The sequence below is a fragment of the Mytilus galloprovincialis genome, chromosome 9 (assembly GCF_965363235.1).
Source record: "Mytilus galloprovincialis chromosome 9, xbMytGall1.hap1.1, whole genome shotgun sequence".
In the NCBI taxonomy this organism is placed as follows: Eukaryota; Metazoa; Mollusca; class Bivalvia; order Mytilida; family Mytilidae; genus Mytilus; species Mytilus galloprovincialis.
In genome coordinates this window covers 12,450,117-12,513,461 of record NC_134846.1, presented here as the reverse complement: position 1 = coordinate 12,513,461, position 63,345 = coordinate 12,450,117, and the positions used below count along the sequence as shown (strand labels likewise).

General features: G+C 32.1%; 3 protein-coding genes across 4 annotated transcripts; 1 reads left to right on the top strand and 2 right to left on the bottom strand.

The window, feature by feature from the left end:
• Positions 1–3,512: 3,512 nt before the first annotated feature.
• LOC143044422 (uncharacterized) lies at positions 3,513–7,249 on the bottom strand. Of its 2 annotated transcripts, none has more exons than XM_076216431.1 (2): positions 7,173–7,249; positions 3,513–5,119 (listed from the first exon to the last, which is right to left on the bottom strand). In XM_076216431.1, exon 2 carries the CDS (start codon positions 5,063–5,065, stop codon positions 3,566–3,568), a length of 1,500 nt encoding a protein of 499 aa, XP_076072546.1. In that variant the 5' UTR covers positions 5,066–5,119; positions 7,173–7,249; the 3' UTR covers positions 3,513–3,565. The 2 variants fall into 2 exon arrangements, with proteins under 2 accessions (XP_076072546.1, XP_076072547.1); XM_076216432.1 differs by having other exon boundaries at positions 7,163–7,242.
• Positions 7,250–14,073: 6,824 nt separating this feature from the next.
• LOC143044421 (N-acetylglucosamine-1-phosphotransferase subunit gamma-like) lies at positions 14,074–22,652 on the bottom strand. The gene is made up of 9 exons (XM_076216430.1): positions 22,531–22,652; positions 19,673–19,721; positions 18,828–18,962; positions 18,325–18,408; positions 17,269–17,362; positions 16,600–16,797; positions 16,053–16,208; positions 14,991–15,117; positions 14,074–14,270 (listed from the first exon to the last, which is right to left on the bottom strand). Exons 1-9 carry the CDS (start codon positions 22,631–22,633, stop codon positions 14,191–14,193), a joined length of 1,026 nt encoding a protein of 341 aa, XP_076072545.1. The 5' UTR covers positions 22,634–22,652; the 3' UTR covers positions 14,074–14,190.
• Positions 22,647–30,744, top strand: LOC143044420 (outer mitochondrial transmembrane helix translocase-like). Its single transcript, XM_076216429.1, has 10 exons — positions 22,647–23,296; positions 24,080–24,121; positions 24,934–25,111; positions 25,688–25,756; positions 26,387–26,475; positions 27,272–27,314; positions 28,398–28,594; positions 29,064–29,114; positions 29,747–29,892; positions 30,587–30,744. Exons 1-10 carry the CDS (start codon positions 22,946–22,948, stop codon positions 30,705–30,707), a joined length of 1,287 nt encoding a protein of 428 aa, XP_076072544.1. The 5' UTR covers positions 22,647–22,945; the 3' UTR covers positions 30,708–30,744.
• The last annotated feature ends 32,601 nt before the right edge of the window (positions 30,745–63,345 follow it).

The window sequence follows — 63,345 nt, the reverse complement described above, 5'->3', positions numbered from 1 at the left end:
TTGTAGAAGTAGGTGCCGAAGATGGAAGTTTTGTACAACAAAGTGTTAAAAGTTTTATGTTTAACAGTTTGGATGAATTGCAGTCTAAGTATTTAATGTTTAAAAACTGTTTCTCGTTAGAAGTCGATAGTCTGGCTGAAGGGACAATGATCATGGAACATAGCGAATTAGATTACTTGATAGCTTTACCAGAACTATCAAACGAAAAAAACTGCCAACTTTATTTTACAGAGGCGATCTTAACAATGGTTTTACAAGATGACCTGCGAAAAGAAATGCAATCATGGATAAAAGAAAATCAAACGGAGACGGAGGAGCGCATTCTTGGTTTAGACTCTTTACGTCCCTTTTCTTTCTTACGTGGAGCTCTGGAACTGGCATTCAAAAGCAACCTTCCAGATGGAATGTCCTTTCTTACTGAAAACGAAAAGCACGAAATAAGCCGAACCAGTAAAAGAGGACAAGCAGGATCCTTTATGTTTCATTTTGCAATTGAACGTACAGGCCGTCGTAAGTTATTCGTTTCAGTAGATGTTTGCTTTTCTGTTCCTCTAGATACACAAAGGATCGAACAAATTGTAGTACAAAGTTCTATTGATGCGACTTATCTGAAATATATTTATAATATGTGCAGCGAGCGTTCGCCGCTAGTTTGTGCTGTGATGAATTCGTCAACTGATATTTGTGTTTTATCTGACCGATATCAGCATGTCAATTATGTAAAGGTAACAAAATTTAGCGAACATGTAGATGCTAAAAAGTGTTACAAAACGGCGAAATATTTCATGAAGTTGTTCTTGCCACAATACACAGAAGATGGCTGTTCGATATGCTCCAAAAGTATAATTCCGTCATATGCTATCAAAACAATTATTTTCTATATGATCGAGTTCTACACGCACTCGTACGATTGGAATGAAGTAAACCTAGGAAACAGACTCGTTGAAGTATTTGAAATTCTTCTTTACAGTCAATTCACTTTGATGGATCACACCTGCTATTTATGGAGAAAAATAGAGATACCCAATTTGTGTGGACCATTTGCTATTGTCCCTAGCATTGAGAAAGCTTTCGAATTCCTAGCCACAATAGATTGGCAAATCTTGAGAAAAGTATCTGCATATTGGCAGTTAATGAGAACTGAAATTGATAGTAAAGAACTGATCAAACAATTTCTGAATTTATTAAAATATCTCCGAGATTCTGACGAGAGACACACAATTATCTACTCCAGGACTAGCTCAAGAATCCGGCAATGGAGAATGAATTAGAAATGCAGCATATTGAATAAACTTGGAAGTTCAATTATAAACCAATTATAAAGATTCGCAAAATATACCTAGTTACATGTACTTAAGTTTTTACATAATCTATCAAATCATACAAATAACCTAAATTTGAACAGTAAATTTCAACACCAAACAAATGTTAAAGAAAAAAACAATGCTGATATAGTTGAAGGTTTAGAAGGGGCCTTCATTTATTCGTTAATTAGTTCATTAGAACATCTTTATCTATAATTTATTAACCTCATTGTTCCTCATTCTTTTTTCTTGGCCTATAATCCTGCACCCCACTTCATTTTTCACTGTCTGCCCATTTATTTTCTATATTAAATTATTTACCACAAAGTATCGCATTATCATTGTATGAATACCTTTCGGAGGGTTGGAAATAGAACAGACTACGTCAAAAAAGATATGCAAAAGAATGCTTATCTATGGCATAGCAGGATCTGCTTACCCTTCCGGAGCACCTGAGATCACCCCTAGTTTTTGGTGGGGTTCGTGTTGTTTATTCTTTAGTTTTCTATGTTGTGTCATGTGTGCTGTTGTTTTTCTGTTTGTCTTTTTCATTTTTAGCCATGGCGTTGTCAGTTTGTTTTAGATTTATGAGTTTGACTGTCCCTTTGGTATCTTTCGTCCCTCTTTTATGATATTGTAATTATTGTATTTATTTATGTTGGCCTGATTTGTGTTGTGTGGCCTGATAGTTGTTTACAGAATAATCTTAGAACTGTGCAGTTTAGAAATCACTGGAAAAATCACAGATTGGAACTTTCCATTTGACTTACATGATTCCAGAATGATCCTAATAAAAGATGCGTTATATAAACTTCTACATTTTACTAGAAACTTCCATTGTAACTTTCTATGACGTTCCATTCTAGAGTGTTCTAGAATTTTCCGTGACAACTATATATATATAGACACTAAAGTTCAACTCATACACTTAGACTAAGACATCGATAGACATTTAAAAAAAATATTCATAGCATTTGGATCGACACTTTTATTCTACAAGCAACATCATACTGGATTGTGACCGTAGTAGTGAACGTAACTGATATTCAGATTGGATTCCGAAAGATATCCGGATACAGATAAAGATAAAAAGATTGGACTCATATTTTGACAGTTAAGTTGACAGTAATATTTGTGTAATACTTCTTGTAAACTTTTGTAGAATAAATATTGTTAAATTTTATTATTGATTTGAATTTCTGGCCGTAACACATAAAATAAGTAGACTAGACGCTATGACCCTTAATTCAACTAAGAAAAAATTAGTGTTTTGCTTTTCAGATACATGTTCTAATTAATACGTCTCGCCAAGACGAACCAAAAATAGCATTAGTGTTTACATACTAATATCTTGTTGTCATAGAGATTATTAGGTACTGTGTCTTCAGTCATGATTTATTTTAATTTAAAATTTTACATTGTTCAAATGTTGAAATTTTCCATATTTACATTAAATTATTAAGTTATACAGACGACACTTATCTTTATGTCTTTATTTTCAAGTGTTAAAGATAACCATCCATAGTTAATTTCATACTGCGTGATGATCACTTGAACAAAAAAAGTAATGTCGAACACGACACAATGCAAATTTCGAGCTGATGCCTCTTATCTGAAAATGCAAGAAGACTGTCTCCATTGAAAGACTTTGAAATTGCTCATAAACATCTGATGGGATACAACGAATACATAAATTAAGTGGAGAAAACACTTACAAAAATACAACATAAATTTAACAAGAACAACCCACACTGATATGTGTCCACACTTGTAAATTTTACAGAAAGAATGCAACACATTCTCAGATTTGTATTTAACAGTATTGTAAAACTGATTTCACCAACTTTGAACTGTTTACCATGCGAGTGAAACAAATTCATGGAAAACAATCCGACCATACTTCTAATAATTGTTCTGGTAACGTTTGTGCCCATAATCAGTTCAATCAGACAAATCTAACCCAACCGAAATCAATAGGGTGAACTCATGTGACATGACAGGTAAGTAGTTCCTGTATCGGTTATGACAAACAAAAATCAATTGAAAATACTTTGATTAGTTATGTTGTATATTTGAAGCAATCTCTTAAATGTTTCAAGCAACACTCGGGATATAGCACGGAGTTGGGGGATACTCAATTGGAGACTGCCAAATCAGTCCGATGAGAATGTGAATGGCTCATAAGTCATAAAACAAAAACTTATAAAATATCATTTGCTTTGGAAAATTTTATTGTTTTATAAGGGTGCGCTTCAAACTCCTTAATGTCTTTTTTGACGCTTAAATGCTGGATCAACTTTATATCTCGAATCGCTCTTCAGTCGTTGAATGGAGAATGTAAAGCCTGAACCAGCACCGGTACCGGAGCCAGTCCTTGTAGGATCGACTGTTTGTCGCGCTATACCACCAATACCACTCAAACGACTCTGAATTTTTGACATCAAAGAATCAGAATTGTCTATATTTCCTTCTGCCTGTTTCAATAATTTTTTAGCGACGTCTTTCAGCTGAAATCCGGGCTTTTGGTTGTCTTCTGTAGCGTCGTTATCTTCTTCTGGATCATGCGCTTCAGGTTCATCCGATGGACCAGCACCAGTACCCAAATCTGTAGATGGTACCATTTGATTGGATATATCTTGGTCTAATCTCATTTGCTGTTGAATATCATGTGGTGTAATATCAACATCCTGTTCTTCTTTTTCACTAGTTTCTTCTCCATCATATAATATAGACTGAAGCTCGTTTCTCTCTGCTTCAGAGAATGGAATAGAAACATCAGTGTTCTTATGACACCTGTGTAACCCCTTGCCTTCATTGTCTCCACAGTCAAACACTAGAGAATCTGTCAGAGCTTTTGGTTCAGCCAGCAAATTTTCCAATCTTGTTGTTCTATGTAATACAAATCCTGCGTCATCTGGCCCTTGCAATTTGAATTTCTCTTCCTGAAAGCTATCAAACTGTTTCCATAGCGATCGTCTTTCTAATAGCCTGTTATTGGTGGACTGTTCATAGTCACGTGATATCAGTTCTAATTGCAGTAGTTTTTCCCTTTCCTCTTCTAGTTCTTTCTTGATTTCAAGGTTTTGTATGGTTAATTCGGCACTAGCACGCTCTTTTTTACTCAGAGCTTGAGGTGAAAATCTAAGAATTCCTTTAAACCTTGCCATAACCAAGTTGTCGAATTCCTGAATATTTCGCATGTACGGTCTTTTCTCTTCCTTTGCTCTTTGTACATCATCCTTGAAACCTTCCCATTCTTTATCATATTCGATTCGTTTTTCTTCCAATCTCCTTTCCATTGCACTCAAATCTTCTTTCTTCTTTATAAGATCGTCTTTGGCAAATTCTAGAAGCATCCGTTCATTCTCGCCTTCGTTCTCCTGTAAATTTTTACCTTCCTCTTGAAGCTTTCGTTCTACATCTTGAACTTGTAACTGTGTCCTGACGAATTTTTCTTCTTCAAGGATTTGAATCTTCTCCTGTAGAAGCCCCATATATTCGTCATCAGCACTCATGCGTTCCTGACGGACGCTGTCGGCCTTCTCGATTAAACCAGCGAAGTTTTCTGACAGTGACTGCATTTCTGAATGAAGTTTCTCTACATTTGATTGGATGCGATGAGCACGTCCTTGTTCACCTTGTACATCTTTGTGTATTTTGGAACTGTCGTTTGAAAGCTGCTGAAGTTGACATTTAATATCGGACAAGGCATCAGTAATTACATCCGGGCTCATTTGCTCGTCTGTTCCTCCACTAGCCATGTTAGTACAATTCTATGGCTATATGCTTCTGTTTTTATTCACATTGATAAATATCTGCAAAAAGTTATCAAAATACCTTTTAAATGTATAAGCAAATGAAAAAATTGTAAGCAAAGTTTAGCTGAAGCATATAGTAGGTCGACTTTTCGTCAATTTATAGTCGATCTTTAATTTAAAAAAAAGAAGATGTGGTATGATTGTCAATGAGACAACTCTCCACAAGGGACCAAAATGACACAGAAATTAACAACTATAGGTCACCGTACGGTGTAAAAAAGGCGAATATCATGCCAAAGATAACTGAATAAGAACGTACCAATGAACAGAACAGTCAGTTATAGACAACATTACTGTAAGATAATTCATAAAATTATATTCGTAAAGAAATAGTAACTTTTATTAAACATGACTGTATATTGATTATGAAGAAAGCCACTGAATATATTGATATACGTTTAACTTAGACTTAGAAAAAAGAAGATTTGGTATAATTGCCAATGAGACAACTCTCCACAAGAGACCAAAATGACACAGAAATTAACAACTATATGTTAACAACTAAACGACAACTAACCTGGGACAGTACACAGGCAAAATTTGCTCACATGAATTTCACATGAATCTCAGATAAAATTCAAATGAAAAATTTCACGTGAGTTTCACCTCAATCGATCGAGCTTATACATGAAACTCACGTGAAAATGTTCATGTGAATTTCACGTGAATTGAGATTCACATGAATCTGATGTGAAATTTTTCACATGAATTTCACGTGAAATTTACAACAAAAAATTTTCATGATTTTGATTCATTTAAAAATTTAGATTTTATTTGAAATACTTTATTTTAAAAATTCATGTGAATTTCACATGAAAAAAATTTACGTGATTTTCATGTGAAATTCACATGAGTTTCACATGAGATTCACATGAAACTCACAAAAAACTGATTTCACGTGAGTTTCACGTATAAGCTCGTTTGAGGTGAAATTCATGTGAATTTCACGTGAGATTCACATGAATTAGATTTCACGTGAAATTGATGTGAGTGAAATTTGCCTGTGTAGTGTATCCGTACAACATAAGAACGAACTATAAAAATCATTTGAAATAGGATTAACTCATCTACAAATATACGTTGATATAGATCTCACTTCATAGTCGTTCATTGCGAGTTTTGCACTGCGAAATTGCAATTTACACAATTATTGTAATATTTGTCAATACTTTAATTCGCGAATTTATCATAGTGTTTCACTGTACTCATTTTTTTAGCCAAGCTATTCAATTTTTAGATTATCATGCCTTACATAAAAAAAAAACCCAGAGAGGGAGGCATTCCTTGGGTTAAAAAAAAAAATCATCGATTCAGTGGACCTGGAACTATTATTGTGTAATAGTCCCAGATTTGACCGTTTTCTTTATTCCCAAATATGTTTTAGTTCATCGTATATCAACGCGAAGAGAAAATACAATCCGGAAAAAAAAGTATTTTACTGTATAAATTATACAATAAATAAATTAATTAATTTTGTTCAGTTAGTTGGTTAAAATTGTTTGTTTTCGAAGTAATGAACATTTGTTGAGTATTTTATTTAAAATCCGTCAAAACAGCTTTCCTCAGAGGACGTTTTGTATTAATAAGCCAATCTGATCAATTTTAGAACAAGAGAACATTTTTTTTAAATTAGCACAAAATCAAGTTGCAAAATTCAAAAACAAAATATACCCCTGAATACGTTTAAAGGTATAAAATGAAATTCATTTAACGGGTCAATCAATAAGAAACAGAAAATTGTCTAGAACAACAGGCTTGCAAAAAAAATGCATATTGGAATAAGATCACTATTTGATAGTGTTGATTTTACCATGTTTATGTAATTACTTCTACCTATTCAAAGTTGCAATTACTCGGTACGATTTTTTTATAACAAAATAATGACTGGGCTAATACATCCAAAGCGTGATGGTTTTATGAAAGGTCTTATGAAAGATCAATAAAATTGTTTAAAAAATAGAACAATCATTTACTGACCAAAATTGGTGGATAATGATGTATACAGATTCTGACGCTGACGTTTGTCATATAAATACATACTTCAACTTACAATTCTAAGTGTAAACTATCCTTCTCTTCATCGATCTACATACTTGATATAGTCTGCCGTTGTTAAAGACCTCTGTGACGTAACAGACGTAACCAGCCGTCAATGCACGTCAACGATAGATGTCGTCTGTTCAACTCTGTAGATTATCATTTTTTCATGTTTTAACGTTTCTATGATGATGTTTTCATTTTTCATTTGATTGGAATGCTCGTGTGTCAAATTTATAATAAAACAAGCGAAAAGAAAACAACAAGTAGCAAATAGGAAAAGGACGAAAATGAAAATATGAGAAAATAAACAAACGTAGAAAATATTGCCCGAGGTTATATGAGAACTACCCTGTAAAAAGCGTTTCTGTGCCTTTGTTTTTGTATGTTTTAGTTTAATCCTATGTTAGTAAAAACAATAACGCCTCTCAAACCGGTGCAAGGGACCGGTGTTGAACTTGCAGACAGGTGAGAGGGTTTTTTTTCTCCATACTGAAGGCCTTACTGATGAAGAACAGCAATAAATGCACTGTTCGTTTGCATGTAATGATTTGATTTGTATACTTTTTTTCCTATCTATGTAAAATTAAGAGAGGGAACACAAGTCATTTTTTTTTCAAACTTATAACGTTTGTTTGATGTTTTGTTTTTAAGAATATCACTTCATTTATATCGAATAAAAAGACATAATAACCAAATCATGTCACATGTAGCATTTTTTCAAGCCCCAAAACACCATGCTCAAAAACGAAATAAACATAGTTATATTCAGCCTGTTAACGTTTGAGGGTGCGAAAACAAGTCTATTGCGAATGTGGATCTGATGTTGTATACTTAAAATACTGGCACTCCCAGTCTGATTGAGTACGATTTACAAACACCAAAGTTGATTTCGTTCACCAAATTTTGACGAAGTTCACTATCATAAACATGCAAGCTTTGTACCATAAAACCTTAGTTCAACCAACAGCCGTTTACTGCTTGGATTAAAAATTCCATTGACAATTGTTAAAAGAATTTTTTGCCGAAACTGGCCGTATAAAATGGACATATTATTTATTAAGCATCACTGAGAACACTAAAATCGTCAATCCCTATTTTAATTATTTTGTACTTATTGAGCGTGTCAGTTAAGAGATGACCGAAATTCTTGTTGGTTCCTGTACAACTTGTCAATTTGTGCATGTAAACCTTTAATGGTTTGAAAAAGAAAATACAAAAACATTAAAAAAATATTTCTTCATTTTTCACGAGTAATGAATAGCGTGTACTATAAAATTGAGAAAGGAAATGGGGAATGTGTCAAAGCGACAACAACCCGACCATAGAGCAGACAACAGCCGAAGGCCACCAATGGGTCTTCAATGTAGCGAGAATTCCTGTACATATTCACTGACAGGAAATGCTTCCTCCCTTTTGAAGCCAAATCTGAATGTTTATTTACAAAAGTCTATAGCGTATTTAAATCAACAGAACGAAATTCAAAATTATGATGTATCAATTTGTTGACTAATATGTTATATAAAATAGAGGCATATGTCTCTGTATAAAACAATGATAACATATGAAATCAGAAATAGTACAAGAACTGGAATAATCTCAGGAATTTTATTTGGAAATGGAAGAGCAGTCCGTATATGCAGGAGTTTGAAAATTTATTCATGATTCGAATGTAAGATTTTAAGAACCCTCAGATATACCCCGAATCTTAGATTTATAGTTTACCATCTGTAATTGTTTTAAACAAGTCGTTGTACTGCATGCAGTTAACTATTCTAGTTCATGTTCTCTGATAGTTGATGTGCTTAGTTTTATGAGGGTCTGGATTGGGGTGGGGGGGGGGGGGGGGGGTGTCTGTTATTCTGTAAACATTTAATTTTCACCCCTTTCTTTTCTACTCTTCAGAAATTAACCGCTTTTTTCTCTAATCTTCAAAAAAAATAGCCCCTTTTTTCTCTAATCTTCATTTTTTTAACCCGTTATTCTCTAATCTTCATTCTTTAAGGGCATTATTCTTTAATCATTTAACCCCATCCAAACCCTCTTTTATAGCACACGAACATGTAGCGGATTTAATTATTCTTTTAAAGATCTCAATCCTCCCTTTTTAATCGTTTTTTGTTCACCAACAAAAGGTACAAAAGTAAGCAAACACAAAACATCAATTCAAGAAAAAAACTTTGACTCTATAATATGAAATGCTAATAACTAGATTATGTTTCCATTGGACACCATGCCTTCTTGTACTATCACACATTTCCATTTTAAGTGAATAACAAAATCTTTAAATTGGCATGTGTTTTAAAAATTTCATATCATAATGATTATATGTGAACCCAAAACTAAGTTGACCTTCACGTTGGAAGCAGAGTGACCAATTATACCTGTATCAAAACTTTAAAGTACCCTAATGACACAGAATGGTTGAACGTACTTACCGTAAAGTAAACTTTTTCTATGACCGACGGAGCACTAAACAGAAGCACAAACGAACCAATGATAAACTATACATTTTAAAAAAATGCACAGGACAAAAGTATGACAATTTTGCATGACTGAACATGACACGTTGGTTTGACTAAACGTAACACATAAATGTAACTGAACATGACAGACTAAATTAAATGACGATGCCGCGTTTACGTTACTGAATATCGCAAGTTTGTCAGACTGAACATGCCAAGTATGTGTGACTGAATATGACGAGTTTGTATGATTAAACAGGATATGCTTGATTGATAAAGCTTCCCAGTATAAAGTATTTGAGTGACTGGACATGTGTGTGTGACTGAACACGATAAATGTATGACTAAACATAACATGTTTGTAAGTCTGAACATAAAAAAATTATATTTCTTCGATTAACACCTTGGTTTGACTGAACATCGCATATTTGTCTGAAGCAATATTTTAAGTTTGTGTGATTGAAAATGACACATTAGTGTGACTTTACACGACATAGGCATGCTTCTGAACATAAACGTTTGTGTGACTGAATGACATTCCTGTTGGACTGAACATTGCATGTTCATTTGTGAGGCTAAACATTTATGTCTGTGTGTGTCCTCGTGACTGAATATGATATGTCCGTGTGAGTCACTGTGTCATGTTCATATGACTGAATATGACATGTACGAGTAACTCATTTGACTCAAAATGACATGTTTGTATAACTCATTATGGCAAGTTCGAGTGACTAAATATGACATGTTTCACTTTGTGTGACTGAATGATATGTTTTTGTGACTTAATATAACATATATGTGTGACGTAATGATGTATGTGTGACTAAATATGACATGTCTGTACGAGTCAATATGAGATTTTCGTATTACGAGTCAATATGACATGTCCGTACGAGTCAATATGAGATGTCCTTGTGAGTCAATATGACATGTTCATGTGAGTCAATATGAGATGTCCGAGTAACTTAATAGTACATGCTTGTGTGACTCAATATGACATGTCCTTGTGCCTCAATATTCCAAATTGAACGACTCAATATGACATGTTCGTGTGGCTGAATGATATGTGTGTGTGTGTGACTGAATATGACATGTCCGTGTGACTCAATATGAATTGTTTGTGTGAATGAATATAACAAATTCGTTTGACTCAATATGACATGTCCGTGTGCGTCAATATGACATATTGGTGTGCGTCAATATGACATGTTCTTGTGATTCAATATGACATGTTCCTGTGACTCAATATGACATGTTTGTGTGACTCAATATGACATATTTGTTTGACTCAATATGACATGTCCGTGTGCGTCAATATGACATGTTCATGTGACTCAATATGACATGTTTGTTTGACTAAATATAACATGTCCGTGTGCGTCAATATGACATTTTGGTGTGCGTCAATATGACATGTTCATGTGACTCAATATGACATGTTTGTGTGACTCAATTTGACATGTTTTTGTGACTTAATATGACATGTTCGTGTGACTCAATTTGACATGTTTGTGTGACCTAATATGACGCTTGAGTGACTCAATTTGACATGTTTGTGTGAATCAATATGACATGTTCATGTCATTCAATATGATATATTCTTGTGACTCAATATGATATGTCCGTGTGCGTCAATATGACATATTGGTGTGCGTCAATATGACATGTTCATGTGACTCAATATGACATGTTTGTGTGACTCAATATGACATGTCTGTGTGACTCAATTTGACATGTTTGTGTGACTTAATATGACATGTTTGTGTGACTCAATTTGACATGTTTGTGTGACTTAATATGACGTTTGAGTGACTCAATTTGACATGTTCGTGTGAATCAATATGACATGTTCATGTGATTCAATATGATATATTCTTATGACTCAATATGATATGTTCTTGTGACTCAATATGATATGTTCTTGTGACTCAATATAATATGATTTTGTGACTCCATATGACATGTTCATTTGACTCAATATGATATATTCTTGTGACTCGATATGACATGTTCATGTGACTCAATATGACATGTTCATGTGACTCAATATGATATGTTCTTGTGACTCAATATAATATGATTTTGTGACTCAATTTGACATGTTTATGTGACTCAATATGATATATTCTTGTGACTCGATATGACATGTTCATTTGACTCAATATGACATGTTCATGTGACTCAATATGACATGTTCTTGTGATTCAATATGACATGTTCTTGTAATTCAATATGACATGTCTGTGTGACTTAATATGACATGTTTGTGTGACTCAATTTGACATGGTCGTGTGACTTAATATGACATGATTGTGTGGCTCAATTTGATATGTTTGTGTGACTCAATATGACATGTTTGTGTGACTCAATTTGACATGTTTGTGTGACACAATAAGACATGTTTGTGTGACTCAATATGACATGTCTGTGTGACTCAATTTAACGTTTGTGTGACTTAATATGACATGTTCATGTGACTCAATATGATATTTTGTGACTCGATATGACTTGTTCATGTGACTCAATATGACATGTTCATGTGACTCAATATGATATATTCTTGTGACTCAATATGATATGTTCTTGTGACTCAATATAATATGATTTTGTGACTCCATATGACATGTTCATTTGACTCAATATGATATATTCATGTGACTCAATATGACATGTTCTTGTGATTCAATATGACATGTTCACGTGACTCAATATGACATGTTCTTGTGATTCAATATGACATGTTCATGTGACTCAATATGATGTGTTCGTGCAACTCAATATGACATGTACGAGTAACTCAATATGACATGTCCAAGTTTATCAATATGACAGTTCTTGTGACTCAATAAGACATGTTAGTGTGACGATAAATGACATGTAAGTATGACTATAAATGACATGTTAGTGTGACTATAAATGACATGTTAGTTTGACTATAAATGACATGTAAGTATGACTATAAATGACATGTTAGTGTGACTATAAAAGACATGTTAGTGTGACGATAAATGACATGTAAGTATGACTATAAATGACATGTTAGTGTGACTATAAAAGACATGTTAGTTTGACTATAAATGACATGTAAGTATGACTATAAATGACATGTTAGTGTGACTATAAATGACATGTTAGTTTGACTATAAATGACATGTAAGTATGACTATAAATGACATGTTAGTGTGACTATCAATGACATGTTAGTGTGACTATAAATGACATGTTAGTGTGACTATAAATGACATGTTAGTGTGACGATAAATGACATGTTAGTGTGACTATAAAAGACATGTTAGTTTGACTATAAATGACATGTAAGTATGACTATAAATGACATGTTAGTGTGACTATAAAAGACATGTTAGTTTGACTATAAATGACATGTTAGTGTGACTATAAAAGACATGTTAGTGTGACTATAAATGACATGTTAGTTTGACTATAAATGACATGTTAGTGTGACTATAAATGACATGTTAGTGTGACTATAAATGACATGTTAGTGTGACGATAAATGACATGTTAGTGTGACTATAAATGACATGTTAGTGTGACTATAAATGACTTAGTGTGACTATAAATGACATCTATTTCATTTTATGTATTGTTGAAGCATCTTTCACAAAAAGTTTAAACTGTATGTAAACAAAAGATGTCCACTGTTCAATGCTGTAGTTGGTCCTTGTTTACGTTTCTGTTGAAATTAGACTGAATATTACATGTTTGTATGACTGAACGCCTTATTTGATGACTGAACAGGACATGTTTTTTAAGTGTGTTTACATGAAAGTTTGTGTGACTGAAAATGACACATTTGTACAACTAGTACTGTAAGTGATATCTGTTTTATTCTATCATTTGCAAAAACTTCTTGTCCAAGAAGTTAAAACTTTATCCTACTTTAAAAGGGCTTATTGTGTTCAACGAATAAACATATCTTCAAAAGGCAATGTTTACAAAGATTAGCAAAACCACCAAATCAAGTATCCACGAATATACAAGTTTTCAGCAATCCATGAAAATTGATTATCAATGAAAATACATGAATCCACAGGATATCAAATAATCCAATGTCTGTTAGGGCTATTCCAGGGAAAACATGTGGGAGGGCTTGGTGGGTATAGGGAGGGTTAACAAAACTTTTGTATACCCAAACATCCATAATTTTTATTTTTATTTGCAACATACATGAAATTGTTGTTTGCATTATGTGGTGTCCTAGACTCTCATCATTAAATCTGAAAAAGCCATTACACATTTGATATGTTCATTATACATGTCTGTGCAAAATAAAATATGTAAAAAAAACAGTCTATTTTCTTTTTATTTTGAAAATTAAAAAATGACCTTCCAACACACACTTGCACAAATAAATTACTATATATCCATTCTCAATTTTACTATCACAAATATTCCCATTTGTCTAAAAATTAAATTTCACAATTGTCTAACAAACATTTTCACATTGGTCCCACATATCTTAAAAACTTTTCTACCTCAAAAAAATTGTTGTTAATAAAATATAAAAAAATAAAATATGAAAAAAATTAACCAGGATAAAAACATTTAGCTTTCTCCATGAGTATTATCCTTTTTAGACATTAAATTTGTGAGCTTGGATATAAACTTCTTTCTTTTGCTGCTGCCTACAAAGATAAAGAAAATTTGATCACATTTAATTTTTAACACCATTTCAAATCATTGATCAAACCAGGATATCCAGTTACAGCTCTATAAATTACAATTTTATGAAATAACAATTTACAGTAATGCTTAAAGACATTGTTGTTATTTTTTGTTCTTTTATGTTGCTCTTCGAATTCTTTTGCCTTGTTAAAAAAAATATATGGGGGGATATCTCCTATTTTGGTAATAAATCAAATTGCAGGATTAAACTGGTACATATTATATCACTTCAGTGTAATATGATTTTTAATAACTCGAGATGCCAATCTCACGATATCTGTGTATTACAATTTCAGAATGGATATTCGCTCAATATAATACAAATTCCTTGTCTGTAATCAAAGTCAACTCAATTAGGGGATTAATTTGACCATTCTCAATTCCAGAAGCAAACTATTCTTCACAAATCTAATGTCCATGCTTTGCCAAAGATGATCTGACCACACTATAATCTTCTTTTAGTTCGGACAATTATAATATCAGCCAATGGAATTGAAGTTTGTATCAATACAACAAAAACACAGGATTCTTAAAGGTCATTACAGAAAAAAGTAAAACTAAGCGTTGTCAGATCTTGAAAGGCAAAGCTTGGTGGACACAGAATCTGGATTTCAAACAGTATCATTTTTAGCAAATTTCAATTGACCATGTGAAAGGAAATTTAAGCAACTGTTACCTACCTTTACTACTTTTGTTTTGTTTATTTTCTTCCATTTTATTAACTCTGTCTTTTGTCTTTGAATCTACCATAGGATCTTTAAGCACCATTTTTAAGGCATCTAATTGTTGTTTTATTTTCTGATATTCCTATAAAGTATAAATTAAAAATAAAATCTGAAAAATTATAAAGAGCCTGACATATCATATAGATACTTGCTTTCATTAAAGACAATAAGTTGAATAGCAGTCAACAGTTGGCTTTTTGTTACAGAGCTAGAAATATTAGAGTGTTTCTTACTTTTCCCAAATTAAGTAATTTAAGTGTTTAACAATTACAAATATTTTTACTTTTGTTTTTCTCTTTCAATACCATTGTAGAAACAGGTGGTTTTCCTAGAGAAATCATTGTGATGTTTAATTTTTTTTTTTGTTTTTTTTTCATGCACTTTTAGCTCTGCATTTTTTACTCCTATAATCAAGCAGTAAGTGTAAATAACACTTTATAAATTTGGTGAGCCAGAAGCTTTTTTGTGGATTAACTTTCATCATGAACAATCGATCCCCAAAGAATTGAAAGCCAAGGTTTGCTGTATAAGTATTTCAATACAGAGGACCAAAAAGGAAATACATACAATTGCCAAATTGATGCCAACTTTGCCTGAAAGAGTTTTAACATTAGTTTTTTACATAATTTGTTAATCTATCAATGGAGAAATCAAGAAATGTACAAATGTATCTAATAAATTAAGTCAGTAGAGTAAGTAATTGTTTGAAGTATATAGCCCTAGAGTCAATTCTTAATTAATCAGCATTAAAATGAACTATTTGTAAAAAATTCACAAATTTTCTAAATCTTTTTTTTCCATGGTTGTCCATGAAGAAAATCTGCTGGTGCATTATTTCTATTGCAAAATACCAAATATTGTTGGTCCTTTGTCAAATTTTGTTGGTCAAAAATATCAGACCACCTCTTTTCAAGAACTCATATTTAATGTAGTGTTGCACACTTATATGTATAATTTTTTTTCTTGATGAAATCTTCACCTGCTTTATATTATATATATTCTCTATTTCCAACATACCTGTGTGCACTGATATAATGTATCAAATTCTCCATTTTCTTCTTTTTCTTTCTTCTCTTCTTTCTTTACAGCTTCTTTTGATAATTTGTCTTTTGCTGTACCCGACAGATAATATCCAGCTTTCTCAAATAAAGCATGTAATCGTTTTTTATATCCCTGAAATCATTAGAGTTACACATTTTATAATACTGGTAGCTCACTGAAGCCAAATCCTAGAACTTGAGCATTGTTTTTAAATTATTGAACTAAAATTGTATTTAAAAAATACAAGTCTAAAACCATTCAAACATGAAAACCAACAGTCTAATCTATATAAAAAGCTAGAAAAACTAATGAACCACATCAACAGACGCCAAGCACTGAATTTACCATAATTTACCACAACAAAAATTCCAGAAATTTAAAAATGTATGAGAAAAAATTTATATTTTTCAACCAAATTCCCTATTGTTCATGCTACACTTTTAAAAACTAACAACAATATAATTCACGGTGAACTCTAACATTTTTTTATTAGTCAAATGGGAAAATATGGTAAAGTTTTTACCTGAATTGTTATTTCTTCGTTCACTAGTCTACCCTCTATTAACTCCCACTCATTACGTAACTCCTCTGATAGTGTGGGGAACACCAGCATTGCATGAGGATGGCAGGCGTAAGGAGTATTAAAGTTCATGTGATACTGACACGTTGATGGTTCTGATACATTCACAATTTCATTTTTATTTCCACATCTCAAGAAAACCTGCGAAATTAAAATAATCATATATTTCTTATAATTAATTCTACAACAACACAGAGATCTAAAATTAAAATGTAAAGATAAGAAGCATAAATGAGTTGGGGATCCAGCTAACATGTTTCACCCTGCCACATTCGATATAAAAGTGCCTGTCCCAAGTCAGGAGCCAGTGTAAATCAGTGGTTGTTGTTTGTTGCTGTGTTTCATATTTGATTTTTGCTCATTTTTTTGTGCATTAATTAGGCCTTAAGTTTTTCTTGTTTAATTTTTTTTTACATTTGTGATTTCGTGGTCTTTTATAGCTAACTATGCAGTATAGGCTTTCCTATTTGTTGAAGGGCGTACAGCAACCTTTAACTGTTAATTTCTGTGTCATTTGGTATCTTGTGGAGAGTTGTCTCAATGGCAATCCCAACACATCTTCTTTTTTATATTAAGCAGAAATGTAACAATTGTTGATGCCTCATTCATTACCTTCATTGATCTAAATAAGTTTCCACAGTTATCTCCCTCTCTCATTACCATGGCAACAAAGGTATTGTTATGAATTTCCCATTCCTGCCAAACACTACAAAATAACAATGTATAAAATTTGTGTTTACAATATCCCTAAGAAATTAAATCTGTAAATATTTTGTGGATAATTGACCATTTTAATCAATGTTTTTTTGTGATCTGATTGAAATTTGTTTATTTAGAACAGCAAAAGGTAAAATATTTCTTTGAATAATCTTGCAACAATGTAACTTTCTGTTGATTTGTTAAATGTATTATTCAATATTATAAATGTTTCATTATTATAATGGCTCCTTTGCATTAGCCCAAAATGTTTCCTTCTTTATGGTATTGACATAAGACCGTTGGTTTTCCCGTTTGAATGGTTTTACACATGTAATTTTGGGGTCCTTTACAGCTTTTTGTTTGTGGAGAGCCAAGGCTCTGTGTTGAAGGCCGTACATTGACCTATAATGGTTTACTTTTATAAATTGTTATTTGGATGGAGGGAGAGTTGTCTCATTGGCACTCACACCACATCTTCCTATATCTATATAATAGACATTCTGCCATGCTCAGCAATAGTTGCAATTCATATTTCTTCCAAAATAAATTCTATGTTGCTTCACAAGTCTTATATAGGGATTTGATCAATGTTGGATTTAAACAAAAAAAATACAATAAAAGTTGTTGAATTTTACTAAGATGCCATTGATTTACTATGTGCATTCTTATGCCTTAAACTTTCAGTTTTTGATTACAAGATTATCTCCCCTTCTGCTTATATTATTGCAAGTACATGTATCCATATTCTAACAATATATCAATAATAGGAAATAATAATTGTATATTAGTGGTCACTTTAATCTTTTTACACTCGGCAAAGTAAGTGATTAAAAGCTGATAGTTTATAAGTAATCAAAAACTGAAATGGTATCGCCAGCTTAAAGAAAGGACTGGGTTGAAAGGGAGACAATCCACGAAAATATTTTTAAATTCAAATTTTACAAAATAAACTTATGAAGCTAATCTTACCCCAGAATTCCATTGTAAGGATTCCATCTGTATGATTCTTCATGTTGTGATACATTAGAAAATGGACATAATTTATATGTATATCTACAAAAAAGAAACAGTCACATATATGTAATAATATTTTATTCCAAATTTCAACTTATTTGTTCAACATGTACAAGAATTCCTCTTTTAAATTACCAACTAAATTTTTTGAATATTATTTAAAAACAACAATTTTACATCTCATAAATTTTTACTGTCTTAAGTAACTATTATAACATTTGTCAAGAGATAAACAGATTTTTTTTTCATATACTCCGTATACTCAGGTTTTTTCTGCAAGGATAGGCATATTTTTGGACCATGAAAATGTGTCGGTTAAAGCAAGATGTTGGAATACTCAGGTGTCGGATAAGGCAGGTTACACTGTACAGGTAAATTAGGATATACATGTGTACAAAGTCTGTAATTATTATATACATTGTCCATAGCAAACATAAACAATGTTGTCTTAAACTTACGAATCTATTTGTTTACTAAAACATTTGTTGACCAATCTTGTTAGGTGTTGAGGCCCAGAAAACTTGGATGGAGGAACTCTCATCTTCAACTGGTTGTCTTCTTGTTGGGTTTGCTGATTGTTGAAATTGTTCATTCTAAAAAAAATATCTTATATAATTATTAAGTTTGTAAGTAAATGCTTAGATTTAAGTATTATAGACCAGTGATATTGTTTGCCTTAAATTAGTGGAGAATAAAGGCTTTTTTCCCTGGAGAAGAATCCCAATTTGAAAAAAAAATGGCTTAAAATTATTCCCAAAAAGACAACTTTTTTCCCAAACAGTGCAGTTTCAGTAATAATTGTGCATGAATTCAAACTGAAAAACACTCATTCATACTTTTTTTATGTCTAAAATTACTATATGTGCAGATTTGAGGGTCTATTTATGTATCATCACTGACTAAAACGGGTCTTATTTCATAAATATATATATGCCAAACATGTTTACAAATCAGTAAAGTAAAATCTTAGACTGGCAAGACTGGTGGATCAGAACTTAATGTTTTGCGTTCAAATTTTCGGTTGTTCAATCTAAAGTGAGACATTTTTTGTTTTTAATTTTTTAATTTAGAGAATACTTACATTTGTTATAAAAATAGAATGTTGTATGATTGCCAAATTCAATGAATGAGATAACTACATGTATCTACCTCAGACCAAAGGACGAGGATTTAAACAACTATAGATCAATGTTCTGCTTTTAAAAATGAGCAAAAATCTTAAATGTGCAGTAAGTTATACATGTAATACAATGTAATAATTGTCATAACAAAATGTTCAAACGAGGAAAGCAGAGGTACCTACCCATAGCTTGATGGTTCTTCAACTATCTTCATATTAACCATTTCAATACCTGTAAAACAAATAGGCAAGGTGTTAAGGTGTTATGGGTACATGTATGCACTAATTAGTTGATTTTCTACATAGGGATAATAAAGCAATATATTGATCAGCTAATTTTACAAATATGAAGCATTGTTTGTGATAAGGTGAAGCTGATCAAGTGAAAGGAAAGCATTTGATTGCAACTGTCCAAAGTTGTTTAGTAGTTGTCGTTTGATAGTGTGGTTCATAAAACTTAGTGTTTCTTGTTTCTTAGAGTTCCTTATATAGATTGTTCAGTTGCTTTATTTCAACTGTCATTATTCTAGCTGCCTATTTTCAGGTTTGTTGCTTTTTCAGTTTAATATCGGATCAAATTGAGAATGGAAATGGGGAATATGTCAAAGAGACAAAACCCTACCAAAGAGCAGACAACAGCCAAAGGCCACCAATGGGTCTTCAATGGGACTTTGATTGTAAATTAAACACCAAATTATAATTTGTTTCTTACAAACAAAACTTATATTTTAAAAGCACACTTCTGGTTTGACTCGCACAACATTCTTCAAATGTCCATACATGTATGAGAGTACATTGTAGGAATGGGGTACCCACATGACAAATAAAGTAAACTATTTGTAAAAATAATGTTTACAAGCTATTTGTGTGCCATTATTTGACATTTCAAAGCTTCCAGTAAAATGTTGAGTCCCACAATAGAAAATATCTGATGCCACAATGGAAAAGTGTGTTTTGTATGACGTGAAAAGTACAAGCAGGGCAGAACCTCGGGTCAACCAGCACAGATTTTCAAATAGCGTTAACAGGATAATTAAGGTGTATATGTTACAGTGAATTTGTATAATCAGTGATCATCAAACGACAACTACTAAACAACTTTGGACAGTTGCAATCAAATGCTTTCCTTTCACTTGATCAGCTTCACCTTATCACAAACAATGCTTCATATTTGTAAAATCAGCTGATCATAATTTTCAGGGATTATGTAGAATCACTGGCTAGTTTAGGGATTATATATAATCACTAAAATTTTCAGGGATTATGTATAATCACTAGAAAAAACGTCAGTGATTCTACATAATAACTGAAATGAAGATATAGTTTTATTTATAAAGAAAATGAATAAAATTGAAATTATTTATTCTATAAAATCATATAAAAACATCATTATAAAGTAACATAAATTGTAAATGTTAAGCACAATATATCAAAATGATAACCCAATTTTTTTTAAATGTTAGGCACACTACATGAAAATGTGAAACACAATATATCAAAATAATATGCTTCACATCTGTTATTATCACAATATCCACATTTTAGAAAACCTTTTCCTGCACATATCGAATCAGATTTTAACGACACGCCTAAGTTAAATGAAGTGTTTAGTAACACATTTGAAGGTAACCCCAATCAAAAGATGGGAATTTGCAACCTTGAACCGGTTCGAGCAAGAAAGATACCATGTTTTGTAGTCAGACGATATCCTTTTCAGACTTTTTTTAAACAATGGTCATTATGTTTTTCGGGTTTCCCTTTCCTTTTTTACCATGTGGAATTGCTATGAGAATATTACACCAAATGCAAGCTTCCTTTAAAATTTGTTTCTATGTGTCAATCCTAAGTTCTGCCTGTTTTTCTATACATTTAGATGCCTTATTTCTAACAGTTTAAATTTCTTGTTCATTTGAACAAAAATATAACACAAAATAGATGTTCCATAATCCTCTTCACCATTTGCTTTACATGTATCACAAATAACATGCTTTGTGGATTTAAAAATAGAGCATAAATAAGGCCGTTAGTTTTCTTGTTCGAATTGTTTTACATTGTCATTTCGAGGCCTTTTATAGCTGACTATGCGGTATGGGCTTTGCTCATTGTTGAAGGGCGTACGGTGACCTATAGATGTTAATTTCTGTGACATTTTGGTCTCTTGTTGACAGTTGTCTCATTGGCAATAACACCACATCTTCTTTTTTACCTGAATATTCATTTGATGCTGGCTTTTAATAAACAAACAATACATGTAAAGCTATTGCTATAAAGGGAATGTTGATATTATTAATTTGGAAGTCTTCAATTTTATCTTGAAACCCAGTGTTGGTAATATCTTTTAGATCATCCTCTGTGTTTAAAAGCAAAATTATTTCATCTGGCAAGGAATAAATGAAAGAAAAAAATATAATTTGTCTATATTATTTTTTTTATTAAACACAGGGTCATTGAATTATTCAGAATCCCTGAAATCATGTTAGGGAATTTGTAGAATAATTCTTAAAATGTTCAGTGATTATGTAAAATCACTGGTCATTTTCAGGGATTATATATAATTACTAATGATTTTAGTGATTCTACATATTCCCTGAAAAATCAGGGATTCTACATAATCCCTGATTTTACAAATTCACTGTAACATATATACTGATATATATATCATATTATTATATTATTTAGCATGGGATGGAAATTGATTTTGATAAAGAGAGAAGTCAAATTCTTTCCTTGCTCCCAACTGCCATGGTTGCCTCACATGTCCGCTACACATTGGACGGTATACATCTGTACATATGTACCTCAAGATCACAGGCACTTGTTTCTATCCATAGGAAGGTCGACTATCCATAACTTCTATTTATATGGATAGTCGACCTTCCTATGGATAGAAACAAGTGCCTGTGCTCAAGATTTTGGGTGATCAACTGATCAACTGAACTTTAATAGAACGAAGCAATTCTTTTTAAAATCCTTTCAAGATCAACAGAATGCTTGAGCAATGAAAAATTGTTCAGTGTTTGCATGTATTAATATCATTTTACCTTTTAAAACGGTAAAATATGCATGAAAAAGAAGGTAAAATATGATTTTCTTGCACATCTTAACAAACTGTTGATGAATTATCTCCCCCTTGTCTATTTTCATTTTCTACAACTTCCGTTCAAAGTGAAAGTAGAAATGACCCATGCACCACAGTGACTCTGTCAATAAGTCGGAGTTCGTAATAAGTCAGTACATACTTCTAACTTGGACACAAGAAAAAGAAAAGAAGAAATTGTAATGGTCAATAATACCATAACCAAACAAACTTCCTGATAACTGTTTATTATTTGCAAAATAATGTGACAAGTGATGTTGCATCAGGTTTTTATTTGACTTTCAGAGTGAAATTGCCATATTTTGATCTTGAACTTCATTTTTACATTTTCTTCGTCCATCAGAGTTAACATTGACAGGATGGCTAAATTAGGAGAAACAATTAGAATCACTGCTCAGGAGATTGATGACAAATTAATCCCAATAAAAAATTCACTAGCAGATTTTTTAAAATCTGGATTTTCAAAGTTGAACTCTGTGATAAAGTTTGAACAGGTTGCAAGCCAGACAGATGGCGCTGTTCAAGCTGCGGTAAATACCACATCCGAAGTGCCAGTACCAGATGACCCAGCTGTACGAATGATGATTGGTAAACTTCTTTCAACAGGCCTAAGTTTAGTAGTGTCTATTGGTCTTTCATATTTTCTTGTTAAACTTCTGACAAATGCACTGGATCCCACGAGAAAAGAGAAGTCCGCAGCTCACCAAAAGGTAATTATATTTTTTTAAATGATTTCAGTTAGTTTTTAATTTTTTTTCAAAATCAAAGTTCAATTTAAGCTTTATTTATAGAGGAAAATTTGTGCACAGAAAATGTAAGCTTCAAAGAAATTAAATGGTCTTTATTACAAGCAAAACCTTACAAGCATTTACGTTTAAAACAAAGCAAGCATACCAATACATTTGTACATCAGCTTCCAAATGCTGTTTTTCCTGGAAATTTTTTATGTCACAAGGCAAATATGTGCTTTTATGTTAACATAGTAGATTTTGACTGCCCTCTATCATGTCCATACCTACCAACTTTTCAAAATGTCCATGGGGGTTTTACATGCAAGATGGTTCTTCTAATCCTACAAAACCTTCAAGGGGGCCTTCAAATATATTTTAATTTTGTTTTTTGGCTTCTTCATGCTTTAACAAGCTCATACTCATAGCCATTGCAAAATTAATTACTTTCTTTAAAATTGTGGACAAAATTGCTCTTACAAAATATCCATTTGGGAGCCTCCATGGGGGAAATCCCCCGCAAATAGTGACAGTTGGCAGGTATGCATGTCTATCAGCATGATTAGCTTTGCCTCAGTTGGTAAACATGGTAATGTGATGGCGTACTTTTCCAGCTAGGAATCCCTAAGTTTGGATAGAAAATCATGATGTTTTGTTTACATTTACACAATAAATGAGAACAAAGTTTGAACATATCTGACAGTTTTTTCATTTTGTAAATATAGTAAACTTTTCATGCTAGTTTTAATCTTATGTTTTATACAGGCTGCTATGATGTTACAAAGACTAGGAGTCACTGATGTTAAGGTTAGTATAAAAGAAGCTTTTATATTGAACTTCTTGTAGACTGATTAATCACAATGTATTAAAACTTATTGACTTTCTTGAAAACTCTATAACAATATAGCTTAATTTGAAAAGTACTCTAAAGTTATATGTCATGTATGTATGAAGGGTTAGTAAATTTGTTCACTTTCAACTTTTTCTTTAAAATCCTCTTCTTTACCAGTTAAAAATCAATCTTAGGGTGATGGGGTACAGAAATCAGTTTACTTTTGATCTTTCTAATGGCGGGCAATATAGCTCTTGCCAAAGTGGATGTTCCACTGGCACTGTGTGTTGAATAAATTTGAAGCCATGTCTTGTGAGAATGGAGACCTTAAATCTTCTGCCTCATGTAGAGATAGTATCAAGCTCTTTGCATACTTAGAGGCCCTTGAAACAACTCTTTGACAAGAAATGTTTGAGGGGTCTGTAGTTAGTCTGTTTCAAAGCAGAATTTCTGTCCTCATTCAACATCCTATTTTCCAGAGATGTTCTAAATTCTATGCCCATCATACAAGTGGACCCCCTTTTGTAGGACCTACCTACATGATCTATTGTATGTAATATAAATTGGTTCTAGATCTTAACATGAAATAGGTATTTACCTCTGAACTTTTATAGCAATCATGATAGATCAACAATCAACTAAACTGCATAAAATGACAATTGATAGGGTAACTTGTTTCTAAGCGTATCTTATCCTTGACCAGTTTGGAATTTTCATTTTCTGATGGTTCTGGCACTACTCCTTTGTTTTTCTTAAACATATTTAAAGCATAAAATCTTTTATATAGCTTTCAGATTATGAGTTATGTATAGCTGTGAATCTTGTTGACCCTGTATCCATGGGGATCACATGGGATGATATTGGAGGTCTTAAAGATGTCATCGACCAAATCAAAGAAACAGTCATCTTTCCATTCAGGAGAAGAGAACTCTTTCTTCATTCCAAACTTCTCCAACCACCAAAAGGTATATAAAATTGAAATAAAATTTAGTAACAGTAAAAATCAATGAATGTATTAATGCCACACATCAAATTATGATACAAAATAGATACATATTTTATTTTATGTTCAAACAGAAATCATATAGGTTCTTTTTGTATTTCATCTTATTACTTTTAATTATTCAGTTATTTTTCTCTTTTGCTATGTTTTCCATATGTGTAACTATGGGGCATTTAGACTTTACTTTATGATATCATGCTTTTTGCTCATAGTCAAAGGCTGTTTAACAATGTTTAGAACTAAAGTTGTTTACATCCCTATCCATTGGACTTGGGTGAATAGTTTTTTCTTTGGTAATCTGTATACTGCATTTCAGCATTTTTATGCTTTTTTGAGCAGTTTGGAATAATTTAACTTATAATGTGGAAAGCATTTAAACAGGATAAAATGTCATAAAATATGACAAATGTAATATAAACTTAGAAGGAGTCATGAGTTAAGTTCAAAATGTGTTTAAAAAAGTGTTTATGAAATGTCATATTTATAAGTTTGTGTATAATGTTTTGAAAATAACCGAATCTGTTAATAATTTAATAAGGTATGTTGTTGTATGGACCTCCAGGCTGTGGGAAAACCATGATCGCCAAGGCAACAGCAAAAGCAGCAGGTATGGACTATTCTTTAACTTTTTCTTTTTTAGATCCTATAAAGAATGGATAAATTGAGAGTAAAAATAATAAATCATATAAAAACCAAAGGCAGGTTATATACTGTTTCCACAATAGACACATTTTACCAACATTATTTACATTTTCTTAAGAAATTTTTTTTAATATATCACAATTTTCTCCCAAAAGATTTGATAAAAGTTGAATTATTTTAACATAATATAAAAAAGAAGATGTGGTATGATTGCCAATGAGACAACTGTCCACAAGAGACCAAAATGTCACAGACATTAACAACTATAGGTCACCGTACAGTCTTCAACAATGAGCAAAGCCCATACCTCATAGTCAGCTATAAAAGGCCCAGATATGACAACGTAAAACAATTCAAACAAGAAAACTAACGGCCTTCTTTATACAAAAAAATGAACGAAAAACAAATGTGTAACACATAAACAAACGACAACCACTGAATTACAGGCTCCTGACTTGGGAAAGCCACATAAATAACTAATGTGGCGGTGTTAAACATGTGAATCATTTTAAGCTCAGTAATTCAGTATTATTTCTTTCATTTGATCCAAATGTCCAATTTTAAAATACATGTATATGATATTTAATACTTTCAGGGTGTAGATTTATCAACCTTCAGATCTCTTCATTAGTAGACAAATGGTACGGAGAATCTCAGAAACGTGCTGAGGCTGTGTTTTCATTGGTCAGTATTTAAGAGATATTTATGAGAGAGAGAAAGTTTTGCCTCATATCTAGAGGGATACACTGTTAATGTCATCTTCATTCTGCTAAAGAATGGATGAAAAAAGAAAAATATCAGGCTTGAAACTTTAGTTAAAAATCAATACCGGTATTCATTACCTCAGAAAATTAAAACAGTGTAGGATAAGCTACTTTGTTTTGGATGAGCAAAAAAATACAAATTATATTAACCACAATTAAAAGCTAACCATACTATGTTCATATAAAACCTTGTATGCTGTCCGCTACTTGAAATGACTTGTCTTTTTTTGTTAGCTTATATCAATGAGTTGATGCCCTAATGATGTTCATTTAACATATTCATCAGATGATAAATCAAATTAACTTCATTAACTTCTCATCATTGATTTGAAAATTGCAATATTTGAAAATTGTCAATTCATTTGAATTAAATAGAAGGAGATAGCTGCTCAGTAATACAAAAACCACAAAGTGTCTATGATATTACAATAATTTACCATAGATTTAATGGAAGGGCCACTTAGTTTTCTCTAAGTTGTGTTTGAAGTAAAGCAGTAATATTAATAAATAACTGATGTTTGACAGTGTCATTCAAAAAGTATAGTTACATACATAGTATTGGTACAATGTTGGAAAAGTATAGAATTTATTTGTATGAACTTATAAATTATATTTTATTGTCTTCACATTTATATTTTACTTCAGATTAAATTTGTCAGCATGTATGCACCTGTAACATATATATGATTTTTTTCTTTTATTTGTGTGGCTTGCAGGCAGTGAAGCTACAACCAGCGATTATATTCGTAGATGAAATAGGTATGTTTAATGTTAGAGAACTAAACCTGGTTTACTCTCTATGAATAATCAGGATAATGGTTACCAATATAAAAATTAGGAGATATGGTATGATTGTTAATGAGACAACTATCCACATGAGTCCAAATGTCATGGAGGTAAGCACTTATAGGTCACCATACCATCTTCAACTATGAGCAAAAGTCAAATAGTATAGTCAGTTATAAAAAACCCTGACATGACAGAATGTAAACAATGTAAACAAGAAAGCCATCGGCATGATTTATGACAAAACCAGGGCTGTCAAGTTTTCATGAAGCAGGTGCATGAGATTTGGCAAAAATTGTAAAGATCAAAGCGAAAAAACAATAGATCAAAGGAAAATGCCGCCAAATAAGCATGAAAATGTTTGAGTCTCACACTTAATGCGTGTGACTTGGCAGTACTGCAAAACAATAAACAAAGATGACAAGTAGCAACCAATGGGAACTACCACATTACAGGCACCTAACTTTGACATCTACATAAGGATTGATGAAATTAAGAATTATAAAATTCTCATTAATGAAACCTTTTTCAATAGAAAATGCTATTTATACATACACATTATGGATAGTTACAGATAGGATTGTGTGGATGGTGTGGTTGTTTGTAGATACAAGCCTTTGAAAGAAGAAAAAACATGTTTAAATTAGCAAGTAAAGGATGCTGTTTGATTTTCATATTAAGAAATTAATGTCAACGCTCTTACTGAAAAGCATGGGAAAAATAAGATAAATTTGAAAATATTCATTCATTCAATATAAATGATTGGCTGAGATGTGTTTGTAAATTGTTTACTTTAGAACTACATGCATGTGAATAATAGTTAGAAAATTAGATCATTGTGAACTTTTACATATTATACAGTATTTAATTCAACCATCTGAAATTGAATATTTTTTGGCCAAAATGTTTTTAAGAATGGTTTAATTACTACAATAATTTAATACATATCATAACATATGTATATTATATTATGTAAATTTAGTTTGCACAATTATTTATTCATTCATATTAACGTGTTCCCTATTGGAATTTTGAAAACAAATATTTAAATTTTAGATTCCTTTCTGAGATCAAGATCTTCCACTGATCATGAGGCAACAGCTATGATAAAGACACAGTTTATGAGTCTATGGGATGGTATTATTACAGACCCCCAGTGTCAGATTATGATAGTAGGGGCCACAAACAGACCCCAGGATGTAGACGCTGCTATACTCAGGAGAATGCCTTGCCAGTTTAAGATTGGAAAACCTGTAAGTCAATAATTGTACCACTACTGTAGTAAGAGCAGGCTAATTTCAATTCACTGTGTAGGTCCTTTCATATGTTTATAAAATGGTTAAATAACGTCAATTCGAAGAATATTTCCTTTTTAAGGACTCATAGATGTTATTAACATTTGACACTGATGCTCATTCAGCATTTCAAAACCTTAAGAATTATGGGAAAATTCATTGTTTGTTGAGCAAAGTTTAAATAGTGTTTATTTAGCAGTAATAAAGTAGTTACAATGTATAAAGATGTATAAAGATGCTGTTATCTAATTGAAATAGTACCCAGAGTGCATGAAATCTTTTAAAACATTGAATTGTTAAAGAAATTGTAAAACATGATTTTATAAGTGAATAAATGCTTACTTTCCAATATTTTAAAGGTTAACTATTTATCAATTATTTTAGTTGGATATGAAATAATTATTTATGTACTGTTTTGTATATACAGGCAAAAGAGCAGAGAAAACATATCATGAGAATAATACTGGAAGAGGAACAGGTATACAGTTAATATATAGTCTTCAGAAAACTTTTGATTTCTCAGATATCATAAAACTGATTTTTATAGTTTGAATAGATTACATTTATAAGTTGTACCTGTTTTTTAAAGACCTATGACATTAGTTTGATTTTGTTCTGAATATTCCACCTTCTTCTGCGAAAGTTTCAGTCAATAGACTATGTCTGAAGGGGCAGGGGCCAAATTGTCTCTTTGGAAATGAGATATGCCAATTTCCTATGCAATTGTACATTAAATATCATCAAACCTATAACAACTTATTCTTCTTAAATGGATCTAATCACAAACTTATACAATATTAAAGCTGTTTTTACAGAAACAATTAGCATAAGTTTCACTTTTTCACTTTATTAAAATAGTCAACTCACTACAAAGATGAAATATATTATAAATATTTGAATGTGTGGCAGTTAAGAGTGGTAGAAATACAACTTTGAAATTTTTATTTACATCCTAATAGAATAGATAAAAGTATTTTTAATGTAGTTCCTTTAGAGGGAGGTTCAAGTTTTATGAAAATATGTTCTGTATCATGATATATTATTTTATATGTAATAATATGATCAAGATATATACTTGCAAGTAAGTCAGTTTACTTTTTCCTGTTTTAGGTTGCTGATATAGATTTGAACAAGTTAGGTGACTTGACAGATGGGTTTTCTGGTAGTGATATAAAGGAGGGGTGTAGACAAGCGGCATTATACAGAGTACATGAAGTATTAGAGGCTCATAGAAACTTACATGGAGTCGATGCTTTGTAAGTATATAGTTTTACTCCAACCTTAAATGACTAGGTTTAATCTAAATCAGCTTTGCTACCTGAGGTGAGTGTTTTTATCAGCCTTCCTCCAGCAATAAAAACTTGCTGTCAAGAGATAGTTATAAGTGTAAAGCACTAAAAGTCAATCAAAGGTGTTTAAAAATAAAGATTACAATTATCAAACCAAACTCATAGGAAGTTTACAAACTGAAAAATGTGTAAAACTATGTAGAACATATACATAGATCACTGTCTCAGATTATATTTTGAAAGGTGTGTGTGGGGGGGGGGTCCCAACCCAGGATAAAAGGGGGGTTCCAACTATATGTCCCCATTCAAATGCATTGGGCGTCCAAAAAAAAAGGGAGGTCCCAACCTGGATCTGCCACTGAATGTAGTGGAACATTTCTAACAAGTAAAGTGAGATTTATTTATAAATTGTTTTCATTGATTTTGTTGTATTTAAATAAAGCCGTTATTTTTCTTGTTTGAAATGTTTTACATTTGATATTTTGGGGCCTTTTATAACTGACTATGCAGCATGATCTTTGCTCATTCATGAAGGCTTTAGGGTGACCTGTAGTTGTTGATTTCTGTGTCATTTGGTCTTTTAATTGTGAGAGTTGTATAAATAGCAATTATACCACATCTTCTTATTTTTATATACAGTCTATTTCTATTGATTTTTCAGTGAGATTCCAACATCAGATTTGAGAGATATGAACATGAGTGACCTTGAATATGGAATACACCAAGTAAAGGACTCCAAGGAATTAATGGCTGGAAGTTTATCTTATCCATTACTAGACTGATTCACAATAGATAAACCAATGAAAGTTGAAATTTTTTTTTTATTATTATTTTTTTAGGTCATGATTATTTGATAGATCTATAAGAAGAATGAATTTTTCAAAAAAATATTTAGAAAGTGCTTATGATTGACCTAAAGTTTGGAAGATGGTCAACAGTAAAGTGCATTCTTTAGGTAAATTATTTTATAGAATTGTGTCCCTTTGTCGGAAGATTGTAAGAGCCCATGCAACAAAGTTGCGGAGTGTATAATGTTTTTGAACCATCCGTCTGTCCATCCTTCCATCTGTCTGTCCCTCTGTCAGTCATTCCTGTTCCTGTCATGGCAACTCCTCTTAAACCACAAAACAGAATTTTATGAAACTTTGTATATAATAAGGACATACATGTACTATGTAGATGTGCATATCGACAGGAAATTACTATTGAATAATTATTCTAGGAGTTATGCCCCTTTGAACTTAGAATTTTGGCTTGATTATACTACTGCAACAGTTTGTTATCACAACTCCTCTGAAACCACACAACAGAATTTCATGAAACTTTGTAGTTAATAAGGACACACTACTAAGATGTGCCGATTGACAGGAAATAATGTGGCTTAATTTATACTACTGCAACAGTTTGTTGTTGCAACTCTTCTGGAATCACAAAACAGAATTTCATGAAACTTTGTATATAATGAGTACATACTATGTTGATGTGCATGTTGACAGGAAATTTCTATTGAATTTTTATTGTAGGAGTTGTGCCCTTTGAACTTAAAATTTTAGCCTTTATATACTCCTGCTACAGTTTTTAATCGCAAATCCTCTGAAACCACACAACAGAATTTCATGAAACTTTGTATATAATAAGTACATACTATGTAGATGTGTGTATCAACAGGAAATACTATTACTAAGCCATGGTGTAGTGGTTAGTGCATCAGACTACTTACACAAAGGTTCCTGGTTTGATTCCCAGCCGGGGATGAAAATTTCAGGGACTGAATTTTCGGCTCCCTTGACACCATTTGCGAGTATGGTCTTGAGGAAACAATGATAGTCTGTCGGAAGGGGATGATGAATGGCTGACCTGTGTTAAGAGAGATCCATATCTCTTGCACGTAAAAGACACCCTTGTAGATTTAGAAAAAGAGCAGGCTAATGCCGCTAGAGTGGGGTGCTCATTTTCGCCATAACTTTCCATGTTTTCTGCAGTTTATGTTCAGGTCTTTATATTTTTTAAGTAAACTGATATTTCTTTATGAAGATAACATCAAAAACAAAGTATTCTTAGTTTGAAAATGTGAATCTTTGAAAAAAATTCATCTGAAAAGTTAAATTAAAGGCTTTTTGAAATTTCCTGATATTTTGTCAAAATGGGAAACATATTCACCGTTTTTACACATCTATTTAAAACCAAATAACTGCAGCTGAAAACAATATTTATCAAATCAATTTCATTATAGATGAATAGCAGACATTTCAAAGGTGTTCAGAACTGAAATTTAGGGCAATCAGTCAAAGAATTACTAAGAAATACTTCTTTGAAATCAGTTTTTCATTCAGGAAATTTGTCAAAAATCGTTGTCTCTTTTTCAGCACTTTGCGATTAGTGCTGAAATTTTGTCTAAGTTTAAAAAAAAATCATATGTGTTATAAAAATATAATTTACTGGCATATTTCTTCCATTTCACCCATCCTTTGGAGTTTTTACACCTCAAAATCAGAAAACGGCGAAATCGAGCACCCAACTCTACAAGGCAGCACTCGCGCCAGCAAAGTGAAAAGATATTAATATAAGTTGAAAAACTTGTTTCCCAATCCACTATTGGTAATATGTTGAAACTAAATTACTATTAAATAATTATTCTAGGAGTTATGCCCCTTTGAACTTAGAATTTTGGCTTAATTATACTACTGCAACATATTTGTAATCGCAACTCCTCTGAAACCAGACAACAGAATTCCATGAAACTTTGTAGTTTATAAGAACTTAATATGTAAATTTTCATATCCATAAGAACATTTTTAGCAGTTGACTTTTGTAGATTTATGAGATTGAACTTATGAATCTGGTGAGATTTTGTTTGTCCAGTGACAATGTGTGGGCATGAGGTATGTGAGTGTGAGTGCATCCTTACTATTGGCATCAAGGCCAATCAAGGTTAACATTGTGATATAAGGAGAAGGAATTTTGTCATATCAGATAGAAATGTTTTCTTCCATCTTTAATCTGAGGTTACAAACTGGTTGAAGCTCATACCGTGGTAAGAGTACTGGAATAGTTTACAATATATGAGAAGATGAAAAACAAACATTTCTTCCAAAATTGCCATAAATATATAGAAAATTTAAGGACTATTCAAAGGATTTAAAAACTCAAAAACAAGTATTGAAATTTTGATATTATAGATCAAACAAGCTATCTGAAATTGTTACTTAATCCTAAATGTTGAAGTAAATATTTTGTTTACATTTAAAAATAGTCAGTGAAAGTCTTACTTTTAATACATTTACTTATAGTTAGATGTTCAACTAGTTTTATACATGTAACTATTATTTTATTTTATTTCATTTTCCTAACTTGATTTCTTGTCAGAAACCTCAGAAAATTTTACTGAATTAAATAATTATATGAAGCAGTGTATCCTTTTAAAAGTAGTTTACTTTTGCTTTAAACAGCTTTTTATTTCTTAACTTTGATGCTGACTTGTCAGTCATAAAGCTGTGAACAAAGATGAAATATTTGAAATCCATTTAAATTTTTATCAAGCACCCATACCTGTCAACCTCTAAGGGTAGAAAAGTCAGGTCATAATGCATGCAAACTTTTTTTCAGATGAATTTTAGTACATGTATTTTGATACTTTTGTTATTATTCTATAACACATGTACTTGTTTCCTACAAATATTTACAATTGTTATGTATTTGCTGAAAATTATTTAAAATTTCAATTTATGTTTTCATTTTAATTATATTGTTTTTGTTGACTGGCTGTATTTTTTCTGGAGTATAATTAACAAGATAATTGATTAATAGATATTACTTTTCAACCAAAAGGGTGTCAAAACTATGTTTTGAAAGCTGTAAATTATTTAATTGAGTTCAAATTCATAATCTAACTTCTTGTCTAGGAAGAATTTCAAATTTGCTTTTCAGAACAGATTTCAAAGGAAAACTTAGCAGTTTAGACATAGGAAGTATCATGGCCCTAAATATACAATATAATGTACATTGTCGCAAATTAAAATAATTATTTGTACGAGCTTTAGAAACAGAACGAAAAACGAGGCTTGCTGAGCTATCTCCTGTTTCGCAGCGAGTACAAACAAATTTAAATTTTCCGACAATGTACATATGTTGTGTACAAGTTGTCATGTTGTACAAATTATAATTTGTACAGAATTTTTGTACAAGTTATCAGTGTTTTATGACCTGCTGAACAAAAATGGATGATGCAAGCACACAGTCTTTAGCTCCCCATATTTCTGTCAATTTTTCACAACTTCATGATACAGTCTAATACTGAGCATTGATACAAAAACATTATAAGACCTCACAAAGATTTTGTATAGATATGAATATGGTAAAAGGAAAAAAATAAAATTAGAATTTAAACCATTCAGGTATCCTCGTTTCTAGTTTGCAGGCAAGGAGGATAGCACTAAATGTTAGGTTGACATATATTTTTTTGAATTTAAAACATTACACTGGTACATTTTATAAGTTAAACCTGTATCACCTGTTGCAAGAAGGTAGATGTCAAAAAACTTAAAACTTGTACAAAAACCCTGTACAAATTTAATTTGTACAAACTTACATCTTGTACACAACACATATATTGTTTTTATCCAAAAATTTACTCCAACACTTGAAGCTTTAATTTTTAAACTCTAAATCATGGTCTCTAATTTGTCAAAGAAATTGATATAGTGTAAACGCGGACCTCTAAGAGGGCCCCAATATGAACTGGTACAGAAAAAGAAATATCCACATTACTGATTGCTCAACATGAAGTGGGATAACATGAGACTTTATTTGTGCAAATACAAATAAAGCAAAAAAATAATTGTGTACCTGTTATTAGTACAATACAAGACTGATTGCAGGATAAAATACCGTTGAAAACTGGTTATTTGATGACCTAAATGGGTATTGAAAAATTTGGGGTGAGCTGGTAAAATAGCTGTCAGTTGACACGTATGAGCATATCAAGTCTAATACTATATATATAAACATATATATAGTAATTCTTTTCAAATTGTTATATCCAGTAAAAAATGTGACAAGCTAAAGACAACTAAAAAATGTATTTTTTTTTTTTTTTTTTTTTACAAAGATCTAAAATTGAATAGTTACGAAACTCATTCACCAGGTGGTAATATTAACATGAAAATTAGTACACATGTTCATTTAACATTTAGATATCTATGTAGAATTGTGAATTTTTCTCAGATTTCAAGGTTAAATTAAATACTTAATAGCCTTTATAGTTCAGTACATGGTTTTGGTTTTGCTTATTGTTGAAGGCAGTTTGGTGTGACCTGTTATTGCTTAGAAAAGAGGGGCAATAAAATTCATAGATAAAAAATAAACTGAAAACGCCTTGGATAAAAAGCAAAATAAATAAAAAGGCAAACAGACAAATAATAGTACACAAGACACAACACAAAAACTAAAGACTTACCAACACTAACCCCACCAAAAACTGGGGGTGATCTCAGGTGTGCCAGAAGGGTAAGCAGAACCTGCTCCACATGTGGCACACGTCATGTTATTCGTTTTATTAAAAGGACGGTAAATTGTCTAATTGGGTAGGTCACATTCGTTATGAATAGGAAAGTGGATTGTAGTAACGACATTAGGATCATATCTGATATCTTCTTTGAAACGGTTATTACGGTTATTACATAACAGTCATCCAACTCGTGACGTCGTCCGTAAAATTTACGAAGGGATAATTTCAACTTCACCATTTGGAACTCTTGGTTTAATAGCTTCCTTGTGAGCAGCAACCCTCTTTCAAGGAAATACAAGCTCAGAAATATCGTATCAACTAGGAGATATATACTCCGTATGCAGGCGCTGCTGGAATGTTGATACATAGAAATGGAATGTTCACAATAGGGAAGCTGAAATCAGTCTTGCTTTTAACCGACCCTCATTGTCAATTTCTAGATGTAAGTCCAGATATAAAACAGACTTAACTATATCTGTTGTATCCTTTATCTCTAGTTCGATTGTATAGATGCGTTCAACCTAGTCACCAAACTTTGAATTATTTAATGAGAGAACATCTATAAAGCGGAAAGTAAAGTTAAATTATATTGACAACTTCTTATCTTTCTTCCTTAGAAGTTCCTGTATGAAGTTACCCTCATAATAATAAAGAAACAATTCGACAAGAAGAGGGGTACACTTGGTTCCCATTGGAATGTCGACAGTCTGTTGAAAAACATGCCCCCAAACGTAACAAATATGTTGTCAATAAAAAAATGAAGCATCTTGATAATGTCAGTTTCAGAGAATTTTTTGTTTGAATCAGAGTGATTCTTTTCATTGTAGGATTTATCCCTCCCCAAGACAAGATACTTGTATCTACATTGCCGGCCATTCTTTTTTTATGAATCAAAGCAAATACCAACTCTTTCAATTTGTCTTTTAGTTTGGAATTCGGAATACATGTGTAAAGTGTAGAAACGTAAAATGATTTAATACTATTGCAAGATGAGAGAGTCTTAAATTTTATGTACTCTAAAATATCTTTGGAATTTTTAGTATCCGCATCTGATTCACGCTACATCTAGAATAGTCAGTTTCACAAGCCCGCACTACACTAATGTAGTTTAGGCATTCAATACATTACAGTGGTGGAAGATCCAGTTCTTCATCTTTAGTTGCAATTCCAAAGGAGCATAGAACAGACCCTAAGAATATCCCGGATTTTCCCTTTGGTAAGTGTCTTAGGGTATATGTTGAGTTTTCAAGTGAATTGTCAATACCTAATTCAAGTATCAAGCAGTTTATGTAATGAATTTTACACACAAAAACGATGTTTGGGGCTTTATCTGCGGGGACAACAACATATTTGTCATGGATGTAAGACAAGTGTTTTGCAACATTTGGGTCTTTAAAGATTGACGTAGCATTGGTATTGATAGACCCATTTAGTTTCTCAATTCTGATTTGTATCAACGACTTATAGCCTTAATCCATTTGGAAAGAGTACCTACGTCTTCTTTCTCGCGTTTAGCCCAATTGCCTAGCATAATCCTCGACTGAAGCAATCAGTATTTTGAAGTTGTATTTCTAATTGATGGATTTAGGCTTACAGTATTTCGGACCTTGGGATAACAAATTTCGCAGGGAAGTGTTATTGACATTTTTGAGGTCTCCGGTAATAACGTGGCCAGCCGGATTAAATGTAAATTTAGAATTAGTACCGTAGTTGCAATCAGGAGGTTTAGACTTGAAGTCGTCAATATTGAGATCTTGTAAACCGTGTTTGAAAATTTTAGTTGCAATTGGTTTGGTATAGGTATAAGAAATTATTGGTACAGACTGATCTTTTAAATAAGCAGGTATGTTCGACTGAACTGATTTTTGATGAAGGATATTGCCTAAGATGACGCCATCGAGACCTTTTTTGGCAAAGGAAAGGTTAAGAAAATATCTTTTCTCTTTTCATCTTTTCCAATGCGAACTGGTTTGAAACGTCTGTGACTTGCAATATCCGAAATGATAGTTCTAAGCTTGTATCGGTTTGAATGAATGTTTGTAACAGTGGTTTCCAAACATAAATTGAACAGAGAATGCAGTTTTGAAAGGGGTAATGAATAAAGTTCCGTGCGAATGTGATGAATGTATAAATGGCAGCAAGTCATTAAAAGAGACATCATGCAGAGTAGGTGATATATAATGACGATGACCATGACTGCTTCGAAGAATAGAGTTGAAAATATTCATCACATTCACCGAGCTACAAGAAGGACTGGAACGAATACACATACCATCAATTTCGTCATTGCAACCATATGGTGTCGCAGTTCCCTACTGTCTAATCCAGTAGTCCTCTTTTTGTCTACGGAGAGGCGTTGCAAGTTGAGGATTGTTAGTCTTGTGATATATTTTTTTAGATAATGCGAACTGCCATAGAAACGTAGGAATTATAAGGCTAATTAAAATGGTGGTGAAGAATGTCGCTTGCATTGAGGTTGATATCTGATCTATGCCCGCACATATTTTTGTTTAGCCTTCCGTTCGTGTCACCAACGTATACCAATCCGCAAAGGTTACACTCTAATCCGTAGACTAAATGTATAGATTTACAATTCAGATCATCATAACTTCTAGTAAAATAAGACTTTTTAGGTAAATTGCTAGTGAAGTTGGCATCAGTTATTAAAAATTTCACAAGTTTGCTTCACATTTCGATTTTTTTATATATTATATCAGTAGAAGATGCCAAAAAACCACTTTTTACAATGAATGTTCATTGTTTTATTATGAAAATAATGCGGGACCCGTATTTGGGGAATTCTCAAACCGAGTTATTCTTAGAAATAAACAAGGTAGCATGTTCTTACAACAGCTTTCGTCGGAACATCGAAAATGATATATAGTTTGCGTTTTTTCTCTCAAAATAGTTATTTTATAAAAAAAAAAATATAGAAATCTTACTATACAAATCCTTGATTATTATATCATACAGTTTTCATCATTTAGAAAAATAATCATCAATTAAAAATATCTTTACTTTCAATATTAACCAGCTGAAACCTACTTTTCCCAGTATAAACGACCCCCGGAAGTTTTATAGGTAACATGTTTCAGTAACTGAAAGTTATTTTCAAACCTCTCAAATATCCACTTGGTGTTTATAAATTGCATTGCCAAGGATTTCTCAGCTGTAATGAAGAGAATAATTTGCTTAATACTGTCTTAAGCTTTCTGATTTTTATTTGTAGCAGAGAAATATAATACATTGCATGTCTCTGTTTGTAGTAAGTATTACAGCAGGTTTTTAGTCTGTCGTATACCTAATAAAAAAAGGGACAATGAGTAAATGTACACGAGACAATATTAATATCAATACATAGTAAAACCTCAAAATGGAACGTCTTTATTGTTGTCCTTCATCTTCAAGTCACCATGAGGCATTCGAAAACTATCAATATTTATCATAAACAGTAGTAAGTTCAAGTTGACCCCTCGCATCGGTTTGATCAACATCCATTGTTAAATATAATACAAAGCTGCAGTTAAGCTGTCTTATGCTAGCACCCTTGATTTGTGTTCATCAAAACGAATGCTGAAAAAAGTGCCATTGTTATAATCTAGCAGGCTAATATGTTATTTGTTACTAATTGGACATTTGTTACATACTTTTAATTCTGGAATACAAAAAAAATATTACCAGATTAACCTTAAATGATCGTCGAACGACGTAAAATATTTGAAGTTGCACATAGGAAATAGTGCTCAATAGAAATCCGTATGTAGTTTATTATCACCTGTGGTTTTGTCTAAGATGTCAAAGAACAATTGTATGAAATTTTTCACTCTGAAAATCTATAATTACAATTCGTTTACATTTGCCAAATGGCAAAAGACGCAGGAATATTGTTTGGCGTCACGTATAGTAGTCTTAGTTGGCGGTAATTTTAACTTGCACGAAATGCAAATTAGTAAGGATACAATGATTCTGATGATATAAAGGTTGCACTATGTAATTACAGCTGTTTCTCAAAACACGCATCTTTTGGGGAGATCTTGATTATTCATAGAAAATTAATTTTGTTTACATTCTGGTTCCCAGTTATGCTCTCCGTGTTCCATCTCGCAGAGACATAACTTGGAAATGTTACCAGTAAATTTACATGTGCATATTGTTTACATTGAAATATGTGGTAACCTTTCATTCGAGGTAGGGGTAATTAAGAAAATTTGTGTTAGTTTAAACTATGAGAAGTTCAGGGTATATTAACGTTGAAAATATGCCACACAGCCCTATATTTTGACCTTTGAAAAAAATAGTGGTGCATATGAACTTTCACATTCTAGAATAAGATTTTTTTCGAAACTTCATAGTAAAAGTGGTACAGTTTTAGCCGTAAAAGGAGTTCCTATGGGAAATTGCATCGTCAATATTGACAGAAATGCAACCTATATAGGGTGAAAAAGGGGAACATTCAGAATTTAACCAAATTTGCTTTATTTCACAGATTTTAAAGAAATTAACTCAAATATGAAGTTTTATAAATATTTAATGAAAATTGATAGAATCCTGGGCATTAAATATGACGACTCAGCATAAATTCACAGTTTACAGTGTGCATAGTTTACTTAAAGTCCTGGATACAAAAATAATTCATAATATTTGCATATTTGTAAGTTAAATTGTTAAGAAGTGCTTATATTTACTCTTCGCAGTCATTGAAACTCATAGATCCTTCCTGAATATTATTTATGGGGTGTTTGTGTCCTTTCGATAACCCAAAAGTAAGCCGCAACACCTATTTTTATCACCACGGCATAATAAATACAAGCAAGAAAAACAAAAATATCTCAAAAAACTTACAATAGTGTGTTCTTTCCTGAATGTGTACTAAATATTCCTAATTGCTAGAAACAGCAGAATGAATTAGGAAATTTGAGGCCCCAGGGGCAAAAAACAGAGAAAAGTGCCTACCCCCTGGGTCATAAAACAAATAGTTTAAGTTGAGAATGCTATGATTTTATGATGTTAAAGTTCTTGATATAGAAAATAATAACTATGCTTGGAAGTTATGCAAAAATCAGATGTTAGCAGTCATCTCTATAACATTTTAAAGTGAATTTATATCTCAGACTAGTATCTCCATACATACAACTATTGCAAATATGGCTTTGTTTGAACACTTCTAGTATATATATCAGCTAACATGTGTCAGATATATGGTTACAGATGATACTGTTGTGACAAGAATTCTAAATTGACCATTTGAGGCAGAAAATGTGTATTTTAATTGACAATAGGCATACAGTAAGATGTGAACTGGAGACAGATGCTGGATTGGATACTTTATATAATCTAGAATGTTGTAATGATTGACGGCTAAACATTACATTTATAGTATTCTGATATGCTTTCAATATGTTATCAAAACAGGTTTAAACAGGTTCGAGGCATTTTTTATCAGAAAATATGCAAATAGGGTAAGCTAGCAAAAATTAAAGTCTTGTTTTCAAATTCTTTAATAAAAAATAAAACAGGGGAGGGGGTGTAAAATGTACAGTAAAAAAAAAGTTAGAGTATACACGGTGAATTCTTTAAGGCTATAATTTTAATAAATGAGTATTAATGTAAGAAAAACTGATTTTAGAGAGTTTTATATTGGAATAAATGTTTGTATAGGTTGCACTATGTAAATACAGCTGTTTCTCAAAACACGCCTCTTTTGGGGAGATCTTGAATATTCATAGAAAATTAGTTTTGTTTACCTACTGGTTCCCAGTTATGCTCTCAGTAATTTTACATATGCATATTGTTTACATTGAAACTTGTGGAAACTTTTCATTCGAGGTAGGGGTAGTTAAGAAAATTAGTGTTAGTTTAAACTCTGAGAATTTCAGGGCATATAGACGTTGAAAATATGCCGCACAGCCCTATATATATTTTGACCTTTGAAAAAAATTTGTGGTGCATATGAACCTTCAATTCTAGGATAAGATTTTTTTTCAAAACTTCATAGTAAAAGTGGTACAGTTTTAGCCGTAAAAGGAGTTCCTATGGGAAATTGCATTGTCAATATTTACAAAATTGAAACCATAAAGTTGAAACCATAAAGCCTGATTAAAAGTGAGTTTTGCCAGAGACTGTCTTACACAACTGGTACTTTTACTGTGTATTGGACTTCGCATACCCCCCACAAAATCAGCTGTTGGGATTTATATGTACAGATGCTTAAAGAATATAGAGTTAAACACATTGCCGTTATTGCTCCCGTTTCAGATCAGACAGCGATAGGACACGAAAAGTTAAAAAGTCGGAATGCTATCCTCAATTATCTGGAATGTCCTATCATTGTCTGAACGCAGTCGTTTAAGTTCGTAACAGAGTCCTACAGGTCGGGAATGGTAAGGATAGTTCGGCGAAGCACTCCGACAGTTAGGTACGTCCCGTATCATTCGGGGAAGCTCAGCCGATTTTGTCTAGTCGGATTACAAGCGTGACAATGTCATGACAGATTCTGCTGTATCGGATCAAAATCCTAACAATGTTCTGTGTTTTCTGGATGGTGTCCTGTGGAACGGGAATGATCTGGAGAAATTTTTCATACCTGTTTTTCTGCCGATTGAGTCCAGATTGCATCCAGATCTTGTCGATTTCGAACCGTCTTTGCCGAAACTGTTCTAGAACAGTCCCGTTAATAATACGAAATTCGTCGATGATACCCACGTCAGAGTCCCGTCAATTATAGAATACAATACGACTGAGACCAGACATAGCCGTTTGCAATGCGATAGAGCGGACCGTGATAAGATAACGTTCCGACAGTACCTGATCATCCCGAGTATGTAGATAGTTTACGAACGGATAACTTCCGTCAGCGTCGGTTCACTGTCTGGTCACTGTCTGATCTCTGTCGGATTACATTCGGTAGAATCGTGACGCAGTCGTGACAGACTCGGTCGAATTTTACCATGCGAAAGATACAAATCGGATTAGAATCGGATTGAGAACGGGTTTATCGGGACTATTACCTTGGAAACGGTTGAATATCGACGCTTCCTGAACAATATCTGATTGTTGTGATTAATTTTTTCTTTTACAAATATTAATTTTTTTTGTTTGAATTTCCATCCTAGATTCACAGGATCTTGATCAGACTTTTGACAAATTTTAATCGGGTATGGTCCTGTCAAGGGCGGCAGTAAAAATCTTGAATGTGTGACTCCAGCTTTACAAAGAAGTCTTAGAGTGAAATTTATATGTCTCTGGTATTACTACCACTGGGTCGATGCCTCTGCTGGTGGACTACTAGTCCCCGAGGGTATCACCAGCCCAGTAGCCAGTACTTCGGTACTGGCATGAAAATACAGATTTTTTGTGTTATTAAAATTTGCTGTTACAAAATATTAGAAATTATTTTAAATTAAGGAATGTATCTCCCTCATGCAAAGCTCTGATTCCTTTCACGGATTTGGCTATACTTTTTGGACCTTTTGGATTATAGCTCTTCATCTTTTATATAAGCTTTGAATTTCAAATATTTTGGCCACGAGCATCACTGAAGAGACATGTATTGTCGAAATGCGCATCTGGTGCAAGAAAATTGGTACCGTTAATTGTATTACACAAATGACTGAACCTAACGACAGGACCAAAATGAAAAACGTATAGAACGTTTTAATTTCTCGACGAATTTGTTTAAAAAATATTTCAAACTACACAATTTTACCCCCCCCCCCCCCCCCAAAAAAAAAAGAAAGAGGTAATATGACAGGACCAACATCGAGAATGACAGGAACACATGAAAATGCTAATAACTTTTTTATTTCTTCAAGGATTTGTTTCAAATTTGAAATTTAATTGGAGTTCAATGTTGTTATATAAATTCAAAAGCGAAAATGTGACCTGACAAACGCCATCAATGGCAGGACCAACCTTGACAATGACAGGACCGAATGAAATGCTAATATTGTTTTTATTTCTCAAAGGATTTATCCCAAATTTGAAATATAATAAGATTTATAATAATAAGAGGTACCTCACCCTGAAATAAAGGAAAAATAAGTTGGATTACACATGCAAAAAGATAATTAAAAAAGAACTTGTAAAAAGAAAAAAACAAACTTTAAATCACAATAACAAACAAAAATACATCTATTTAAAGCATTATGTGATAGAAATTATCTTTCCTATTAAAAAATAACTGACAGGTAACACATGTAAACTATTATCAAACATATTTACAAACGAAAAATGTATTGACTATCGGGAAACTAAAAATAAGAAAGATATCCTGCACAATGATCGGGCATACCTCAAATAATGACCGGTAATGTACAACATAATTTACAACACAGTTAATACAATTTCGGCGTCTGGAGCTGGTACAATTCATCATAACCATTCGGTCGTGTTTTTTTCCTTCCTATTTTTTTGTCGTTTCTTTTCAAGATTTAAAGATTTATAATTTTCGGTTTATCCTCACTTACATCACAAGCATATTTTCGCTGCCATTATGTAATTACACTGCGCAGTCGATGGACACTGAAATGATTCATTCGGCAGCAAGGTTACATCATATACAGTACCTTGGTTTCCCTTCACCATAAATGCTTTCTGCTGTATTACAAATGTAACATATTCATTTTCGACTGTTAGACGTGCTAGCAATTTTTGTGAAAGATTCGTATCCTTTGAAATCACAACATTCGGAACGTCTTCAGACGACATACTTTGTTCAGAGTCTGGAATATCACTCTGAATAGTGGGACATTGCTCAGTGGTAACATCGCTATTAATATTCACACTTTGTTCTTCACTTTTGAATGGCACATTTTCAGATATATTTTCGGATTCTTCATGATCTTTTTTGACACATTCTCCTCTTAACGAATCTATTTCGGAAATTACGTTTTTCACTATATCATTGGGTTTAATAACACGTTTCGGTATGCAAATTTCGTTTTTCGGAATGCGTGCATTATTAAATTTTGGTCGGAAGCGTTAATTTACCACTCCTGCTAATCCTCTCTGAATTTCGATAAAGTAGCAGTACTAAGGTAGTACATAGATAACACAAAGCACTAAACGGGAAGCTCCTTATACTTGTTCAGTCGTTTAATAACGGCATTCATACTCATTCATGATTGTTCGTAACTTCAGAAAACGGATCATAAAGATTATTATACTTACTTATTATCCACTTTCCACAATGATATAATATATACTTTTCAATTTTGTTGAAGTATGTAACTTATGGTTTGGACCACTTCACTATTAGCAACTGCTTTTTCACTTTGAATTCTTCATCACTTTCACAACGCAGTAATTCCCGAATGTTAGAAAGATAAAAAAAACAATGTTTGTTTGATCTGCACCCATCTTCTGTAGGTTGAATTTTGCATCACCAATCAAATGGTTCCAACACATTATGATATCGCAGTTCGGGAAATTCTTTTCTATTGCATTTAATAATCCTGGTTCACGGTCAGTCACAAACGGTAAACACTTTCTATTCAACTTTGTAAACACTGATGACACAAAATAGAAAAATTTGGAACGAGCCTTTTCTTGTTTCCTTCCATGTATGAGAAATACTATTGGCATGATAAGCGATCCTCAAATATGAAATTGCGGAACACAAGAGGCGACACAGTTAAAATGTTGTATCGTAGAAGAATAGAAACTGTTGATGATCTTCAATATTCCGGTAAAGTAATTATAGAAGTTAAGTCCGGGAACACGGCAATTTCTTGAATATAACCCTCCATATGGTAAGCTAGCAACATCAGATTGTGAATGTCATCTTTACTTACTACTAGTATTCTTTTCTGTTCGTTCACTTTTCGCACGATATCTTTCAAACTTGTTTAACGTCCTTGCGTTCAATACACCTTGTTGTACACCAGGAATATCACTACTTTTAGAGAAATACTCTCTCTATACACATCAATGGCTTTTTGTCACCTGTTTGCACAACTTTTTCTATTGCTTACAACACTGAATGAATTGTACGAGTATATTCCGGTGCATGGTTGTTTTGGTTTCAATGAGTTAAAGAAATATACACATTATCGTCACCTTCATAATACCTTAGCACTAAATTCTTCTTGTCTTCAGGAAAATAGTTATCAAAGGTTCCAGGATTATATTTTGATACGCAAGACGCGCGTTTCGTCTTAATAAGACTCATCAGTGACGCTCAGATCAATGAATTTTTAAAGCCAAAGGAGTACAAAATTGAAGAGAATTGAGAACCCAAAATTCCAAATACGGCTAAGGCAATCTTTTCCTGGGATAAGAAAGTCCTTATTTTTTTTCGAAAATATAAAGTTTTGTAAACACGAAAGTTATAAAAAGGGTCATATGATTGATGTTTATGTCAACACCAAAGTTGACTACTGGGCTTGTGAAATCATCGGGGACGAAAAGTCCACCAGCAGTGGCATCGACCCAGGGGTGCAAATAGTTATCAAAGGTACCAGGATTATAATTTAATACGCCAGACGCGCGTTTCGTCTAAATAAGACTCATTGACGCTCAGATCAAAAACGTTATAAAGCCAAACAAGTAAAAAGTTAAACAGCATTGAGGACCCAAAATTCCAAAATGTTGCGTCAAATACGGCTAAGGTAATCTATACCTGGGATAAGAAACACTGTTCATCTAAATTCTAATGAACCAACTAGTCTAATCCTCTTGCCTGATTGTTGACTTATAGAACCTGGTTGCTTTATCTTGAAATATTTCTTTTCCAGCACAGCACTATCAATTCTAATGCAATCATTTTGTATCAATGGTTCTAATTGGATGACAGTTTGCGTGAAATTCTCTATCTCCTTGTCTGTAACTAAGGAAGCCGACATTTTGAATACCTGCATGTATTGACATGTGATTTCTACAATGACAAGCCAAAAAACTCACATGTTGCACCTACAAATCTTCTTTTTATCAAATTTTATTACATTCTGAAGCGGCACAGAGGCCAAAAAACGCACTGTGTTTATGTTTGACGCCGAAAACATACCTATGACGTCAACTAGTGTAGGAACCAAAGAAGATAACATCTTTTCGCGGAATTTTCTTTAATGAAGATTTTACACTGAAATATTTATTAAAATTTAATTATGAACTTACTTGTTTTGCATTAGAATAGAGATAACTGTATTGTATTTGAAGCTTTGCGGATGTCCATCGGTAGTTTTACTGTCGCAAATACCCGTTTACCTGTCTTCGCTACGCGTCGCCTGGTAAACTTAATGTGCGACAGTAAAACTACCGATGAACGTCCTTAAAGCTTCAAATACAATACAGTTATCTCTTACTTGTCACCTTTTTTTTTTTAACCCATATTGAATCCACAGATATTGGTCACACTTCTAATCAGCGGGGTTTTCAGAACGTATTAAATATTCCTCGTTGGGTTTTGCCTTTGCTGGTGGCATGTCAATACTACAAGATGTTTCAGAATAACTCAAAATACTTGCAATGTCATCGTAAGAAAGCTGCTCTGTTAAGATGTAAAGTGTCACACCATTACCTTCTAAAATTCGTGAAGGAGAGTTAGAAATGAAAGCACGCGAACTGTAAGAAGTGGTTGCAGGTGAACTGATAGGAGTGGTAGAAGGTCAGCGAATAGAAGTGGAAATAGGTCAGCGGTTAGCAGTCGAAACAGATAAGCGGTAAGAGGAGGAATCATGCGACCGGTTAAAGATGGGAGCAGATGAACGATTAGAAGATGAAACAGGCGACCGGTTAGGAGTGTAAATTAGTGAAGACACAAGATAACATATCTCTGGAAGAACAGGCCATTCTTCAATAACCTGAGTGTCAGCCGACACCTTTAGAGTTGGTGCTGGTGGAAATGCTTGTATTGGTGTATTGAGTATCGATCTCTTGGTCAAAGCACTTTCCCTTGGCCTGGGCATGGCCAGCAATAATCACTGAAAATGAACACATGAACTGAACAATATGAAAAACAAACAAAATATATCTTAATATTTTTCTTGATCTGAAATTATGAACACTATATATACTTTTTTAGATTTGTTTTTTTCTGAATTAATTGCAAAAATAATAAATAAATAATTACAAAACAATTTGATCTAAAACAATACAGTAATTCGAAATGATAAAAAGCACTGTGGTTGTATAGCACTATGAAAACTTATGAAAGGGGGGAAAAGGTCACACATGTATAACTATATGAGTTATTTTTATTCCTATATGTGACATATACATTTTCTGACGCCAAACACGCGAAACAATGAATGTATTTTTTGATTTGATAGAAGCTTAGCTTTTTGTGGATTTTTGTAAAAGTTTGCAACACAGTGATGACTGCTGTACCCATATTTTGACTATTTTACCGATCACGTCTGTTTTGTTCACGCATCGTTGTAAAAATAACGGAATTTGTTGCGACTGTCTTACAAGTAAGAGGTTTAGCGCTATAAAACTAGGTTCAATCCATCATTTTCTACATTTGAAAATACCTGTACCAAGTCAGGAATATGACAGTTGTTGTCCATTCGTTTGATGTGTTTGATCATTTGATTTTGCCAATTGATTAGGGACTTTCCGTTTTGACTTTTCCTCAGAGTTCAGTATTTTTGTGATTTTACTTGTAATCAAATTCACTCAAATTGTAAAAGCGGACCAAATTTCCGTAATTTTTTTACGGAGACAATGATCACCAATTATCCTGCTAGTCAGTCATGTCAGTAGCTGATAATATTGAATGTTTATTGATATTAATTGGATTAACAAGCCAGTAATCAAATCAGATCTACTCTCATTGAGCTGTTAATTTGATTACCTTGGACAACGTGTGCATTGGTTAGGTCACGTTTTTTTTATCCATAAACTTTTTTTTCAAGGCTATTTTTGATTTGATAATAAACTGCTGATTTATGATTTTGAGGCAAATCCTTAATAAATCATTAGGTATAAAGTTTCCCCGTACAACGATTATACGTTGGTTATGTAAAGGTTTTTTATCAACATTTTTTATTTTCGTATAATTATGTTTGAAATGGTGACATCCTTTTATATTTTAAATTTGAGATAAATCCTTGAGAAATGAAACAGTTATTAGCATTTTCAGTTGGTCCTGTCATTCTCAATTTTTGTCCTGTCATTGTCAGCGTAGGTCAGGTTACATTTTCGCCAATTTTTTATATATATTTTTTTTCACAATTTTTTATATATATTTTTTTTCACAATTTTTTATATATATTTTTTTTCACAATTTTTTCTTTGAAATGTATGTTTAAAATGTTGAAATCTAATTAAATTTCTAATTTGAAACTTATCCTTCGAGAAATAGAAAAGTTATTAGTATTTTCATTTGGTCCTGTCATTCTTAATTTTTGTCCTGTCATTGTCAGCGTAGGTCAGGTAACTTTTTCGAAAGCTTTTGATAAAATGAAAATATTTTTTTTATAAATATAATATAAATTTATGTATTGAATGATGAAATATTATCAAAATTCAAATTTGAAACAAGTCCTTGAAGAAACAAAAAGTTTTTACGTTTATCATTTTGGTTCTGTCTTTCGGTCCTGTCATTAGGTTCAGTCATCAGTGTAAACCCTGGCCAAATAAGTTGTTGCTATTTTATGAATGAAATAGAACCGAAAATCGACAATATGTTTTTAGGAATGCGGGACAACTTGTCCACGAGACAAGAGTTCATTCCCTCTATTCCCACTTTTTATAAATCTGATAAGAAAAGGTAAAATTTCATGTGGGAATAGGAGGAAAACTTGTACAAACAAAGGATTATACTGTACAAACAATTGTTAATCAACTGTTAATTGAACAGTGTTTTTTTATTAGAACAGGTTATGAGTTATTCTGGGTTTTTTTAAAACAAAATAAATATGAAAGAAATTAAAACAAATATAAGTAAATTATTTTATTACTTTTGTAACACAAATTCAACTGTAGATTCAAGCAAGCATAATATAACACAAATTATACAACATCACTAAATGAAATCATGCATTGTACATTTGTAGCACAAACAGTAGGCAATCACTGTATACAAGGTTATTAAAGTTTATCAATCTATTCTATTCCATCTGAAGACGGTGGCAGGCTGCATAACCAAACTCTACTGTTGTGACTTCCTGGTTGCGGTGTCTAACCTTAAGTTTGTCTAATCTGTTGTTGATTTCTACATACTTCTTTTTTGGGGCCATTCTCTTCCAACCAGCTGCATACTGGATCATGGTCAGGGCGTTAAAGGCTTCCTCATGTTTTAGGATGTGGATACGTGACATGTTTCTTCAGCTTGCTGTGCTATCCACACATTAAACCACACATATTCAACCTCAGCAAAGGGTATAAGTGGAAGTACAGCAGCATGGAGTGCAAGTTGTTGAGTATTGTCTTTATCCTTGTATGTAACCTGAAGACCTGTTATTTTTGCTTTTCTCCAGATGCATTGCATGTAGTGGAAGAAACAGCCTTTTGCGTTGATGCCAGGAAATATAGAGATGGTGACTTCATAGTCCAGGAAGATAGTGGTAGGCTGAAGTTATAGTTGGTGTTGGTGGCACAGATCTTTAAGTAAAATCAGGAACCTTGTATATACTAGTTCACTTTTGGCTGTAAGTGTACGAGTGGATACATTGCTCCATCAACCATTGCGAGAAAAGTGTACAGTTGGAAGAATAGGCTAGGACAGATGTAAAATGTACCATCACCATATATGATATCTGCAGCTGATAAGTGTGTTAGATTATTTTGTGTACTGAAGATAAGCATACGCCCTACTGTGTTGTCGTCTGTTAGCAGAAATGGTTCACCTTTGATTGTACGTGTCCAAATACCATCTATGTTGATTTGATCAAAAGTTTTTGGTAATTTTTTAAGGTTACAAATTCAAAAATTTTAAAAATAAATCTGACTCCAATCTATCAATTTATTATATTTTTTCTTTATTTTTAAGTACAAATTCAAAAATTTTAAAATAAATCTGACTCCAATCTATTTATCATAATTTTTCTTTATTCTTAAGTGTTTCTATGATGGAAAAAAGAAACAAAGTACAAAAAACAAGGTATTATACCTAAAACGTGTACCAAATATGTAATGCTTTAAAAAAAAATACAGGTAAATCTGTGAAATTCTAATTAACCTTGAATTGTTATAAAAACAAATTATTTATCAAAACATCTATTGTTATTTGCAAGTGGGAATAGAAGGAATAGTATTTTTAGAAAGTGGAAATAGGAGGAAGACACCGAGACAAGTTGGACCGAGTCCACTTCCACGCTTTAAAGTTGAACTTTTCCGCAGCGGTCCTCCAAAACCGCTTGTCTGATTTACATAGGGTTTCATAAAATGTTAGACTAACATGTCTAGGGGAGCAATCAATCTTTCGTTTGGTTTGTGTATTTTGGTCTATTTAGGGGTACTTTGATGGGCCTAAAGAATTAATTACTTGGGATTCATTTATTTTCGTGGATATCAAATTTCGTGGATTGAGATAAACCAGCATTTTCGTGGATATTAGATTTCGTGGTTTTGCCAATCTCTGCATACAAAGCCTATATAAAATTTGTAATTCGTTTAACATTTAAAACCGTGATTCAACTGTACCCACGAAAACCATGAAAATTATAGGAGCTTTGTTTTGGGGACTTCATAACATCGTCCTGTTACAACTATTTCTCTTATTGTAAAATTCAATTGATTCAAAAAATAAGTCTAATTAGAATTAACTTCATTTCTTTTTTGAGATATTTCTTGGCCTTTGTAATTTTTCATTTAGGGCTCATTTTAAAGGAAACATATTCAAAATAAATTAGAAATAATTTTTAAAATGGTATGATTGGATAGCGGAAACATTAAGCTTAAGGTACAAATATTTTTTGGATTCTTGAAATAGCTGAGATAAATAGTTAAACTATTTTTCCACAACATTCATGTAAACTACTGTTAGTTTGCCTTGTTGTTTCTTTTTTTTTTTATTATATATAACTGCCTATAGCGCCGTTGGTGCTTTGATTACCTATTGTGTCTGTTTTGATCACACCTCGTTCTCGATGTAGCGGAATTTAATGCGACTGTCATCAAGTGAGAGGTTTAGCTAGCTATAAAATCAGTTTAATTCACTATTTTCTACATACAAAAAATGTTTGTACAAAGTCAGGAATATGTTATCCATTTGTTTGATATGTTCGAGCTTTTAATTTTGCAATTTGATTACGAACCTATCTCGGAGTTCGGTTATTTAAGTTATTTTAATTTACACAACTACAACAATATCTTGTAAACCTAGAGAAATAGGCAAAAGACTAGGGCAAGCGCTGAAACGCAAAGCAAAGTTACACTCTAAGCATTAAGAACAAAAGCTAGAAATTTTACAACCTAAGCGGACACATACTTCGAAAGGTCCAACACAACACAAACACAGGGTTACAAATATCCGATGACTTGAAATTAACAACCTACATCATAAATGCAGTCAAGAAAGTAAATTAAAGCTCAGCTTTCTCATGGACGCAACTTACGATTCTACCTAAAAGACTGCAAGAAAATAAACTTGCGTGCGTCTGGTGTACAAAATTATTAACCCTGGTATCTATAATGAATTTGTATAAAACTACTGTGTCGATATTACTGCTGGTGTAGGTGATGGTATAGTATAGCCAGCCCAGTAGTCAGCTCTTCAGTGTTGACATGATATATCATTGATATTGTCAAAAAAATAGATAAATTATAATATTACAAAATATTGCGATTTTTCTAATTACAAAGGATTTTCTGCCACTAAATATACTGGCGAAATATTCTTTAATATACTTAAAAAATTCAAATATAAACACCAATAACTGCTTTTACATAGATATAGATATTTTAGTTTTACACGAGAAAATCCACACAAAAGTTTACTATAAAGGGACTTTTTTCTTTCCATATTGTATTTCTTTTCTTTTTGTAGACAGGGATATTCCTTTGGTACTATCTTACAGTGTTTATATCTCACAACTCGTTCGCTATGCCCTTGTCTGTAGTGACGTTTTCTCTTTCAATGAGCATGATTTATGTATTATTGTCAGAGATTCCGTTACAAAAAAATACGTAAAAGCTTTACTAAATAGATACAAAGATTTGGTTTGGAGGTTCGGCTGTTAATCACTTCACACTTAAGAACTGTACTTAAATGGAAATCGGAACTATTCATTCTGCCATAGGCCACTGGGGTAAATCTGATGACCGTAACTGCATTCACGGTCATCCCAAGATGTCGGATGGAAAAATTAGGTCAGTTTCTGTTTTGTCTGTTAAAGTGTTTCCATATCATTTTCTTTACAAATCATACATTGAAACGATGTAAATTTATAAAAGAATCACTCGGAAATCACTAGTTACTTCCGAGAAATGTGCATGAAACGGGAAATTCGATTTGAAAAAATCGCTCAGATGACCGTAAATCACAATCGAGATGACCGTAACAGAATCAGCGATTCATAACAAGGGTGACCGTAATTGCTTTTAAGATAACCGTAATTTGTAAATGATGACCGTAACTTTTAAATATCCGTGTTTATATGACTACCTTTTTGTATCAAATGATTAATCGTGTTGGTATAAACATATTAATATGAGAGTATTATCCTATAGGTAGAAAAAATTAAGACGTGCTTCAAATGCAAAGATTACCATATGTATCTTTTTTACAGTAGAGGTTTTTTTTTTAAATGAATTTGCAAAAAGACATGCAAATGAACAGGTAGGGAAAACATGCTACAAAAGCGCGATAAAATGACACTTTACAAGTATAATAAAAAAAAAAATGCGGTGCACAGCCTCCATGCAGCTGCTCACCAGACTTTTGAATGTGAACATAACTTCAATACATACACTGCTACTTTTGCATTGGTACCTTTTCTGTACTTAAAATCTGTAGTACTGGAAATTTACTTTTAATATTTTGTACTATCATTTACTTTAAAATTATTGTAATGTTTAGGTACCTGTATTTCACAGTACTTAATTTGTAATTAAAGTTTTGGTACAGAAATAATACCAACAGCGATCACAATATTCCATGTTTGAAAATCCTAACTTTGAGAGATTTGAAAAAAAACATTTTCAAAATGCTGAAAATGTAACGGTGTAACCAAACATCTGTAGTACTTAAATTTCAACTGGATATTAAAAGTAAATTTCCACTACTACATAATTTTGGTACAGAAATAGTACCTATAAAAAAGTAGCTATGTAGGAATAAATTTTGCAGCGTATGGGTGCTTCCAAATAGCAAAGAAAAAACTTGATAAAGGAATGAACGCTAACTTTAAATTAAGGAAGACCTTTACAGTGGGAAGCCCCAAAACCTAGAACTTCATTACACATCTATAACCATACAATTCGACCCATCTTGTTGTATTGATTAGAAATTTTGGGTTATATACCAAATAAGTAAAAAAAATCATTTAGATAACTTTATATCAAAAGAAACTGATTGTCTTGTTCTAGAGAAAATTCATACTAAGCTTTGTAAATTTTTAATTGGAGTTAATATAAAAACATCAAATATGACTTGTAGAGGGAAACTAGGTTCTCTCCATACACTTTATTATGTAATTCTCAATATGATAAAATATTGGATCCATCTTATGAAAGATATTGAACCTTCAAATATTATTCTATAGGAGGCAAACACAATCCATCCCATTCTATGGACAAACCTAACTAGGAATCTTGGATAAGAAGCATTTAACATATATTTGAATTCTTAGAATTAGACTATCGATTTTTTCACCATTTTTAAAAAAAGTAAAAAAATTCTCTAACAATAAAATGAAATTTAATATTTTTTTCATGTTTTTTTAAAACGAAACCAGGTAAATAATTACAAAATTTAGAACTAACTGTCATGATCTTGACATCGAAAGAGTAAGGTATATTGGTATTAAAGCTTAAGACAGAAAGCTTAAGTTTTGTAAGAAGACAGAAACTAAATTTTCTTTTAAAATTTCCTGTTCTAAAAGATACTACATGTAGATCTCAACATATGCATAATTTAAATTCTAAATTCACAATTTTTTCAAGGATATCCGATGAAATGAAGATTTGTTTGTTACTTCAAACTTATCTAATTTATTGCACTTCCTATCTGAAGAACGAAAGAAACTCTGTCAATGTATTTTGAAAAAATAGAAAATAAAATAACATATGTATATAATTAAATCGATCAGGAGTTGTCTCCCATAGATCTAGGACTATAAAATTATGTCATTTCTCCAGGTCACAGTAGCACCCAAAATAACTTTGTATTTTGTCAAAAAAATATGTAAATTTGTGTGAATGTGTATTCATGTTTTTTGTTTCAATGTACTTTATTCTTTCTAATCATTCTTATCATTTACTGTGCTGTATTTTTTTATTCATTTAATTGTAAAGTTCACTTGATTGGTTAATAAGAGTATCTTATCGTATATGCACATTTACGGTTCTTCAATCTGTCGATACCTGTATTTTGGCATTACACAGGCTCATGGTTTTCATTTATTGTAAATGACGTCTGTACACTTAAGTGTATTTAATGTTAGATGTGTACTGATTATGTTTATAAATAATTTTTTTTATTAGTTATTATTGGCTTTGAACAGCTGTCAGTGACTGCAACTACTCTCATATCTTTACTGTTTGTCTTTTGTGTTGTTAAGGATGTATAAATTCCCTATAACATCATATTCTGTGATTTTGTTATTTGTTTTTATGTATCGATCTGACGAGTTAAGCTCTTTTCGACTGATTTAATAGTTTGTTTTTATGTTGTACTGCACTGTCCCAGATGAGGCAAAGGGTTTGACGCAAACAAGTTTAACAAATCTTTGAATTGTTCGAAAAACTAAGTATTTTTTTTTATCCCAGGTAGAGATTACCTTAGCCGTTATTTTGAATCCTCAATGCTCTTCAACTTTGTACTTTTTTGGATTTACAAATATTTTGATATGAGCGTCACTGATGAGTCTTATGTAGACGAAACGCGCGTCTGGCGTACTAAATTATAATCCTGGTACCTTTGATACTATGTACACCACTGGGTCGATACCACTGCTGGTGGACGTTTCGTCCCCGAGGGTATCACCAGCCCAGTAGTCAACACTTCTGTGCTGACACGAATATCAATAATGTGATCATTTTTATAAATTTCATGTTTACAAATCTTTAAATTGTTCGAAAAACTAAGTATTTTCTTATCCCAGGTATAGATTACCTTAGCACAACTGTTTGGTATTTTGGATCCTCAATGCTCTTCAACTTTGTACTTTTTTGGATTTACAAATATTTTGATATGAGCGTCACTGATGAGGCTTATGTAGACGAAACGCGCGTCTGGCGTACTGAATTATAATCCTGGTACCTTTGATAACTAATCATGCCAAATTATTTATGTGCTTATCCCGAATCAGGAGCCTGCAGTTTAGTGAATGTCGATAGATCATGTTGGAGATAGAAAAAGTAAAGTTACAAAAATACAGAACTCAAAGGAAAATTCAAAACAGAATGTCTCTAATCAAATGTCAAAATCAATAGTTCAAACAAATCAAACGAATGAAAAATAACTGTCAAATTCCTGACTTGGTACAGACATTTCCTTAGGTTGAAAATGATTGATTAAACCTGGTTTTATATCTACCTAAACCTATCATTTGTATGGCAGTGACATAAATTTCCATTGCATTGATAACTATGTGTTCATATGATGAAATCATAATCTTTCAGTCAGTTTAATTGAAGTCTGGAGCTGGTATGTCAGTTAACTGCTAGTAGTCTGTTGTTATTTATGTATTATTGTCATTTTGTTTATTTTCTTTGGTTACATCTTCTGACATCAGACTCGGACTTCTCTTGAACTGAATTTTAATGTGCGTATTGTTATGCGTTTACTTTTCTACATTGGCTAGAGGTATAGGGGGAGGGTTGAGATCTCACAAACATGTTTAACCCCGCCGCATTTTTGCGCCTGTCCCAAGTCAGGAGCCTCTGGCCTTTGTTAGTCTTGTATTATTTTAATTTTAGTTTCTTGTTTACAATTTGGAAATTAGTATGGCGTTCATTATCACTGAACTAGTATATATTTGTTTAGGGGCCAGCTGAGGGACGCCTCCGGGTGCGGGAGTTTCTCGCTACATTGAAGACCTGTTGTTGACCTTCTGGTGGTTTTTTTTCTATGGTCGGGTTGTTGTCTCTTTGGCACATTCCCCATTTCCATTCTCAATTTTATGTAAATAAAACAAGCATATACAGAATAGGTAAAAATGTCAATTACAATGTTACAATCTTAATCACTATAGAACAAACAAATATGTCAAAAAAGAAACTGAAAAAGGCATATAGACAAAGCAAACAAGCAAAAATGAAAGACAAGAACACAAAAAAATTACCAGCACAATAACACAACGTTGGGATGTAAAAGTACCGATCCATGCAAAGTTGCTTTTCGTAAATTGATTTATCATAACTGAGGCAGTTAGATTTATAAATTGAATTGTCTCATATTTCCATTTATCGCACCGCTGGAAAATAATCACGTTGTGATTGGTTTAACGCCGTCACGTAGTGACCCTCTATGAGACCGTAGGCGGTTAGTAAATTTCATAGTGGATTTATGACGCTTTAATGGTGACGTCATCTATTAATGTTGTTGTGTTTCGTTGTTTATTTTTCAACTAAACGCAGCAGAAAAAGTCTAGCGTGCGAAAAATTCGTTATACGGTTAACTACTGACCCCTACGGATCCATAGGGTGAATCATCAAATTTAAACATTTCATTACAAGTGTTTTTATTACTTTATTAGTTGTTACTCTATCATATGGTACAAAAATCAACAACAAAAATCAATCAAATTTAGCCCCAGATGACTTTTAAAATGTAGTTGTCATTTCCCTTTGGTGCAAAAATGCCATAGTTTTGCATCGAAATTAAAATATATTTTTTAACTCATCGGCGACCTATATTTTGTATTATTTTTGTCAAATAAGCTGTACTCAAACTAGACTATTAAGTATTTGTAAAAGTTTATTTTTAGAAAAATATAGCGAAAATCCTTATATAATATAAAATATATTTAAAAAAAATATTGATGAATACCCGCAAGCCCCTTTTAAGTCAAGACTTTTGTCACTTTGCAGTTTATGGAGCGCACACAAATTTGGAAAACATCAATTAAATCGAAGGTCACCTCTTGTGCATATTTTGACAAACTTTGGATAATATGGGTTTCACTACAACTCGCTTCCTTAAATACCCTTTCTCAAAGTGAAAGCATTAGTTTGCTGGAATCGCGAGATATTTGAGAAGCCATGCTATCAAGGAGAAAAATTACATAGTCATTATTCAGCTGTTGAATAATACAGAATATGTCTCCACTACTTGCTTATGTCCTCTTTCCAAAGTACCATACTTCTTAAAAAAATATAAATTTCAACTTTTCCTTATCATCATGATCCTATGCATTACTTTTTGAATCTTTCAAAGCCTGCAATTGTTGATAGTTATCAAAAGTACCAGGATTATAATTTAGTACGCCAGACGTGTGTTTCGTCTACATAAGACTCATCAGTGACGCTCAAATCGAAATAGTTATAAAGCCAAACAAGAACAAAGTTGAAGAGCATTGTTAAAATGTCATACCTTTGGTTTTTTTATTGCAATAGTTGCCATCTTTTCTAGGGTTCTTAAAGTTAAAAGTTTATTTATTCATGTCAATCATCGAAATCCTTGAAATGAAAGACTTAAATGACCCAAGATTCCATGTGAATTTGATAATTTGATGAAGAACAGCTTAATGTACGGAATACCTCTTTCATACTATGCACGTGCCTATAGAAATACTAATTAAATAGTTATACATCAAAGTTTTGACTGACCGCAAAAGTAAAGAAATCTGTAGAGAACATTATCTGTGTGTGAGTTAAACCGTAAAACAAGTATCTTTTTAGATCATTGATGAAGACTGCGAAGTAATGAATATGTCTCAATGGCGATTTTGTGGTCAACATTAAGTACTTCTAAACATAAAATTTAGAGTAGATACAAACTATCACATTTTATACTATAGATATACATAAGTTTATGATTATACAATTATTATTTTTATTCTTGGGAATCATCTCAGCTATGTATAAATGTTGATCGGTCCCTGCCTAAAAAGTTTATTAGCATTCATGAGAAGCAAACTTAAAAGGCAGTGACACACCCGTCGGTTCGACGGAACACAGCATGGTTCTGAGGGAGCACAGCATGGCTCCCTACTGCTTTAGACGGCGCAGCGTGACTGCCGAACGAGTTGAACTGACAGTGGTGGTGAGACAAAAGAATTCTTTAGGGAATAAATTAAATTTGGTTTATAGATCCAGACAATATAATTTCATTAATGTCCTATAGCTGAAATAATTCCCTGATCATTAACATATTGAAGGCGTGAGGTGCTGAAGGCGACGGTTAAAGAAAATATTTGCTTTACAATGTGAATTAGCGTCCTTCTATCCAAAGAGAATTATCAAAGATGAGTTCTGCCACGTGTATCTTTTTTAAATTGAAATTAGTCGTAAGGCAACACCGATATAAAGTAAAATCATAAAAATAATGACCTCCCAGGGAAACTCATAATGGAAAGTCCCTAATCAAATGGCAAAACCAAAAGCTCAAACACATCAAACGAATAAACAATAACTATCATAATCCTGACTTGGTATAGGCATTTTCATATGTAGAAAATGTTGGATTCAACCTGGTTTTATGGCTAGCGAAACCTCTCACTTGTATGACAGTGGCATGAAATAATCTGCCCCTTTTTTTCACATAATCATTAATTAAAATCTTCGAAGTCGTGAAATGCAATTTATTGACGCAATTCAATATCGGCTATTAATAATTAACATGTTGTAGAAATAGTATTTACATTTTGGGAGCTTTAACTGACTGAACGTATGTACACAATTACTTTATAAAACAGTATATAATTCTATTGTTTATCTATTTGTTTGTTGATAATTAGAAATTATCATTTATTCTATTTTTCCAAATAAGTGTGATCCAATTTCAACTTAATTACATTTCAGTTTAAAAGTACACATTTTCTTTCTAAAGATATATTAGTTGAAAGTAAAAGGAGGGATCATCTGACTGGTTTATTGAAACTTATTGCAATTTCAATGCTAAACATGTTAACGGGATAAGAATTATACTTTAGAAATTTGTTTTTGCACTTTCATGTTAAACTATTTTGTTTATAAAACTATAATATTATTCACATCGACACATTGCAGTTGAAGGCATTTTAAATTTAAAGGGTTTGAATAGTGCGTTCTTTAGATGCTAAATTTAGTACATCTTTTAACAGAAATTATATCATTAATACAAATTAAATAATATTAAATTAAAGTTATTGCTGTTGAACGTTTTGATATAATATTGCAAACATTACACGTTTCTTTAAAGATTTCCACAGGGAGATATTCATTTCCAAGACGAATTAATTTATTTATGAGAAAAAATAATCAGCTTCAATTCAGAGAGAAATTTAATTCCGGTTTGGAGTTTATCTATGTGTTCAGTACGGTTTGAAAATCAGAAATTGTATAGACTAATGATTGAACAAACCGACAAACACTTGATAATAATAATAATAATAATAATAATAATAATAATAATAATGATAATAATAATAATAATAATAATAATAATAATAATAATAATAATAATAATAATAATAATAATAATAATAATAATAATAACAACAACAACAATAATAATAATAATAATAATAATAATAATAATAATAATAATAATAATAATAATAATAATAATAACAATAATGATAATAATAATAATAATAATAATAATAATAATAATAATGATAAAAAATTTATATTAGAATTATATACTGTTATTATATATTAAAGACAATTATGATAACAATAATTATAAAATAAAACAAATGATAACAGCCATAAGTATATACAGGTATGGCTTTATTCAAAGTTGATGTGAAAATAATGAAACCGAGAAAAAGGATATTTTTCGAGCACTGCACTATATTTTTTTTATTTTGTTTTGTTTAAACTGAACTTTATATAAGGTTATGCTTATTCAGTTGTATGTTTTGTGTCTACTTATCGGAGAATATTCAAGCTTCCTTAATTAGAACTTCAACAGAATCTTATGACCGCCATTATTTTTACTTTTCGACAACTTGTTATCAAATAAAGGCAACAGTAGTATACCGCTGTTCAAAACTCATAAATCCATGGACAAAAAACAAAATCGGGGTAACAAACTAAAACCGAGGGAAACGCATTAAATATAAGAGGAGAACAACAACATAACACTAAAATGTAACACACATAGACAAAATCCCACGAGAATAACAAATATAACATATATATATAACATCAAAACCAAATACATGAATTTGGGATAGACAAGTACCGTGACACGTCTTATCTCAATGTGAATTTACACTAAAAAATAAGAGAAAACAAACGACACAACGTTAACATAATGTAATACACACAGAAACGAACTATAATATAACAATGGCCATATTCCTAACTTGGTACAGGGCATTTTTAAAGGAAAAAATGGTGGGTTGAACCTGGTTTTGTGGCATGCAAAACCTCGCACTTTTATGGCCATGTGAAATATAACATCAAAATGACTACACAGGACTATAATATAAATAAATTGGAGAACACAATTGACAAAGAATCACACGAACAACAGCCAACAAAAGGCAACATGTTCAAAATTTTAATACGCCAGAAGTGTATTTTGTCCACACAAGACCTACGTGTGACGCCCAGATACAAAAGTTTGAAAGCCGAAACGAGTACAAAGTTGAACAGCATCGAGGACCAAAAGATCAAAAAGGTTGTGCCAAAAACGGCAAGGGTTTTCTGTTTGTTACCAGAAAATCCCTATAATTTAGAATAATTTATACTTTTGCAAACAGTAAATTTTATAAAATGAATATTCAAAATATGTACATGATAAAACTGAAGTATTAACTAATTACAGGAAACAACTGAAATACATTTACATAACTAGACATTTGAAACACAAAAGTAGACACATCCGAATAAGTTTAAACCTCTACGCCAAAACGCAAAAACGCCAAAACGGTTTGATTCTACTTCCTCTTCTGGAATGTTACTAACATCTGTAAAATTAAAGTGATTGTAAGGATAGTGCAGCACCAACAATATTGATAGATCACTTAACCTTATACATATTTTTGTACAATTTCACATCAAAGCATTATACGTTATTGTCTTTTCTAATTATAATTGCTTACATCCACTTCATTTGAACTTGGGTGGATAGTTGTCTCATTCACAAATCTCATCATTTTTATATTGAAGAGGCATTAACTACGATTTAAACAAGCAATTAAAAAATTATTTCTTTTCTTGTCACTGTCTGTTTATATCTTTTTATTGTAAATGAAGGACGACATCAAATTATCTATGCAATGATTTAAAAGAGATAAACTCAAAGATGTAAAGAATGTAGAATATACACATAATCGCTATTTGTCCTCCATTACTAGACATCACAAACGTTTCAATAAAGTTTTTACGTCATATTACTAAATAGCTGTCGCCACAATGGAAATGTGATTATTGTATGACGTTAATAGTGCAAGCGAGACAGATTATTGGGTCATCCGGGAATACCGATAAGGTGTATTCTTAGACAACATGAATAGAAAGTACAAATAATTTGTACTTTTTTGTTCCCTCGCTAGAAAGAAATCCGTTCCATTGTTCTTAAAAAGTACTTGAAATAGTACCGATACTGCTCGCTTAATTGTAATAATTCATTCAAATAATTTCTATTTAAAATTAGTTCATAAGTGTCGCTGGCTTTACGGAAAATTTTTTCGCTTTCAAAAAATCACATTTAGGAGAAAACAGAGATTTTATATTCTATTTCAAGCAACATAGTTTTGTCATAAGGATTCCGAAAAACAAGTATTTTATTTTATGTGGCCCAAGAACAATTGTTAGACTAACATATGCAATCTGATGTTTTTTAATACATTAATGACAAGTTTTTAATCCATATTTTATGTTAAGATATGTATAACATGCCCAATTGTGATTTACCTATGCCTTATCCTATCATTATTGATCAATATCTTGAAATCATGAAATGCAGTATACTGACGCAGTACAAAATCGGTTATTTTTAAATGTGTTGTCGAAATAGTATTTATATTTGGAGAGCTTTAACTGACTGAACGTATGTACAAAATTACTATAAAACAGTATATATAATTCTAGTATTTACCTATTTGTTTGTTGGTCATTAGAAATTATTACTTTAACATTATTCATTTTATTTTTCTAATTAAAAAGTGTGAACCAATTTTAATTGAATCACATTTTAGTTTAAAAGTACATTTTTTCTTTCAGACGATATATTAGATAAAAGTTAAAGGAGGGCTCCTCTGACTGGTTTAGTGAAACTTATTGCAATTTTCATGCTAAACATGTTAACGGAATAATATTATACTTTGTTTTGCACTTTCATGTAAAACATTTATGTTTATAAAACTAAAATATTATTTACATCAACAAATTGCAGTTTAAAGCATTTTTAATTTAAATGGTTTAGAATTTTGCGTTCTTTAATGATATTTTAGTATATATTTTAACAGATATTATACCATTTATACAAATTAATAATATTCGAATTAAAATATTGTTGTTGAAGACAATGTTGATCTAATATTGCACACATTACACGTTTCTTTAAAGTTTTGCACAGTGAGTTATTCATTTGCCGTAACTTTATTATTAATTGAACGTTATATCAGGTTATATATCTATAAAAAGATGTGGTATGCGTGCCAATGAGACAACTTTCAAACCAAGTAACAATGAGTAAAAGTAAACCATTA

What these genes read in the sequence shown, in the direction of transcription:
- LOC143044422 (XM_076216431.1), bottom strand. Translation starts at nt 5,065, where the DNA reads ATGGCTAGTGGAGGAACAGACGAGCAAATGAGCCCGGATGTAATTACT.
- LOC143044421 (XM_076216430.1), bottom strand. Translation starts at nt 22,633, where the DNA reads ATGAAAATAGACAAGGGGGAGATAATTCATCAACAGTTTGTTAAGATG. An exon ending in TTTAGTAAACAAATAGATTC is followed by an intron (nt 18,409 to 18,827) that starts GTAAGTTTAAGA and finishes TCTTTTTTGTAG; the next exon opens with ATATACATATAAATTATGTC. An exon ending in ACAAAACAAAAGTAGTAAAG is followed by an intron (nt 14,271 to 14,990) that starts GTAGGTAACAGT and finishes TTATCTTTGTAG; the next exon opens with GCAGCAGCAAAAGAAAGAAG.
- LOC143044420 (XM_076216429.1), top strand. Translation starts at nt 22,946, where the DNA reads ATGGCTAAATTAGGAGAAACAATTAGAATCACTGCTCAGGAGATTGAT. An exon ending in ACTTCTCCAACCACCAAAAG is followed by an intron (nt 25,112 to 25,687) that starts GTATATAAAATT and finishes TAATTTAATAAG; the next exon opens with GTATGTTGTTGTATGGACCT. An exon ending in AGTTTAAGATTGGAAAACCT is followed by an intron (nt 28,595 to 29,063) that starts GTAAGTCAATAA and finishes TTGTATATACAG; the next exon opens with GCAAAAGAGCAGAGAAAACA.